At 44.6% G+C, this 61,833-nt stretch overlaps 1 protein-coding gene across 1 annotated transcript; it reads right to left on the minus strand.

The window, feature by feature from the left end:
• Positions 1-6,096: 6,096 nt before the first annotated feature.
• ZW10 (zw10 kinetochore protein) lies at positions 6,097-51,903 on the minus strand. Its single transcript, XM_066606917.1, has 16 exons — positions 51,694-51,903; positions 43,570-43,704; positions 42,748-42,849; positions 40,916-40,993; positions 34,980-35,139; positions 33,844-33,993; positions 32,038-32,229; positions 30,062-30,222; positions 24,182-24,364; positions 20,150-20,373; positions 19,200-19,271; positions 16,342-16,511; positions 15,432-15,562; positions 11,386-11,517; positions 8,025-8,227; positions 6,097-6,301 (listed from the first exon to the last, which is right to left on the minus strand). Exons 1-16 carry the CDS (start codon positions 51,796-51,798, stop codon positions 6,181-6,183), a joined length of 2,319 nt encoding a protein of 772 aa, XP_066463014.1. The 5' UTR covers positions 51,799-51,903; the 3' UTR covers positions 6,097-6,180.
• Between the last annotated feature and the right edge of the window lie 9,930 nt (positions 51,904-61,833).

Below are 61,833 nucleotides of genomic sequence, written 5' to 3' on the forward strand. Positions count from 1 at the left end.
CGAAAATGTTGTTGCTCAATAAGCATGTAATTAGTAATAATTAAATTTTAAAAAAAGTTGTATTATCATTAAAAATGTTTATTTTAACATTCTTACCATTTTAGAAAGCTAAAAATTCATTCATGAAATATAAAAAAAAACAAAAAACAAATGGGTACCCTGGGTGTGACTGGGGAGCGTTATTTTCAACTCAATTTTTAAAAATGATTACCTGCTTTAAAAATTCTGGTAAAATAATATTTCCATAAAAAAAAAGAAAAAGGTCAAATCGTAAGGATCTGAAGCCGTTGAAGAAATCTTTGCACAAACAAGAGAAAACTCATGAATGATCGGCTAGTGCGTATCCGGGTGTGAACATAAGGGTTAAAAGGGGCAATACCTTTAAGGGTAAAAAGTGAAGAGAGTGGGAGGGGTGGCACATTCTGGAGAGGGACATCAGTGCATGCAGTCTGAGGAGAATCTAATGCTCCTCTACGTGTATACTTATTTTATTTCTTGGTTCCTCTCAAGTAACCACGACTTCATAAAACTTTCTGTGCAAACAGGTAAACAGCCGTACCAAATTAACTCAGGCAAAGCCAGGTATAATAAATAATATATATATATATATATATATATATAAATAAATAAAATAAAAACTAGTTAGAAAATGAGAAGCATTACTTACCTGTTCATTCCAGCACTAGCGCTCCTTGTAGGTCATTGTTTCTGGTGCTGCAGCAATGATAAAATAAAGTACCCGAGTGACTGCTTCTGGCACTCCAGTGAGGATATAACAGGCTGCCCATATGATCACTAATGCCAATCACTGTACTTAGCAAAGACTGATGATTAGCACTAGTGCTAAAAAAGTATCGAAATAACCACAGGAGTTATGCTTCTTTTCCTACCAGCTTCGATCCTTGCTTTTCATTCAATTTGTACGGGGCTCAGAAGTCCTCTTAAGGGCATGTTCAAATGTAGTGAAAACGTTGCAGATATTCCACAGGAGAATTGGTTGCAGCGTGTTATAGTGGCAGTGGATTCAAATAAATCCCATTCAAAGTTTAAATTGACTTGCGGTGCAGATTTTAACTTTGCAGCATGTTGTTTGCAGCAGATTCTCAGCGCATATTGAAATGAAATATGTACCAAAATTTGCATCAAAACCCACGTTACATACAGATTTTGACATGGAGCCACATCAAAAAGTTTGTGATGTGTTGACATAGCCTTAAAGTTTTTATTTTTTTCCCTCTATATGGGCAGGTACTGTTCTAGTGAACTCGAAGGATATGTACAAGGCCAATCATCTGAATTAGCAATTCAACACTACATTTGCGGTTACTCTGTTCAAATAATTGGCTCTCCACAGCAAAATCAGCTGTGTGCCTGGGTTGTACACCCTGGGTCGAGAAGCTGTCTAAGGGCTCATGTCCACGGGCAAAATATGATTTAAGATCCGCAGCGGATCTCCCGCATGCGGATCCGCATCCCATAGGGATGCATTGACCACCCGCGGGTAGATAAATACCCGCGGATCGTCAATAAAAGGGATTTAAAAAAAAATGGAGCATGGAAAAATCCGGACCATGCTCCATTTTCGTGCGGGTCTCCCGCGGGGACGGCTCCCGCGGGCTTCTATTGAAGCCTATGGAAGCCGTCCGGATCCGCGGGAGACCTAAAATAGGAATTTAAAGTATTTACCATCCGGCGCGGGCGGAGAAGATCAGCTGTTCCTCACGGCCGCATCTTCCTTGCTTCGGCTCGGCGGATGTGCCCGGCGCATGCGCGCGGCACGTCGGCGACGTGCCGCCGGCGTCAGGAATTCATCCGCCGGCCGAAAATGAAGATCCGGCCGTGAGGAACAGCTGATCTTCTCCGCCCGCGCCGGATGGTAAATACTTTTAAATTCTTATTTTCGGCGCTCATGTCCGCGGGGCAGGAGGGACCCGCTGCAGATTCTACATGTAGAATCTGCAGCGGATCTGATTTTCCCCGTGGACATGAGGCCTAAATCTTTTGGTGCAGATCCACGTCAGAATCCATATGCAATATGTGGATTTTGTTTAGATTTCTCATCAAAAAATTCAGACATTCTATCAAAAAATTCTACAACAAAAAATCCACAACATAAAGTAACATGCTGTAGATTTAAAAAAAAAAAATCGCTGCTTCATAGATTAAAAAAAAACAAAAAACACAGGACTTTGGGTATAACTTATCCTAAAATCACTTCCTTGTCACGTTCAGTGAAGACCTTGGGTATAGCTTCTGCTACTAGGAGCCGACACCAGGTAGAAAATGTTAACTCCTCCTACTAGCTATACCCCTTCTGCAGGCACCAAGCTGATCAGTTTCATATGCAAGCAGTAGTAGTAGCCCAGTAGGAGTACAACATATCAAGTCAACAATATGCAACAAGCATAAACTCAATTGTACATATATTAACGCCAGATGCAACCACAAAACGAAAGTTCCACCAGGAAAAACCACCAAAATGGGTGGGTGCCCCCCCCCCCCCAATGAACTTGACAAGAAAGTGATTTTACGGTAAGTTGTACCAAAAATAATGGTTTTCTCGTTTGTATTATTGGGGGACACAGCAAGGCCCTTGGAACATTCCAGAGCAGTCCTACAAAGGGTGGGTTACTTCGAATAAGACGCATGCAGTCAGTGAATGATCACCTGCAAGACTCTCCAACTAGGGAGGTGTCCGCCAATGCAAAAGTATGCACCCTATAAAATCTGGAAAAGGTATACAGGGAGGACCAAGTAGCTGCCCTCCACACCTGGAGGGCTGAAGCCCCATGGTGAACCACCCAGAAAGCCCCCAACGCCCGCGTCGAGTGTGCAATCACATGGAAAGGGGGCGCCTTACTCTTGGCACGATAAGCTTTAACCACAGCCATACGGCTCCATCTGGAGTTGGTCACTTTGGATGCTGCAGATCCCTCCGCGGTCCCTCAAGGACTACCAACAGGGAATAAGCCTGTCGTAACGCTCATGTTCTTGAGACATATGTCCTCAAACGCCCACACCAGGTCCAGCTAATGCAAAGCCTGTTCCCTTGGATAAGCCGGCGAAGGGCAGAACGAAGGAACGATAATGTCCTCATTGAGGTGAAACGAGGACACCACTTTCGGCAGAAATGACTGTACCGGATGCACCAGCTTGTGATCATGCCTTTGTGCAATAGATCGCTGCCCGCCAGCCATAGAGTTCCCCATTCTGGAGCACTCACCCTCTTCGTAGGTTGCACAGTAGATGGGGTTCACTGCTGGAAGGAGCATCTCCCAGCATCAGGACACCCGGCAGAGTAGGTAAGTACATAGGTGAGTATCGCTCCCCTTGCTACCCTGCCCCTGTAACAGGAGCTCCCTTCTGTGTCATGGAGGATGAGGGATGCTCCAGGGTGGGGAACACTATGGCTGGCATCGATTTGCATTGCACACGCATGATTCAGCCCGCTTTTCTCTTTGGGTCTGGCGTAACACGGTGGAGACGCTGTTCACCCTCCCCATGGAAATGACATCTCCTTGAAGACGTATGCTAAACATGTCTGCCTTCTGCAGACACTAATCTAAAAACTGATCAGCCTGCTGCCTGCAGGAGGGGTAGGGCTAGTAGAAGTTAACTTTCTACTTAGCAGAAGCTATACCCAAGGTCTTCACTGTGTTCCCCAATGATACGGACGAGAAAGTACGCATTGGATTCCTTTCCGTAGCAAGTAGATGAGATTTCTTGAAGTCTCAACCACACTGCTGATGCTGTAAAATGCCATATTTATTGATTTGCAGAACCAGCATTGCCACTAAATTTGCGTATACCCTAAAGTAGTTTGAGATTATGGAAGTAGCGCCACTCTTCAGGGTTCCAGATGGGGACTATGCTTGTTTCTTTTGTTTTGACAAATCCAGCAAGACGCCATTTTTTTTTATTCTGGTCTATAACAGAACGTAATGAAAATCTGAACAAGCTCTTATACTGGGGAGGTGCCCCTTCTGATTGTGTAGATTACTGGGAGGAGAAACTTGTATGATGTGTGTACTTTATATTGGAAAGCAGTACTCTGGATGTGTATGTGTAAGATATCATACAGTACATAAAACTATTATAGCAGTACTTATAGATGTATTTAAAATTTAACAACTAACAATATCCTTTGGTGTCTAAATTTATGAGTTTAGTAGCCAATGGTTCCAATGTATTTTTTTTAGTCCACAACCCCGATTTTTTTCTTTTTCAGGCTATGCCTAGTATTACAGCTCACCCCTATTCAATTTTTGAGAGGCTAAGAGATAAATTTAGACACACACACACACAGTGTAATTATAAAAGTATAGAAAACATAAGTTTCCATAAGATTTCATTGCCTCGCCTGTCTTGTCTGTAATTACAAATATACAAAGGCTCAATGTGTAAAATAACTTGCGCCGAACATTCTGCCAATTGCTGGCCAGTAATAAGTTTTACAAGGAAACCGATATAAAAAGGATCATCTCACCAAGACGTTCTCCTCACAGCGCACAAAGCTAAATGACCAAGTTAAATTTTAGGAACAGAATAGCTTGATATAAGAAAAAAAAAAAAACTCCAGCAACTTCTCAAGCTTTATATTACAAGATTACAAGCAAAGTCATTTTAAGTTTCTACTAGACCTGCAGGTACCTCAAGTGAGAAGTGAATAATTGAATCCGGCCATAAAACGTCTTGTAAGAAGTGGTGCAATCAGGAGGATGATAATCACTCTGCTTCTATTAGACAAGCGAGCTATCCAGAAATAGAGAAAGCAGTTATTAGACTGTATAATGTGAAAGCCCTTGTAATTCTCCATTAAGTATCGCTATAAAGCATTAAGGGGATGAGAAAAGTTTGCAGCGGCAGAAAATTGTTTGAACTCTACAGAGTTGTTGTTATTGCTACACAAGAACGGAGACAGCCGATGTGGGGAAATTCATTGGGCATTGCATTTCTAAAGATAATTATGGGTATGCCGTATGCCTTTAGTGACTGCACGGTTAGCTGTATGTATGCAGGGACCTGCGGAATGAATAAATCTCTAATACACGCTTACTGGAATTTCTCGTTTTACAAGCAGGCGCCTTCCAATAAAGGCGAATTTCAATTCCTTGCAACTCCTCTGCGCTGAAGAGCCCGCTGTAAGCTAATACAGCACATTTACAACAGTTTATATCCGCTCCTCCATAAGCAGTTTCCTGTAATTGCAGCCCTAAAACGCTGTAATCCAATTATTGGTGAGGGAATCAATTCACCAACTTTCAGGATTATAGATTACAACAGAATTAGAGGTTCTCCAGTGTGATTCTATATATTTGAATCCAGGGATCTGAGCGACTGCCAACGAACTCCGATCATTAGTGCTAGACTAGCCGGGGCCAGGATTTAATACACTTGCCCCAAAAATCCCTACAAGGTTGGCATAGTATGGAGAGTATACCATAGTGTGATAGAGGAAAAACAGCCAGGGAAACAAGATCCTTTGGACAGATGAAAGGCGTCGGAGGAGTATGCCAAGAATCATTCTATTGAATAGGCTGTGCAGAGTCAAGCAAATTAGAAAAAACTGCAACTGACTACAATTCTGGTGCTCCAACATGTCTGATGTACATCTTGTCGTTCCTTAGCATGGATGGGCTATAGCTGTAGACGATCATCTCCAGTGCTGTCGCTGTCTATGAGAAACAGAAAGGCGAAACTCCAGTGGACAAAAAGAGTGCAGAAATTGGAGCAGTGGGAAACCATTGTCTGGTTAGATGTAGCCAGATTTCTGTTGCATCATGCTGATGAAGGGTCACAATTTAGCAGAAGCAGCATGAAATGATTAATCCTTCCTGTCAGCTATTCAAGAGCATGTCATTATAGCCATCTAATGTGCAGCAACTACAAGCACCTCTCCTGTCCAATATTCCCGTAGGAGGATTTCAACACTTAGTGGAATCTATGGCATGACAATCTTCCGTTCTAAAGGCCAACGGAGGTGCGACGCACTTCTAGATAGGGCCTCTAATAAAGTGGCTACTCGTGCACTACATTCTGAAGGTTGTGTGTGGTCACTTCTTATAATAAACAGTTTTACTAAAATAACTCCAAAAGTTCAAAGTTCTTAAGAAGCAATTTACTAATGTTCTTAAAGAGATATGTACAGAATATTACAGACAGCATACAATTATCAGAAGGTTATTTAATCTTGGCCAGAGCTGCTGCTCTCCTCTCCGTGTTCTGAAATAAAGCTCTAATCAAACTCTTCACTTCATTAGTGGAGAACTCTGTCGCCAGGGGTCCTTTACCATCCGCCCACCTGGAAAGCAAAACAGGGCACAGTGTGAGGAAAAGAAAGTTGGTCAAGAATAGAATACAGAGAAGGGGTGTTCAGCTCAGGATCCCCATCTATGAGCCACAGTGAAGACACTGCCGGGGTTATGAGCAATCAGCTCTTCCATCTCTTGAAGTTGTCCACATGAGACACTCCACCCCTTCCCTTTAAAAAGCAAGCCTGTGCGGGTCGGATTTGTTGCAGTTTCCATAGCAAACCTGCAAACAACCCGCAGGAAAAGCCAAACTAAAGCAGATTTTGGTATGGTTTCTCCTCTACAGATTTCCTTGCATAATCTGAGAAAAAGCAAAAAAAAAAAAAAGATTTTTTTTTTATTCTCAACTGAAGTCAAGCGACAAAAAGCTTAACAAATCTGATCACATTCCCCTTCGCAGGTCAAGATTGGTGCAGAAAATTTTCCACAGATTGCGACTGAGTTGTAAAATCTCATCACTTACCAACTCCAGTCTTCTGCAGCAATTCCGCCCCATGTAGATGTTTCCCAAGGGTAGGTTAACACCAAGTAGCGAAAATTAGTGTAGATTTTCCAAAGCAGAAAATCCATACAATTTCCACATCAAAAACTGCATTAAAATCCACACCATTGTTGCAGATTGTGGTGAAGATCTGCAGCGAATTTAACCCTTTCAATAGAAGGTGCACCAAGTATAGTTGTGGAAATGTATCGGATTTTGGTGAAGTACCCTGAAGTAGTTTTCTCATTTAAGACATTTATAATATTTCCACAGGATTGGTCACACTAATAAAAAAGAATTAAAGTTTTTTTATTCTTTGGACATCTATTTTAAATATTTCCCAACAAGCAACATTCTAATGAAGAATGTTGTACAGGGTGGGCCATGGAACGTTAGCCCAGCACCACACTCTTATGAAAGTGGTCCCAACAAAAAAAACATTGCTGCCTGTAGCAACCAATCACAGCGCAGCTTTCATTTTACCTCAGCAATAAAAGGAATGAAAGCAGTGCCTTGATTGGTTGCTATGGGCAAAAACGATTTTCTTTTAGATAGCTTTCACAAGAGTGTGCTGCTGGGCTGCTATTCCATGGCCCACCCTGTAGATGCTATGGTGAAGGACATTATAGGATACAAGTCTTATGTTAATTGTCAATCCGGGTATACAGGCAGGCAGGAACTATTAGGGGTTGATCCAGGGAACAGTCTGATTGCCATTAGGGAGTCGGGAAGGAATTTTTTCCCCAGAAGGGCTAATTGCCTTCTGCCCTTGGGTTTTTTTGCCTTCCTCTGGATCAACACAGGAGGATAGACAGGCTGGACTAGATGGACATTGTCTTCATTCAGCCTTACATACTATGTTACTATGTTATAAGTAAGGCATAGCATGTAGTTACATAATACAAAACACACGAGGGCAGATTTCTTTTGATAGATAAGAAATGCCTGATAAGTAGAGACAGCCTTCATGCAACACTGAATGGGGAATTGGGTATGTTTGTAGTTCTCTCCATTCAAGTCTATGGGATTACAGAAACAAGTGAGCCTCACAGGTGGATCAGGGGTCATCAGGACCCCCAGTTTCCCAACCGATTGGGATCCTCACCTATCATATGACAAATCCTGTAGATATTCCTGCTAAATGTACTTATGCTATATCACATATTAAAGCAGTTGTCTGAGGAGAAGAATTAAACTAAAACTGGGCACAGCCAATGTGTCTGAACACCCACCGGTCAACTATCTCCTGTAGATTTGCTTGCAGGATGATCATGAGTTCTTTGAATTTCATCCACTTCTGCACATAAATAGGCACCTCTTCTTGAAACTTCTTGTTTTTGCCTTCTTCAGGAAGAGGAGTGAAGACAAGAGGTCCTTCTTCAATCATTGTCCTGCATAGTGTATATAGTCGCTCTCCATCTTCAGTGGAAATGTCCTATCAAAAATAAAGAGTAGCCGGACATAAATATTTTTGAAGGGATTACGGTACTATTAAGAATAATCAGACACTGTTGTGCTGGAAGAAAAAAAAATCATCTAAAAGTGCTGGCCACTAAGGATCTCCCTTCTAACTTGCTGTCCACTGATTGCTGTCACGTGAAATCTGTCTCTAGTAACAGAAAATAGGGGGAGAAGGGATCTTAAAAGGAGAGGGATAGCAAAGCAGAAGAGACTCCTACAGATATTGCTGCAGCTCAGTGAGTATTTACTGTGTCGCAGACATTGAAATCACATCTATGATAGTGTATAATGTCCTCTACGATGCTGTTACTTATGGGGATGTGCTACAGAAAGCTAGTAGTAGAGATCCTGCTCTACTATCTGTGCAGTGTAAAGAAACAGTTATTGCAGCTAGTCTACACCCATCAGCTCAGGGAAGACAGAGAAGTAGACATGGAGTCTGCAAAGGGGAAAACTGGTAATAAATACAGCATACAAGTTATGTAATCGCCAGATATAGGCCAGAATAATCTTCATGTACACACGCTGAAAAATATGGAGCACAAAAAGACTAAGCACAAACCCTAATAGGACTCTGATTCCTTTGTCCCTAACCATTACCGTTAGATTGCTGACCCATATCTTTCCATAAAAATACAGGTTTGCATCCACTGAGCATGCATGTTTCTAGTCAGAGAGTAAAGGCGCTTTTAGACAGAAAAATTAATGTTCAAAAATATGTTCAAATGAGCGAAAGTGAACGATAATCATTCAGCCTAAACGCAAGACAATGACGAATGATAATCATTCACTTCTAGTTCACCGTTCATTATATGCAGGCATAAAAATAATCGTTGGCTCGGTCACTTATTGTTCAGTTGAAGCAGCGCTTGTTCAGTGATGCTCATTCACTTGTTCAAATGAGAAATGGTTCAGTCTTTCACATTCGCTGTATGAGCCAACGGTGTATCTGCACAAGAGCGAACGAGCTAGCGGTGACGTCACTCGCTCGTTCTAAAAAGGACCCTTAGGGATAAGTGAGTAATATAGTGATGCTGTTCTCCTACCTAAAGCTGTAGGTAATTAACAGTGAATGGATTTTAGTTACGACCACCAGACTTTTTATACATGCAGTATGTAAAAACGTGTGTGTGTTTTTGCGCAGTAAAAATGCAGACAAGCAAGCCAATGTCACAACTGGTTTTTCCTCTCATGGTGGCATGGCCGTATGTGCAAAAAATGATATATTATGCATGCAATTGCGTATTTACTACCTTTAAATAAATTTAAAAAAAAACAAAAAAAAAAAACACACACACACCTTATTTATTTCAATGGGTGATGTATACGTGAAATATGCGCTGAAACGCCAAAAATTGGACATGCGTGTGATAAATACGTAAAATACGTAGCACAAAACTGCCAGTGTGAGCGGATCTATTGAAATACATGGAAGCTTAGTGCAGCGCATTTTTCACTAGCTGATATGGTGTTTATCTGTTCGCACGAAAAACTTTATGAAGTCAAAGTTACTTCGGAGGAACTGAGGAAAAAAATATGTATACACAGAGGAGTGTTACATTCTCTTCAGGCTGCATGTATGGATGTCACTCTGCAGAATGTGCTACCCCTCCCACTCTCCTCACTTAGGACATAGTGAATGCTCGCGCCAAATTTCACACTTGTACAACAGCTTGAAGTTGCATTACATAGGGGTGAACTTACTCTTGCAATTAGCATTGAATAATTGAGTTGTGACCCATTTACTTTTCCCATTTAGAACCTAAAGAATGATCATGCCAAAAAACAAGCACTCATACAGCTAGATCCAATGCACATCTCCAGTTTTTCTGGCAATTTCTTGCCTTTGGAACGCACCATTACAGGTGGAACGCAATAAAATGTAATTTCCGGTGACCTCACACACACCATCCCTCCCACGATGGAGGATCCTCAGTGTCTCGGCGCCATTTTCAACTTCAAATATGACTTTCAGTAGCCCATTTTCTCTCACACAGGAAGAGCCGTACTTACAGCTCACACATTAGTGCACTTAGTGCTTTACCTCCTGATAAAAGCCATTATGAAACTTGCGAAAAAAATCCCCTCTGAGCACTTAATGGTTATAGCATTCTCTCTTCCACCGACTGACTAGCCTTTTCTTATATTATTCTATTGCTTGTTTTGATAAGAGATTGACTGGTTCTTTTTTTATAAAAGCTCTTTAAATCTATGGCTCCCTTTGTGCTGCTTTATATTGGCTACCTACGTTTTTTCTCACACCATGCTCTATTTTATTTTTCCTGAATCAGTCTTATGAGCCCCTAATGAGTTTCCTATACTAATTTATAGATAAATGAATTTATGTTATGATTAAAAAAATGGCCTATTCATTCCAATATTTTATTTGAACCATGTGAAATATTTCTTAATTGCTGTATTTCTTCCTTCAATAGATGCATTCATTTCTTTTTATTCATTAATGCCTTTTTCATTGATATATTTTAATTGCTGTAGCATTTCTTTTTTTTAGTCTTTATTTTTCGCTTTTGCACATGTCACACTCTATACTTTATCTAATGTAACTGATATTCTAACACTGCTATATAATTAGATTTGTGACCCCTTTACTTTACCTATTTAGGACCTAAAGAATGTTCCTGCCAAATTTCATGTTTGTACGACACCGGAAAGTCAGAGAATTAGTGGCGAGTGAGTCTGTCAGTAAAAGCTTTCACCATATTTGCTCGTGTGTGAGAGTGGCCTGTTGGATTTCTACTTGAAGCCACTGAAAAACATAAATATCTGTATACAGCAATAAGAAGCAGTGTTATCAGAAACTTTCCCTGCTACAATTAGCTGTTCACCAGTGATCTGGCTCATCCCCCCCCCCTCCCTCCACCCCAGCAAACAGCTGATTAACCGCTGCAGGTGAAATGTAGAATAGCGCGATAACATTTAAAATCTGACTACAGAATATATTGATGTTAGAGTCCACCAGAAGGGGGAGCCTGTCTTACAGAGCAGCTCTCCATTCTCCCTCATATAGGGAGGTCTCAAGCTGGGTACTTTCCCCCTCATTGACATCTTATTGGGTATACGGACAGGTGTTTTAGTCAGAGCCCAGTATTTGAATAGCCATGTTTGTCATACCTCCAGTGCAGTTATTTTGTTAATCATTTCCGTAATGGCGGTGTTTAATAACGTTCCCATGGCTTTGCAGTAAATGCCCACAGGCAGTACGTCCTGCCACACTTTACCCAAGCGACTCAGTTGGTGAATAACCTAAAAAAATAAACATTACAAAATTATACAGATCTCATCATAATTAAATTATCAGGGTTTAATTTCTTATAGCATTTAAGATTCATTAAAACTTAAAAAAACAAACAAAAAAAAAAAAAAACACATTGTCTATTGAAAGGCACAGGTGAAGACCATGCGTATGGCTGCTGCCACTAGCAGGCAGACACTAAGCAGAAATAGTGTTAGCTCCTCCTACTAGCTATGTTCCTCCTGCAGACACCAAGCTAATCAGTTTGTATGCCAGCAGTAGGGGGCAGCCAAGTAGGATATGAAAACAGTAAATAGAACATGAAAAAAAAATTAGTTTTTTAATCTGTAATGCAGCGTAGCACTATGTGCAACTGGACAATGAATACTCCAACAAGGAGAAATATATGTGAAAGTACTAATACAGCATGGGTGGGTGTTGTGCCCCGCAATGAACGAGACAAGAAAGATTTTATAATAAGTACAAAAATCTTGTTTTTTCGTCTGTATCATTGGGGCATCCAGCTGAAGACCGTTTGATGTTCCAGAGCTGCCCCTTTGGGGGCGGAAAAAGTGAAGGACTCATGCAGTCGGTTTATAGCAGTCTGTAAAACTCACAAATCACAGAGTCAAAAGCATCTGAAAAAGGACATCTGAGAAAGGTAAGCAGGGCTCTCATAAGATCTAGTTTGTGAAAAGCTCTTTTTCTGGGGTGAATTGCGAAGGGGAAAAATTAAGGAACAATGGAATGTCAATACCACCTTAGGTAGAAAAGAGGAAACCAGACGTAGGGCCACCTTGTCTTGATGCAAGACCGTGAACGGCAATTTAGTTGGCAATGCCGCAAGCTCAGAAATGATGGAAGTGACCGCTGCCAAGAAGCCACTTTCCTGGTCAACAGGTGAGCTGGATCCTCTCTCAACGGCTCAAATGGATGAGACTAGCATATCCAGTGCAAGACTAAGGTCCCATGGTGGAACAGGAGATTGAAATGGAGGGGCAGCATGAGCGACCCCTTGTAAGAATGTACATATGGCTGACACTGAGGCCAGTGGGCGTTGAAGAAGTATGGATAGAGCAGATACTTATATTCTTAAGTAAGCACGGCTCAAGCCTATATTCAGACTTTCCTGCAGAATGAACAGGAGGCGTTATAAATAAGAAAACATACAGGGTGAAAATGGCGTTGTTTGCAACACAGAAAAAAAAAACTTTTCCAAACGCAATGGTAAACCAGAGATGAGGAAGGCTTTCTAGCCTTCATCATGGTTTTATTGACAGGTTCCATAAATCGGACTCTCAAGACTACGGCTTTAATTGCCATGCCATTAAATGAAGTGTGGACAAATTCACATGAAAGAGGGGTCCCTATAAAAGATGATCTTCTTAAATAGGGAGGTGCCACGTAAAGAGTCGATAAGCAGCAATAAAAAACCGGCATACTAAGCCTGAGAAGGCCAATCTGGTACGAGAATTACTGAGACACCTTCCATCTTGACTTTCTTGAAAAGTTGAGGAATTTGTGGAAAGAGGTGGGGGAATACAGGAACCGGAATTTTGTCCAAGGAATTACTAGTGCATCTACTACTAGAGCTCGAGGATCCTGAGACTTGGCCACAAAGATTGGTACCTTGAGATTTATTTTGAACTCCATGATCTTGATGCCTGGTTGGTTCTACCTTCAACAGAGTGCTAGAAAGACTACGGGATGCAGCTCCCAATCCCCAGATCGACTGTCTTTCTGCTGAGGAAGTAAGCAATCCAGTTGTCTACTCCTGGTATATGGATGAACAGTTCTGCCTTGCTGTATTCCCCAAATTCGAAAAGGTACTTGGAAGATAGTTGAGAACCAGGTCTGCCTCCCAGGGACACTAAGCTAAAATTGATTAAATTGGTGCCTGCAGGAGACCTATAGCTAGTAGGAAGAGCTACCACTTTTTCTGCTTTGTGTTCACCTCCTATTAGCATTAGCTATACCGATGGCCTTCAGCTGTGTCCCCCAATGATACGGACAAGAAATTACACCAACTATTCTGCAGATCAGTAAGATTATAGCAACACCAAAATTATATAGATTTTGCTCTTTTTTTTTTTTTTTTTTTTTTTTTAACATACACTTTTTTTATATACAAGCGTTTTTTCATGTGTGCGTTATAGCTTTAAGTCTAATTCTATTTTTCAGTTCCAAAAACTGTATAAAGTAGAATTAAATGTTTGTTTTTTAATCCATTGATCTCAAAAAAATTAAATGCGTTTTGCTTACTTCCATTCTGTTATATTTCCATCTTACAGAACAAATAATGTAGTTTGCAGCGCCATTTGTTCTGTTTAAAAAAAAAAGGGCCTGCCCTAACTAGCAGTAACTTTCCCCCCCTTAATAAACTGCCTTTGGTCACATTTCTAGCTCCATAATCTTTTTCTTTCAATAGAGCTTTGTAAGCACTTTTTATTTACAGATTGAACTGTAATTTTTAATGGCACCATCGGGGTACATAAAACTTTGATTACCTCAAAAAAGAAAAAAGTAAACATAAAAATCCCCACAATTCTATGTTTTTCTTAGTGTTCACCAAGCAGAACAACATGATATTTTAATAGGAGAAGCAATGAATCGAAAAAGACAGCTTCCACTGCTTGTTGGATGCCCACAGACAAGAAATAACTTTATTTTTTTTTAAATATAAAACACTTTTGTATCAGTGCACAGTACTATGTATTTCAACTCCAAATCACAACCTTTAATATGTGCAATACCGATATATGATTTTTACTAGTTCAGACTTACACGGAGGAGGTGACATTAATTAGGTTTTTAAAGCTTATATTTTGTTTTATGCAAAAATTGGGAGAAAGGGGCATTTCAACTTTAGTGAAATTTTTAACTGTAAAAAGAAAAAAAAGAAATCTAAAGTTTTTTTTTTTACATTTCTATTGTAGCCCACTAGGGGGAGGCTTAAACATGCCATTGCCTATATAGTACATTGCAATAGTTAGGAGCCATTTTTAGGTGTCCCAAAGTGAGAAAATAAAAAAGTTCTCTGTGCTTGTTGGACAGGCTTATGCAAGGTCACAACAAATGAATTAAATAAATCTCAGAGGGCAACAGTGCCTTCACATGCATGTTGCTCCTCCATTTAGCATTCTGGCTGTCTGCATGTTGGGGGATAGGTGGTTTATGTGCCCGCCCCTCTTGTATCAGTATATCAATCTTTGCATTGGAATAAAACAGATTTACTTGATTCATTGGGGGTGACCTTGTGTGAGCCTGTCCAACGAGCGCAGAGAATGGTTTTATTTTTTCATTTTGGAATACTTTGATTTTATGCCACTTGGTGAGCAGTCAGCTTATACCTCTCAGAGGCTCGCCTAATTAGACAGGATACAGATTGACTTCAAAAGGTTTCCCACTAAACCGAAAAGCAAACCAGGACTTCAGGGTGCTAGTGGAGTGTTCCCTATATGGAACCCCACTAGACACCGGGTAAGTCCCTTTAATTTTTTTCATACCATTGGAAAAAGTTAGATATATCCAATACTGTGGAGCGCTGTCCAAATTATTTTGTATATTGTTAGGTCACCGACTACCATGAGAGCCTCTTGGCACCCAGCGATTGTGCCCTCGGCGGTGAAATTGGATTACAGAGGGTGCTCCCTGCCTCTAACCACGTGGATGCCACGATCACTATAGATGATAGCATCTAAGGTGTTAAAAAGCCAACATTTGAGTTGATTCTGATCCAAGCTATTGCAGATGGGCATCAAGCTGTGTAACATAGCTGGCATCCACTGTGTAAATAGCAAGCTGAGCTCTAGAGCTTTTTCCGTATTTTCCTCTACAAATACCTACATACAAATAGGACGTGGGTTGAGAAGGAGTAAAATACAAAATCTCTTAAGAAAAAAAAAAAAAAGTGCATCTTCCATACCTGCCGTATTGCTTTGTGTCCAGCTGTGTAATTGTCTTCGTCTTCCATGTTAATGAAGGACCTTGCGTTTGATAGCCTGTCGAGAAGTTCCCCTTTCTGCAGCCGCATTTGTGCCAGGAAGGCCTCTGTGCCTTTGAAATAGTGCGGACAACATAAAGATATTTCAGGAGGCTCTTGTGAAACATCAGAGATATGTATACAGAGTCCTTTGTACAATACAATCATTTTAGCTGCAAATCTGAAGGGAAGGATGCAATAAATGGGAAAAGGGTTTTTTAAACTTATCTGTTTTTATTATTATTAGTGGTTAGAAAAAAAAAGTCAAATAAAGACTTTTTAATTAATCCACATAGGGGACTTGAACTTTTGATCACTTGGTCACCTATACAGTGCAATGCAGGATTCCTATGAAAGACATGCCACAAGCATGTCTTAATAAGTAAGCAATCATGGCAGCTCTAGGGCACCACAGAAGGCCTCAGGCTGCAATGACACCCGATCAGGACCCCTGCGATCCTATTGCGGTAAGGCCATTCATGGCATTTAAATCCAGATCGATTCGGACAATTAAATGCTGCCACATTGACAGCAGCAATCAAAGACAGCCGATACTCATGCATGGAATGGGCTTAGTTTCCGAGCCTGCTGTACCCACAGCACGTGCCGTGGACGCCTATAGGCATTCTAACTGCACGGGGTATATGCAAATAGGACGCATATAGCCGTATGGGAGTCAGGAAATCGTTAAAGACCAAGTTGTCCACATTAGGGAGAAAATATCGGACAATGTATTAGTGGAAGCAGTGTCGTAATATTGGTAAACGCTAGAAGACGTGCTGATGGACAATGTGTGTTCAGAGACATACTTCAAGATAAAGACTTCATCCAACAGTCTCATTGTTCTTAATACCTAGTCGTCTGAATCCAGGGACCATGTCCACAAAGGTGGCGGCTCCATCACTGAGTGGGGTCGGAAGACGGTAGCGGAACTGGTGCCCGAGGGTTATGAGGTGGTGCGCGATGTACATACAGTTGTTATGGTGGATGGCGGAGAGCTGAGGAAGTTTCTGTAGGTTCTCTCTGTAAAGAAACACGACTGTCATCACTGGTAGAGATGGGAAAGGGGAACGAGCACAAAACATTACTGTATCGTTTAACAAATGACAAAAACCAGCTCCGTTCATACACTTGTGATCTCTTCTCGTGGGCATCTTCTGCGGCTGACAACGCCTACAACCCGTCACATCTTCAATATTAATCTGAACGTCCCAAAGCTAAACGGTCCTCCTGGAGGACCAGCTTAGACAATGTGCTCTAATTAGTGGTTAACAATCAAAGCCAAGTGGGAAACATAGCTGAACTATTAATGCTGGAGAAGAACTAATTAGATTCACCTTCTCCTAGCAGGACTGTAATAACCAGAATGATACAGGTTCATGCACAAAGCTGTCACGCACTGTATAGTGAACACGGATAGAACATGTACTCACTGGATTGGGAGCATGTATTCATGTATTACAATTCTATAGGGCTTTCTGCTTCATATGCAGCAGTAATAGGGAACCTCTTTATTGTGACTTTTAAACCTCCATATAAAATCAGATTCTGTAAAAACCCAACTTAAAGGGGTTGTCCAGTTGTGAACGACTGACGGCCTTTCCTCCGCATGGGTCATCAATAATAGATCGGCAGGGGTCCTGGGAGATGAACTCCCACCAATCAGCTATTGGCCAGGCCCGCGAGTTTGCTTCCTTGAGAAATCAGCTCAGTGCACAAACAGCTCTGTTCCCACTGCAGTGGCATAGCTTGGTATTGCAGGCCAAGCTCTCATTCACTTCAATAGGAACGTGGCCTGCATTTCCAAGTCAGGTCACTGCAGCAGGAACAGAGCTGCCCGCTTCCTGTAGAAATCTGTTTAGTGCAGAAGCACACTAGCCAAGAGTATAGCTAATTGGCGGGGGAGGGGGTCCTCTGTCAACAAACCTCTGCTAATCTACTATTGATTACCTACCCTAGGGTAAGCCCTTAATCCCATAGGGATCTGGCCCTTTCCCCCCCCCCCCCCCCCTTTTGGTTTCTGCTTGTCGTGGCTTTCTAAGGGCTTTATTTTCTTTTTTGCAGGGCAAGTTATATTTTTCAAAAGGAAACATTGAGGGCTCATGCTCACGGACAGAGCGGGATACGCTCGCAGTTTTATTCCGCGGGAATCCCACAGGGATAAACAAAAAAGTCCCCACTGGCGATCACGGAAAAACGCGCTTTTTACTGTGGTCTCCATTAATACTATATTAATAGAGACCTCTCGCCGCAGAAAAACGCAGTAAAATAGAACATGACGCTATTTTTTTTCCTGCAGCGTAAATCCGCGGCAGAATCCTGCATGTGAGGACTGAGCTATTAAGTTCAATAGAACATAATAGCCCCAGATTTACACAGCAGGGGAATGCGGTATAAAAGCGTCCAGGGGCATTAGTCCTTAATGTACCATATTGGGAAAAAAAAAACAAAAAACACACTTTTAAAAATAATGGTTAAGTGGAGCAAAAGAGGAAAAAAAAAAAACCAAAACCCCGCAATTCTGCCAACTTTAGAAGGGAGGGTTGTTTTAACAGAATATACAGTACCGAAAAAAATAATTTTTTCAATGGACCGGTACGATTACTACGATACCAAATTAATTTACATACAGTCTCTCTTCTATTTTCTCCCTCCATGTTCCAACAGCCATAGGCCTCATTGTCCACAGCTGTTTTGGTAAAACGAGGCAGGTCTTCGCGCAACATATTACCGATGTTTTTAAATACCCGCTCTGCCAGGAGAGACCTACATGCACGCGGTCATGTGCAGTGTAGCTTTTTTTTCTCTCCATAGAGTGGTTGTAGAGGAAAACACTGCCCATACACAATGTATGGAAATGCTATCTATACAAATGTATAGGGCTCACGCTGCGTGGTACACAGGAAAATGGAGCATGCTGCGAGTTCGCGTGCGCACTCATATGCAGAGTCTACATGCTTATCTGCATGGATCAATAAAAGTCCATTGAATTCATTGACTCCACTCACTGCATATTACACGGCCGTGCATCACATACATAATACACAGAGAAAAAAAAGCCGTGGACATGAGCCCAGAACCTTATTTTTCTGCTCAAAATAGTTGTGTGAGGGCTCGTTTTTGTTTACGGGACAATCTATTTTCTTTTGCTGCATTTCTAAAGTACATACAACTTCTATACAATTTTTTTTCTTGGAGTCGAGGTAACGCCAAAAAAAAAAAAAAAAAAAAGTCCCCCGCCAATCTATTGATGACCTGTCCTAAGGATAGGTCATCAATAGAGATGAGCGAGCGTTCTCGGAAAAGCACTACTCGCTCGAGTAATTTGCTTTATCCGAGTATCGCTGTGCTCGTCCCTGAAGATTCGGGTGCCGGCACGGAGCGGGGAGCTGCAGGGGAGAGCGGGGAGGAACGGAGGTAAGATCTTTCTCTCCTTCTCTCCCGCCCGCTCTCCCCTGCTCCCCGCTGCGACTCACCTGTCAGCCGCAGCGGCACCCGAATCTTCAGACCCGAGCACAGCGATACTCGGATAAAGCACATTACTCGAGCGAGTAGTGCTTATACGAGTACGCTCGCTCATCTCTAGTCATCAATAGGAAGAAAACTTGGACAACCTTTTTTAAAAGTATAAAGCAGGAATCTATACCTGCAGATGACCACACAAGAGCAACGCCTATAAGAATAATGGAGGTTTATGAGGAGATCACTCACTTGTGATATGTTGGGACGACATCGTAGAAAAGATGGAAAATGTTTCTGACGGTGTAGAATAGCTGGATGGCACTGCATAGAAGAGGAAGCAACGACAAAAAACACAAGTTACAACATGCAGAGAAAGAAACCGTACAGAAAAGGAGCAAGTTAGAAATGACTACGATTCACCTACAATCTGGCACGGCTAAACCTAGAGCTACCACTTCTTCATGGATCCGTTACGGACTCTTATTGCAAATTCTGCCAGATGATATTGTATGGAACTACAACCAAACCATGAATGAAATATAACTGACAACACACTATCTGTCAATGCAATGTATAGTAGGTCACTGCCTCATTTTTCCTACAAATTGGTCATTACTGTCTGCGAAATAAAAATGGAAGACCCGATAGACAAAAAGAGCACAAAAATTGTATCACTGAGCAGGAAGACGGCATTGCGCGGTCAGATGAATCCAGGTTTCTGTTGCACCGTGCTGATGGGAGGGCCCAAATACGGCAAAAATAGCAGTTGATGACCCCTTCCTGTCAGCTGTCCAGAACACATCAGTGCCTCCATCTAATCTGCGGCAACTACAAGAAGCAGTACTGTCCCCACATGAGCCAATATTCCAGCAGGAGGATTACACCACCTAGTGGAATCTATGCCACGGTGCATTGTCACCATTCTAAAGGACAAAGAAGGTCCAACATGCTACTAGATGGGGGTCTCTAATAAATTCGCTATAACTACAGAGCAGCAGCTAAATAATATTCATCCCCCTTCACATTTATTAAAAGTTAATTTTTGCACTTAACAGAGGGAATAACTAAAAATCTCAAGCTAGTAAGAGCAACAGAAAAAAAATGACATGTAAAATAATGTCAGTGCGTAGGGTCAAACAGACCCCATATGTAATCCTAGTGTTGAAGCATTGATTTTGGATGCTACAATTCAAACTTACCATGGCTTACTGCTTGTGGTAGCCTCTGAGAGGGTCTGGTAGGCAAGCTCCATCAGCTTCTGCACAGACTCGCTGATCCTACAGGTGGGCAGCGAGAACGTGTGCTGGCTTAACTTCACTTCATTCTCCAACGCTGGAGCTTCATGTGAAGGACTCTTCTGCTTTACCCTCGCTCCCCCAGGGCTTTGGAGTTTCGGTACAGTCACTTTAGAGTCAGGAGTGATCTAGGATAAAGCATGTGGTCCCACAATTATAAGGCTGGAGGTACATGAAGCAGCCCCTACTCCATCAAAGAGATGGAGGTTGGTCTGATCAGTGCGTTAACATATTCCTCGTAGAGTAAGGAAAAGGTATTCCAGCTCTTTTAATACAACACATCACCCCGAAAACTACGTAGCAAGCCTCGCCGATTCTATCCTTTGACAGTTTTTTTTTCTTCTGGCGCTCGTCTCTATAGTGTGACGTACCCCTTAGGCCTTCTGTCCACGGGCGAATGTTCACTGCGTTCCCTACAGCCATAATCCGGCCATGGGGAATGCAGTGAACGCTTTCCAGAGACTTACTATGGAAAGCGCAGCTCCACTGTCCATGAGCGGAGGATCATAGCGATTTTCCGCTTGCGGGATTTAAAAAAATCACAGTGTGCTGCGAATTGCCACGATTTTCCGCTTTGAGCCCATCTGTCAGATAAGCTTAGCACGAAGAGCCATCAGCTCTCCCCGGCGGCGGCTCCTGCGGCAGAGATCTGCCACGGGATATCGCTACCCCCATGGACAGGAGCCCTTATACAGGTTATGTAACCATTCACACAAATAAAACGGAAGTAGACAGTATTAATGTATCCTTGTTTCCACTATGAACCAGATTTTTCCTTAACCCCTTGAGTGGCACGCCCGGAAAAGTTCCGTGACGAGCTCCACTGCTCATAGCAACATAGCCCGGAAGATTTCCGGGCTATGTATCACTATGGGAGCTGCAGAGCACAATGCCACAAGCTGTGACAGTGTGCTCTGCCTGCACAGACCCACAGAGAACAAAGCAAGGGCTTTGAAAAACCAGCAGAAGATATTGCCGACATGTCGGCAATGTCCTGCTTTGTTTACAGGTTGCCATAGAGACCATCGGCTTGTCAGAAGCAAGCCGATGGTCTCTGTGGCAGGGAGAGCTGGTTGTTAGCTGTCAGAGGACAGCTAGGTACTAGCTCTTACAGCAGAGATCAGAGAAAACCTCCGATCTCTGCTGTGTTAACCCTTTACATGCTGCAGTCTATGTGACTGCAGCATGTAAAGGGCTGTCACTGCAGCATGTAAAGGGCTGTCACCATCGGACCCCCGGAATGTGATCAGGGGTCCTGATGGGTCCCTGTGGAAGTCCCCTAACGGGACAAAAAAAAATAAAAAATTTGAAAAAAATTAAAAAAAAAAAAGTAAAAAAATTATTAAAAAAATAAAAAAAACACTTGTCTCCCTTTACTTTGTAAAAAATCAAAAATACAATCACACATGTGGTATCCGTGTGCGTCGTAATGACCCAGAGAAGGAAGATAATTCATTATTTAACCTCTTAATGACATGGCCCCTTTTTTCTTTTTTCCCCATTTCTTTTTTTCCTCCCCCCTGTTTAAAAAATCACAACTTGTCCCGCAAAAAACAAGCCCTTATATGGCCATGTCAATGGAAAAATGAAAAAGTTATGGCTCTTGAGACGCAACTGCAAAACTAGTTGAAATTCAATGATTAGACCATTTTAAAAAACCTGCCCTGGTGGGCACGACAGGGTGGTAGGAAACCTGCCACTCAAGGGGTTAAGGGAGTTATGCCAATATAAGGGTCTGATCAGTAGGGGTACCGACCATTGGGACCCCCAGAAATCTTGAGAATAGGGGGTCCTGTGCCCCCCATATAAATGCAGCAGAGGACAAGTACGTTTACCACCACTCTATTCATCTCTAAAGAACTGCCGGAGATTACACAGTACAGCATGTGGTTATGTCTGGCAGTGCCATAGAGATGAATGGGGCAGCAGCACACACGCTCAGCCATGCTCCACTTATATTGGGGAACATAGGATTCCTATTCTCATTATCAATAGGCATCTGGTGGTCAGACACCTTCTGTGGATAGGGAATAAGTTTATCTTGGGAAAACCTCTTTAAAGACGTTATTTGAGACTCAATTCAATGGGACAGCGCTGCACGACCACAACTGTATGACTAATAATCATCAAATATTGATTGCCATCAATATTTAAAGGGGTTTTCTGATTTATATATCGATAGCAGTGGGAGGTGGAATGTAAAATAAAAAATACTTACCCATCTTTTGCCACACTGCGTTTCAGATCAGCACATGTGGGCACATGCAGATCTGTCCTTAGTTTAGGCTTCCCATAGTTTGGGCAGCATGAACCTACTGACAAGTTCCCTTTAATGTATTTAATCTACTAATTGTACAGGAACTCTTCATAAAGAAAATCAACAACATGCATGAGCAAAACATTAAAGTGTAACTAAACTTCTTAAAATCTTCTGACATGTCACTAAAATACTAACAAAAGAGCTCATCTGAGCGCCGCGTCCATTCAGCTGCCATTGCAAGTGGTGTGCGGACTCCATACACTTTCTATGGCGCCTGCAGACTGCTCCGAGCAGGAACAGGCAGTGCTCAACAGAAGGCTTCTGCCCATTTGTTTGGGTCAAAACTTTTGACCTGCCACTATTGTGTAACAGGTTTTTTTTTGTTTTTTTTAAACCCCTTAAGGACATGGCCTATTTTGGGCATAAGGACGCAACGATTTTTTGGCGAATTTTCATCTCCATTTTTTCAAAAGTCATAACTTTACTTTTCTGGCGATGTGGCCGTATAAGGGCTTGCTTTTTGGGTGGCGAACTGTAGTTTTTGATGGTGCTATTTTTTGGGTACATAGACTATATTGTAAAACTTTATTTTTTTTAATGATAACCATAAGAGAAAACGCATCAATTCTGCTGTAGAATTTTGGGTTTTGTTATTTTACAGAGTTAATCACGCAGCATAAATGACACAATACATTTTTTCTGTGGGATCGTACAATTGCAACAATACCAAAATTCTTAATTTTTTTTAGGTTTTTCCACCTTTCTGCAATAAAACCCCTTTTTTGGAAATGTTTTTCTAAATAGTTGCATTCAAAGTCCTGTAATTTTATTTTTCCATGGACAAGGCTCTGTGAGGGCTTATTTTTTGCGAGACGAGCTGTAGTTTTTAGCGGTAGCATTTTGGGGGACATACGGCTTTTTTAATCACTTTTATAGCGTTTTTAAGGAGGCAAAACGCTAAAAAAAAAAGTTTTCCCTAGTTTTTTTTAGCTTTTTTAAATGCTTTTTTCCCTGCAGAGTCAAAAGCAGGAGCAACTTATTGTACACATCTTATGGACGCGACAAATCCAAATATGTGGGATTTTGATTTTTTTTTTTACCTTTTTTTTTTTATACCAATATGACAAAAAGCACAAAAAAAAAAGTGTTTTTTTACTTTTTTTAAATTTTTCTTTTTCGTACATTCTTCTAATTTTTTTACACTGTTTGTGTCCCTCTGGAGGACTTAAGGCACAGCACTGATGATCGCTTATACAGCAATCACAGGCTATGGCAATACAGGACACCGGTATCTGGCGTCCTGTTGCCATGGCAACCAGCCAGGCTTTCTGCGATTATATCGCGAGAACCCAGCAACTTCATAGAGGGAGCGTACTCCCTCTGTGAACCCTTCCCCTGCCGCGATCTATATAGATTGCGGCAGGGAAGGGGTTAACAGCGGGGGGTGGGCGCATCTCCGATGTACCCCCGTTGTTGCAGCGGGAGGCCGGTTATGACTGACAGCCGAAGTACCCCGCTGCCAGGACCTAAACTTACGCCCTGGAGCGGGAAGGGGTTAAAGCTTAGCTACAGATTAGATTCTTAAAGTCTCTGCCGATTACAGAGTTTCAGACTTTATCACGGCTCTGAAGGTCTGGCTGCGGAGAATGTACGTAGGACAATGGGTTTTCCCTCACCTGTATAGTATTATGTATCTCAGAAGTCATCAGGTTCCGGGCAGTAACAATTACTTCCTGGCATTTCTTACTGGCAAAGTGAGCATTAACATTTCGGGCATATTTAAGAAGCTCCGTGGCATCACCCTTCAGGTACTTCATTTCTTTGAGGTAGTTTTCAAAGTGTTCAGTCGCTTTTATAACCTGAATGGGGAAAAAAAACAAAACATTGTCACGATTTAAATCAAACGATACAAGATTGCAGTTCTAGGATCAAAGCACGGAGTGTTTTTGTAGATGTGATTTCTATGCAGATTAAGAGTTCAAAGCTGATAGATACAGAAGCATTAAAAACACAATACATTCTTAGACTGAACTCACACCGCGTTTGAATACTCAGGCACAAACCGAGAGATAGAGAGATAAAGAAGAAAACATACTGCGCTGCATATTTTGAAAAACAAAATCAACCACATTTTTCCATATGGTTGGGAGTTGCGGGATCCCGATGTATATCCTATGATAGGCTAGCATACATTTGTCCTTTCAAGGAGTTGTCCAGTTGCAAACTACTGATAAGCTTATCTGCAGGATAGGCTATCCATCAATAGTAGATCAGTGGTGGTCTGCGGTTCACTGGGCCAATCACTGAGCTGATTTCTACAGGAAGCAGACAGCTCCGTTCTCACTGCAGTGGCCAGGCTTAGTATTGCAGGTAAGGTTCCCACTGAAGTGAATGGGAATACCAAGTCTGGCTAGTGTTGACAACAGAGCTTTCTGCATCCTGCAGAAATCAGCTCAATGAACGAGTACAACGGCCTTTAAAAGGGTTAATTAGGACTAAAAAGGGGTATACCCATCTCAGCTTTTCATGGCCAAAATGGGAAACAGCTGCCTTTGTTACCAGCCACCCAGCTGAAGCCTAAGGAAAGAGCTGAGCTGTAGCCTAGCAAGGTTTCCATAGCTTTCACTGAAGTGAATGGGAGCTACAGAAACAACATAGCCCAGATCACTATACTATTTCCATAGCTTGGCTCATTTCTACCGGCGGTCATAAGAGAGTGCCAGGTTTTCCCATCTTATCCATGAAAAGCCTTTACCCCATTAGTGAAAAAACTGGATGGGGGAAACAAAGACTCTGGGTATAGGTCATGTGCCTAGGAGGCAGACACCAAGTAAAGAACGTTAGGCCCTCCTACTAGTTATACCCTTCCTACAGGCACTGAGCTAAAGCAGTTTGCATATAAGCAATAGTAGAGAACCAGTAAACAAGTGAAGATGATCAACACAGACTCAAACATGAAAAAATAACTACCACCAATAAAAAGCAGACCAGATTTAGGATCCCTTTAGAAGAAAAACACCACCAGTGCAAGGACTACACAACTGGGTGGGTGCCGTGTCCCCCAATGAAGGTGACGAGAAAGCGATTTTATGGTAAGTTATATCTAAAATCCTGTTTTCTTGTCCACATCATTGGGGGGGCAACAGCAAGACCTTGGGTCATCCGAGAGCAGTACACTAGCCTATTCTCAGAAGACAATAATTAGCGCCAACTCTATCACGGATAGCAATTAATGCTGTGTTGGCCATAAAGATAAGGCTGAAGGGTTAATGCTCTGGGAAGGAAACAATTGCCAATAGAGAAATACAAGTATTGTATAAGATTGCCCGGCAGAGCTTACTCGTCCAATGCAGCAGGCGGATCACAGCTGGAGCTGCTGGATCCCTTGTGCCGGAGGCACTTCTCCTGTGCAGCAGCAGTCAAGCCTGTCGTAGCACACAGCATGTGTGGCAGAGTGGAGCAAGATGGCAAAGGCAGCAGGAAGCAGGGGAGGGGGAAATCTAGGGATTATAGGCAATGCCTGCTCCTTATCTGTATAGCCGCCCTCTTAAATTTGCCGTGCTCGCGTCATGTGGGCGTGTCCTACCAGGCTCATAAGCCGGGGACATTTTTTAGTGCCATCAGCGTGATGTAGCGCCACTGCCAGCCCGCTCTGTCCAAAGTCTCCCTGGGGGTCCTGAAAACCCAGTGCATGGATGCAGGTAACTTGGGCCAAGTAGGCCCAAAAGCTGGAGGCTAGATTTTTGCAGTCGGCCAGCCACGATCGCGTGCGAGAGCCCCCGCAGTCAGCACCTCTGCTAGCCCCCATGTACGCTGGCTCCTTGGCCCCCTGGAAACCAGCACCACCACTACAGGGAACCTGGGCCTAGTAGGTCCAAAAGCTGGGGCCTAAATTTCTGCCCTCGGCCGGCCGCGGTGAATACCTTGGAATGTTCAAATATGACGTGAAAAAGGAAAAATCTGATGTGGACAGCCCGTCGCTCCCAGTGGGCGCAAGCGACAGGTCCATCGGCAGTTTCCAAGTAATACTTCCTGTAGAACAAGTAGTAACGAGGACAAGAAGGTCTTCCTGTCAGTAGGATGACAGAAAACGATGACCATCGTCAAGGGAGTAGGGTGGTCCAATGTGTGGAAAAGATGCTCTTATTCTTTAACAATCCGCCCTAGTGAAAACAGATATGTGCAGACCAGCTGGCAGTGGGTACAATCCATCGCGTTTGCAGAGAAAAAAAAAAAAAAAACATTTCTGCAAGGGGAGAGGGAGAGACATTCAAATCGTCAGAGAGCTGAACAGATGAGAAAGGCAGAAGAGGAAAGTACTGAGCGTTTCCTGGTTTGCTACTTAGCAAAAAGAGTAAGCCACGATCATGGCTGAATCAACGCTGAAAACAGAGATTCCATCTGCATCTTCTCCAGAACAGTGGTACCCATGCTGAGGATTGTACTTTGTTCGACAGGTGATGGTGGCTCTCCGGCTGCTGACTCCTAGATGTAGAAGGTTAGGAGAGCTGTTTTGAGGCCAACTCTGGCTATTCGGTAATGTATGTAAAAAGCCAGAAGAGATTTAATGTGAGATTTAGCCAGCACGCTGGATAATGCAGATATGGCTATAGCGAGGTGTTGTTCAGATACCTAGGTAGGCCATTGTTGCAGTCTGCTAAGGACGTGCTGGATCAGAAAACGAACAAGGTCTGGCATCAGGACAGAAAAGTACCGCAAAGAACAGAGCTGACGATGCCCCGTCAGGACTCTCGTGGGAATTGTCACGGGCGGAAGCAGAGAATGACCGGAATCCCCCTAGAGAAGCAATAGTCCCAGTGGAGAGAGCACCATACTGGGGAAGAACGAGAGTCAGGATGATTCAATTCACTGCGGCTTGTAGCGTCCAGTAGCATACCTCCAAGAAAAGGCGAGCGAGGTGCTGAAAGATGGATGGGGTTGTCTGGGGCTTGGATGTCCAAGGCACCTATGTTGCATATAGTGATTTTTTTCATTTGTTTTTTTGAAAAAGTGTACTGAAGACACGCGTCAAGGATAGGCAATAGAAAACACATGAGGTGCCTTGAGCTTAAATACTTAGGGATGAGATGCATGTAATGCACTGCTGTGAGGAAGAAGTCCAGTATTACATCTGGGGAGGGAGGGACGTAGCGTCTTGATATTGTTGAACCTCTCAGGAAAGAGAAGTGTAATGCACAACTGAATACTTACATCTAAGGAATTGCTACAAGTACATCGAATGTACTTGTGTGACAAACTTCTCTAAACATGAAGGCCTTTAGTTACTGAGGATGATAGGAAACTTCTTACTCTTTCAAGGGCAGGAGTTGCACTAGTTGACTGATGCAGGCTGTGCAATGCAGCAAGAGCGCTCGGTCACTCACCAGGCCTATGGACTTACTGGATGGGTGGTCAGGACGTTTCTCGATGTTGCACGAAGGCGGCCAATCTTCGAAGCCTTGTCCAGAGAGCATCTTCCTCCTGATGTACAGCTACTGACAGAGGAAGAGTGTGCAGGATCTGACGACAATTACATAGACGAGGAAAGGATTTGCCTGCTAGTAGCAATTGTCCGCAATATCTGATACATATTGCAAAAAAAGGTGGGAGTGACCAGGCAAATGTGCAAAGAAGTTACGTAATAACATAAGGTACAGAAATAAACCTTAAGGCACTTACTCCCTTATGGAGGAGGAAAATGAAGCAGTCTGGTGATTCGTTACAAAGGAGCTTATGGTATCATGAACTGGCGATACTTCCGACCCAGCACGTGGTTATGAAGATACTGGCTTTTTAAGAAGTGTGAGCAGCATATAAGTGAATCACAGACTGACCGATTGCAGTCACCTATGTAGCCATGAGCAAAAAAAACCAAAAAACGACTACATGCAAGTAGGGATACTAGTGATATACAATAACACTGCATGGAATACGATGAAGTGAACTGAAGCTGTACCGGTGAATAGTCATGCTACCAGAAACTAGTAGCAACAACGTTCCATCTCCCATTATAGACAGAACTGTAGGTGAAGCAGACTGTCTGACTTGCATTATCACAGCGACTTGATCATGAAGGTGAGAAGTGACGGTTAGTGTTCAGTGGAGAGGCTAGTAGTAATCCAGTTACTGGTCATATGATGCAGGTAGTGGGACCGACCGCTGACATGTCCTATATAGAGTTTAACAGCAATGCCATTCTTCTACCTTTAGGTAAGGAAGGGCCGTGGTCTCATGTTGAGCTCCGTATTCTTAAATCACTACACTATACAGGCATTCATAGAGGGCGTATGGATCCTACAATACTTGAATTTTTGGCATTAGGTCAGATATAGAGACTAAGAGCACGACACTGATTCCTCTTTGGGAAGGAGGGAAATGAGGCTGTTATAATTGCAGAGTACAGGTGTAATGCACATATGTCCTGAGCTAGAGATAAGATAATGACCTAATAGCACCTAACTGTATGCCTCAGGGGTTGGTGGCTGCAAAGAAGGGTCCTAGACCAGAAGTGGGGTGGGATTGGATGCAGCCGACGGCCTATAGGGATACAGTGCGGGAAAGAGGAAGTCCAGCTCCCCCAGCTGCGCACCAACCGCAAGTTTCACCCAATCAGATTCACTGAATCAACACCAATTCAGAGCTGGAGGGGAAAAAATTACAATTTAAATAAGAAAGGACAGAAGATCTGCAGATTAGGAAAGTCTGCCTCCTACAAACACTAATGACTTATCCTAGTGTTACACAGTAGAGAGTAATCGCTGGCATGGCTGAAAAGCGCTACCAGCATAGAGGTCTCCCGCCACTCGCCTGCATTCATTTTAAACAGACAGTCGTTCAGAAGTGAACGTCTACGGATTACGCTGAACGGTGCGTCATTCCGTTTTCTGCATGCAGAGACTGAACTATTTCGTTCATTCGCTGCATGCACGGGACAATCATTCCAATTCCTGCAGGAGCACGGGAACTTTAACAATTCTCCCGTGTAAATGGGCCATCAGCCAAAACGGATTTAGCACCTTGCCTGTTGAAGTGCTATAGCTAGTAGCAGGGATTAACTCTGTCTTTTCTTAGCGTAGAATGGCATTGCTGATCAACTCTATATAGGTCCCCCAAAAAACACGGATGAGAAAGTTCCTTTAAAAAAGGAAAAATCTGCTCAGAACAAAATATAAAAATAAAACGGTTTAGTCCATTTCTGGTCAGGAAGTACAGCTTAAAGGGGGTTCATTTCCTGCAGTTCGATGGCTGGCTCTCTTTAGAGCAATGTACAGGCCGAATAGAAAGTCGCAGAATTCATACAACACTGACTGACCGCAGCTAAAAAGGCACAGTGCTTTAGCCATTAGTGGGGGTCTCAGCACCCGGACCACCACTGATCAAAACATCTGGCATGACAATATAAAAGAATCCTAAACTAGCAAAACGTCAAAATAATTTAGAACCTCACAAAAACAGAAGATCAGATGGCAATAACCAGCCATCTGATAATCCAGAATGTGATAATTCAGGTCCAATTACTGTACATTCGACCACATTTACTGCTGTGCAGCCATTACCTCCTCGTATTGCTCAAGTTTGTTGCTATTGGTGGGAATGGAGTAGACCAGGCAGTCTTTAATGATGGATTCTGAAATATCCTCCCACATCAGATTACCGAGAACTTCTGCCAGAACCACCTGATTTCCTTCTTCCCCTCGTTGGTTTTCTACAGGAACATCTAAAATAAAAAGGGCAGTTTCAAGATAACGGAAATGCCTGTATTCACATTATCGGTTATCAGAGAAGTTCTGTAACTGCAAGTCAGTCTGTGTCAGGCAGGGCAGACGTTCTCATTGCTGGAACGAAGCTAAAACAGTCAGAGCACAGAACTGCTCCGGGTCCTGTCGCTTCTACTAGGTGGACTCGGAGCGCTGCAGACGGCCGGTAGACTTGCACTGTAGTCGTATACGCCGACTGCAGACGTAGCTGCTACCAACTGCTTTAGTTGGTACTGAGGAAGCACTTTTATTACAAGGTAGGGTTATGCCATTAACCAGTTAAGGAGCATTCGCTGTAAATCTATGGCGCTTTATCCTGGGCTTTAATCCCGTGCCATCGTAAATATACGGTATGAGTTTAAGGCCTCGTTCACACGGGTGACAAGGCATCGACACGTGAAAAAAAAAAAAAAAAAAAAAAAAAAAAAAAAAAAAAATCGCAACAATATTGCATCGCTGGTCCGTGCGATATCGCTGCGGTTTCTCGCGGTGATACCGTGACTTTGTAGCACCGCATGCAAGTATTTTCAGGTGGGGGGGAGGGGGTTGCTTAAAATATAAGCCCACCCTAAAAATAATCCCTAGCAGCAGAGGTAAAAAAAAAAAAAAAAAAAGTATACATCACCTTAGAAGTGCTGTGCACGGCCCTGCTGCATCTTCTTCATGGTCCCTGGCACTGTTCTTCATCTCTTCTGGCCAGGAACTGAAAAATCCCCGCCTCCTGGAAGCGCTGGCTGTGATTGGCTCACATTTAGCGAATCAGAGCCAGCGCTCAATGAATGGCTGTGATTGGTTCATTGAGCGCTGACTGTGATTGGCTGACGCTCTCTAGTCCAACCCTCCCCATGGATCATAAGGAAGACAAATGCATTTGTCCCAAGACAGTACTGGTGTCCTTTCTAAAGGCCTAAATCCAACTTGCTTGTCTCTTTTCCTCCCTACGAGATGGTAGGCTGGTATACAAACTAGATTAAGACTGTGCTCACACTATTTCATAGTGGACCCTATATCGTGACCTACCATGATCTGCGTGATAAATCCATCGAGAACCTTTTAGGTTTCCATAAAGGATAGAACAACACAGCATGCTGGGCTAGTTTGGACTTTAAAAAGCAATGGAAACCAAAAGTACAAATGTAGGTGTTGGGAGAGCCATAGACTACTTTCACATCTGCATCACAGATTCTGTCATGTTTAAAGAAAAACAGTGATGGACGCCTTCACACAACCATATGGACCCGACTGTAAGTGAGCGAGGTCCGTCATGCAAAAGGATCTGCCAATACATTGTGGTTTCTGTTATAATCCACAATACGGATGTGAACAGAGTCTTAAAGGGTATTCCACTCTGACACAGGGTATTCCACTTCATGACACAGCCACAGGATAAGCCATGAAAGTCTGATCGGTGCAAAACCCAGGAGGCGGGAACTGCATTTCTTTCCACTTTTGGCTCCCACTGTCCCCAACCCAAAGAGGTGGCCAACCACTCTGGAAACAGCAGAGTGGGCTTTGCTATGTAAACATAAGTAGAAACACACCCGACTGTTTCTGTAAGTCCTAATCAATATTTTAGCAAGTACCTCAATAAGTTCAACAGAACAACAAAATGACAATTCTCATGGGTGTAAGGGGTGCACTACTATCCTAAAAAGAGAACCCTCTTCTATCTGTATTTGTATCCTATACTCCGTGACACTCGACAGGTATTGGACAGATGAAGATGAATCCTCCCTAATGCACATACTATTAATTCACTTATACATTCTCCTGACCCAGTAAATGCCTGTGTATTAGCTCCAGGACCGCCTTCAGCTTCACGAAGACCTCTGCAGGTGGCGGATGCTCCAGGTCATTCTTTGCCATGTTAAACCTCAATATGACTCCTTGAGGCTGGGTCTCCACAAGAACGTGCAGCGTTGGGTACGATACCAGAGGCTTAAGGATGTAATTCAGGAGTAACTGACCTAAGGACAAAAAAAAAAAATAGTAGATCATGAGACAGACCTCATGGTAAAGACACAATGGCAAGTAAAAGTAAGTGAACCCTTTGAAATAGCCTGCATTTCTGCATGGATGGCCAATAAAATGTGGACAGGTAGTCCTTAGGTTAACAATGAGGCCACAGTGGCTTTGTCACACAGGTTTCATATACTCTAAGAGCATCTAAAAAAGTAAGTATTTTATGCAACCATAGTGGTACCCAAAAGAAATAGAAGTCATCTGGCGGGCGGTGCGTTACTAGTACAGCCTTCTGTCGCTAGGTGAATGTCTGCGAAACCCTTCTGAGGCGGGGTGCCAGCCGACATTGTTGGGAAAGGTGAAGTTCGGCTTCATTAATTATTTTTTTTTTTTTTTTAAGAAGTTGTTCAGTTTTTCGCCTAATTTGTAACGGCTGATTCATACGAACATCATGTGAACAATGTGGGTTTGTTTCTTTGATGTGAGAGAGATATCGCGCTCAAGAGTTTGTAACACAGGGTCAAACAGTCAACCAAAGTTTTGAGAAGGTTGTTACACGACGTACAGAGGAAAGGTCCTGAATTTTGGTAAACAGGTGACTGGTTCTTCCATCATGAGAACACATCTACCCACACAGCGAGTGTTAAGCCATTTAGAAGAAAAAAAGTTGCATGACACGCTTACCGCAACATTCCATGCAACTTTTTTCATTTTCCTTGGGTTATAAGAGGCTTCAAAAAGGAATACGTTTTACCGCTGTAGAAGAGGTGAAACAAAAAAAAAAAAAAAAGGGGGGGGGGCAGAAGTACTGAAGTTTCAAAAGTGAATTCCTGTTTCTTTTGGGTACCCCCCTCATTCGTTAAGCTTTTAAATTGTATGCGCAATATATGTTTTAATGTATGTGGGAAACGCATATACAAACCCATACATTTCCCACTGACTGCAAAGCGTAAAAAAAAAAAAAAAAAAAAGGACGGAAACGCTTGCTTGGCTAAACAGTCAAAAGCATGCATCATTACGGTTAACCCACTATAGCCTATTAGTTCCTGGAACACTACATTTTCATCTATTTTTTTAAGTAAACGATGTGTACGTTTGATGGACGACCATATGACAGTAAGGACGGGCCCAGAGCTACAGTAATCAAACACAATCTGACTAAACTAATAATGCACAAGCAGTTGTGCCGCTTGTGTCTTATTGCGCAAACCTCCACAATGCAGGCAAAAAACGAAAGCGAACCCTAAAAGTGAATAACCTGTAGATCTCCCTTTAGCAGCGATCACCCCATCTAGTCTGCACTGAAGGGACAAGTGTATGCACAGAAGCAGCACTCCTATAGCCATACGGCTGGGACACAGTCTTAAGATGCAACAACCACCAGGGTACGGATCCAATCCCAAAGACAACAGTAATAGAAACAAGGTGGCAGCATCCAATGGTGCAAAAAAATCCAAAGCTTATGGGAAAATAAACGCATTGGATTTTTTTGCACCATTGGATGCTGCCACCTTATTTCTATTACTGTAGTCTGCACTGAAGAATGCCAGCCGTAATCTTACAACAGCTCCACGTTTCATCTGATTTAATGATTGGTGGGCTTTACATAAGGGTCTTACTGAAAAACTTCATCTTTGTGTTTAGCTCTCCCAGAATGGCCAGGGCCTGAAGGACGGATCCCAGTATGGGTGCAGAACTGGTTTCATCATTCGATGGCAGAGTGCAGAGGTGCAGCTCCGTCTTCAAGATCATTTCCAAACTTGAGTAATCTGCAACAAAAGAGACAAGTGATAAAGAAGTAAATTCCCTGCATAGTCCAATACAAAAAGGGAAGAGGCGGCAGAGCGCAGCATTCGGGTTATCATCAGGACTGGGTTATATCCAGACAGACGACTGAGCACAACATAGAGGTCCAAAAACAAATCAGTGGAATGAGGGGCCGCGGTCCACCCCTCAGTGAGAGGAGTTGTGGGGAGCGTGCTCAGCTGGACGTCACATATAAACCCTGCTCTTCAGCTGTTGCGGTGACAAAGGACAGGCGTCCCCCAGTCAGCTGTTACTGGATAATAATTTAGCAGGCGTATTAACAATCTGCATCGCTATTTGTTACATCTGTACCTAATGCAATTGGTAAATTGATCATCCATGGCCATGAATGAAAGTCTGACCCGGAACAGGACTAGGAAGAGACCGTAAGAGCGCACAAACCGCGAGTAAATCAGGTAAAACGCGTAAAGCAGTGGTCAAGGACTAGAAAAACATAGCCACCTTCTTCCAAAAAAGCACCACGTGTCCATCGGTTGTGTCTACTATAGCACAACAGAAGTGAATGGGGACAAGCTGCAATACTACTTACAACCTGCGAACAGGTGTGGTGCTGTTTGCAGAAGAGACCCAGCCAGGTGGTTCTAATCCTGGACAACCACATTAAAAATACATTCAATGTTTGGCTGATCGCTTCCATCCTTTAGAACAGATATTTCCAGGGTGAATCCACAGCACAACCCACATGTGGAACATGCAGATTTACTGTGACTTTCTCTCCACTACAGTTAAAGCGCTGACGTCTGCTATGAAAATTAGCAACAGGAGCCAGCATGTCCCAGATTCAAGAATCTGCATCACAGGTCAGTCTTGGTGCAGTGGTTAAAATCTCACCCACGTGCCTAGCAGTGCCATTCACTGTGGATTTTACTGGCACAAATCCGCTGCATTTGCATTTAATGTTGACCTGCCATTCCATAGAGGTTGGTACCTTTGGATGGAGGCAGCTTCCACACTGCCAGCTTCTGCCACTCCTCCCCGAGGTGGTACAACATGTTCTGCTTCTGCACGGTGAGCTCTATTCCCAGAGATTTCAGCACCTTCAGTTCAAAGCCTTTCCGGGACTTGAGGATTTTCAGACAGTTTTGCGCCTTTGATTTAAAAAAATAAATAAATTTCAAATACTATAACCCCTTAGTGACCAAGCCTGTTTGCGCCTTAATGACCAGGCCAAATTTTGCAAATCTGACATGTGTCACTTTAACATGGAAAAACACCAGAAAGGTTTTGCATATCCAAGCGATTCTGACATTGTTTTTTCGCCACATGTTGTGCTTCATTTAGGCGGAAAAAATAGACCGATAGAAATTGTGTTTATTTATTAAAAGCGCCAAAATTGGGAAAATTTTGAAAAAATCGTCATTTTTTCACATTTCCAACTGCAATATCTTAAATATGTGCAAACATAATATAGAAATTTTTGCTAAGATTTATATTTCCACCCGTTTACTTTATTTTGGGCGCACATTGGAAAAACTTTCGTTTTTTTTTAACTATTTAGGAGACGTACAAATTTAACATTACTTTTTAGCATTTTGAGGAACACTTTGTTTTCCTATACCAAGCCGAGATTGGAAAGGCTCATGAGTGTCAGAATAATAGATACCCCCCCAAATGACCTCATTTTAAAAACTACACCCCTTAATGTATTCACTGAGGGGTGTCATGAGTATTTTGACCCCACAGTTTTTTTTCAGGAATTAATTCAATTTAGAGGAGAAAAAGTAAAATTTCATATTTTTGCAAATCTGTCATTTTAAAGACATTTTTTTCCTATAGTTTACATGAAAATCAGGATTTACACCCCAAAATGGATACCCCTATTTCTCCCGTGTTCAGAAATATACCCATTGTGGCCCTATTGTTATATCTGAGTCCACAACGGGGCCCAAAATGAAAGGAGTAGTCAGTGTCTTTCAAAACAGAAATTTTGCTTGAAGTCCTTTTAGGCCCCATAGCACACATGTAGAGTTCTTGAGCGCCCAAAACCATAGAAAACCCCCACAAATGACCCCATTTTGAAAACTAGACCCCTTAAGGAATTTATCTAGGGGTGTACTGCATATTTTGACCCCACAGTTTTTGAATGAATTCAAATCAAGCAAAAGGAAAAAATTGTGATTTTCGTTTTTTCGGCAATTCTGTCATTTTAAAAACAGCTTTTTTTGTACAGCACACATATGAAGGAAGACTTGCACCCAAAAATGGATACCCCTGTTTGTCCCGTGTTCAGAGACATACCCATTGTGGCCCTAATCTTATGTCTGGATACACAACGGAGCCCAAAATGAAAGGAGCGACCGGTGGCTTTCGGAACACAAATTTTGCTTGAAGTCCTTTTAGGCCCCATTGCCCACTTGTAGAGTTCTTGAGCGCCCAAAACCATAGAGAACCCCCACAAATGACCCCATTTTGAAAACTAGACTCCTTAACGAATTTATCTAGGGGTGTACTGCGCATTTTGACCCCACAGTTTTTGAATAAATTCAAGCAAAGCAAAAGGAAAAAATTTGGATTTTTGTTTTTTTGGCAATTTTGTCATTTTAAAAACAGCTTTTTTTGTACAGCACACATATGAAGGAAGACTTACACCCCAAAATGGATACCCCTGTTTGTGCTGTTTTCAGAAATATACCCATTGTGGCCCTAATCTTATGTCCGCATGCACAACGGGGCCCAAAATAAAAGGAGTAATCGGTGGCTTTCAGAACATAGATTTTGCTTGAAGTCCTTTTAGGCCCCATTGCCCACTTGTAGAGTTCTTGAGCGCCCAAAACCATATAGAACCCCCACAAATGACCCCATTTTGAAAACTAGACCCCTTAACGAATTTATCTAGGGATGTACTGCATATTTTGACCCCACAGTTTTTGAATAAATTCAAGCAAAGCAAAAGGAAAAAAATAGGATTTTCATTTTTTGGGCTATTGTGTCAATTTAAAAACAGTTTTTTTTGTACAGCACACATATAAATGAAGGCTTTCACCCCAAAATGGATACCCCTGTTTGTCCCGTGTTCAGAAACATACCCATTGTGGCCCTAATAGACTTACAGGACCCATGGCTAGGCCTACAATGAAAGGAATACCCGTTGGATTTCAGGGTACCACTGAATAAATTTCAGGCCCCATTGCCCACTTATCGAGCCATTGAGCGGCCAAAACTATAAAGAACCCCCTCAAATAACCCCATTTTGAAAACTAGACCCCTTAACGAATTCATCTAGGGGTGTACTGCGTATTTTGACCCCACAGTATTTGAATGAATCTAAGCAAAGCAGAAGGAAAAAGTTACGATTTTCAATTTTTTTGGCAATTTTTTCAATTTAAAAACAGTTTTTTTGTACAGTGTACATAGGAATGAAGACGTTCACCCCAAAATGGATACCCCCGTTTGTCCCGAGTTCAGAAACATACCCATTGTGGCCCTAATCTACTTACAGGACGCATGGCAAGGCCTATAAAGGACGGAACACCCGTTGGATTTTAGGGCACAACTGAATACATTCCAGGCCCCATTGCTTATTTGTACAGAATAAAGATTGACTCCCTAAAAATTCCCCCCCTCCCCCTCCACGCCCTTTTTGGCGTTCGCAAATCTTAGATAAAAGTAAAAATGTGAACTGTGTAGTATTTCCGAAGACAGGGGTAATTACGGAGGCTGGTTGGAATGGGCCCATGGGGCAATAAAACCGGGTATCCCCCCCCCCCCTCTCATGCTTTTTGGGGGTATTTCATGACCTCAGTGGCGGGTATGGGGTGTAAAAAGTGGCGTTCCGTGAGTCTCCGTAAGCTTGATGAGGTGCGGCGGTCTCACACAGAAGGCGCTCAACAAGGTGCTCCTGGAACTGCAGGAAAGCGAGCGTTCCCGGGGCTTCTTGTAAAATACGTATCACAGGTAGCTGTCTGAATAACGCCGGGTTCACGCGGGTGCAGGCGGAATCCGCTTGCGGAGGGCCCGGCGGATCCCATCTGTGAGCCCGGCTGTGACCCTGCGTACGGCTGCGTAATGTACTGCGCATAACTGCCTACTCACACAGGCGGTCATGCACAGTACACCTTTGTTTGTATTTCCCGCACCGTCGCTTAGCGATGACACGGGTACCCGCAGCCCGTATACAAGGTAGTTGCGTATGGACTGCGGGTATATCCGCGACCATGGAGCACAATGGGCTCTATGTTGCCGATTCCGCAGTAAAATAGAACCTGCTGCGTTCTCTTTTCTGCGAGTGGATTACGCAATTCTGACCCGCTAATGTGAGCGGAATTGTGTAATCCAATGCGATTGATCTGCGTATTACCACGGATCAGACGCATGCGGAATCCGTCATTCCTATCCGGTCATGTGAGACCGGCCTATGGTAGATCGCTACCTTTTTATCACGTGACCGGGGACCGCTCAACGAGGCCACCCGTCACTGCTCCAGGCTCTCGGCGACCGTTGGTCGCCGGGAGCAAGGAGATTTTAAGTTTCCTGGGCTCCCTGACTCCTGCGCATGTGTCCGGCTTTTTGCCGGCAATCGCATGTGCAGAATCCTGGAAGGTCCACGGAGGAAGATCGCGTCGGGGTTCAAATACGCAGGCCTCCGGTAAAAAGATTCATCTCCTCTCACCGATCGCATCAGTGAGGGGAGATGAAACTTCAAATTTTTTTTTTTACTTTTACGTGATCGCCATTATTGGATAATGGCGAACACGTGACCAGGAACCGCTCACCGCGGACCCCCATTAAATCTCCATGCTCTTGGCTACGTTTTGTAGCCAGGAGCAGGGAGAATTTAAATTATACTGGCAATCCACAGCTTTTGCGCATGCGCCCGCCATTTTGGCGACGGGCGCGTGTGCAGAAGCTGTGGTAAGGTCCGCGGATAAATCTGGGGGCCTTAGGTACGTACTTTCATCCTCCCTCACGGATATGATCCATGAGGGGAGATGAAACATACGCTTTTTAAACGTTTAAAAACTTTTTTTTACTTTTTTTTTTTTTACTTTTTTACACTTTTTTTTCACTTTACATGATCACTGTCCTCCATTGGATGACAGTGATCATGTCCCCGGTATAATCTCTCTGCTCCTAGCTACACATGGCAGCCAGAAGCAGAGGGATTTTAAATTCCCCGGGGCTCGAGCCCGTCTGTGCACGCGCCCGATGTCAATCATCGGGCGCGCATGCGCAGACGGGGATTCGGGTCCCGGGACATCGGGACACCGCTGAGGACTGGGGGTGAGTATTTTCACCTCCCCTCATGGATCCGATCCATGAGGGGAGGTGAAACTGACTTTTTTAAAACTTTTTTTTAACTTTTTCGCGATCGCCGCTAACCATTGGATAACGGCGATCGCGGTACCGGGGACCGCTCACCGCAGTCCCCGCTGACATCTCCTGCCTCCCGGCTACCTACAGGAGCCGGGAGCCAGGAGATTTTAAATCTCCCGCGCCGCCGGGCCTTCTGCGCATGCGGCTGACGTAATGCCGCCTGGCGCGCATGCGCAGAAGACCGGCTTCGGGCCCCGGAGCGGCAGGAGAGCGGGGAGCAGCGTGCAGGACCTGGGTGAGTAATTTCAGCTGCTCCGATGGATCCGATCCATCAGAGCAGCTGAATCTTTAACTTTTATGTACTTTTATTTACTTTTTTTGCGATCGGCGCTATACATTGCATAGCGCCGATCGCAATGCCGGGGGGGGGCTCCGAACAGCCCGGGATGACAGCTCCATGCTGTCAGCTACCTGCGGACACCGACAGCATGGAGCTGTCACGTCCACAGCCCGAGGGGCACTATTCTCTGCAGGAAGCATGTTTTTACGTCCTCAGAGAATAGAGCCCACTTCGGGAGGACGTAAAAACACTATGGGCTGGTCGTTAAGGGGTTAAAGCGAACAACCCCTTCTCTAAAGATCGGCACCCCAGGGACCCGTTGATCCACCCGTCCCTGGAACCACCAGTGATCAGCAGTCATCGACAAGAAATGCTTTACCATATAATTTGTATAGTATTACACACTGGTCAATCAAATAAGACGGCTGACAATGTATAACATGGGTGTGCTGTATCCGCCATCCTGAGGTCACTCCTCTATCACATCCATATGCACCAAGAGCATACGGGCATCTTGGATCTTTCTTTTTGGGTGATGGCCATCAATCACTTGAAAATTAACAAAAAGTAAACAGCTATTGCTCTAATTCGTTTGAACGAATTTTGAGTGAGAATGGTTACGTGTGAATGAACCATTACATACACCCTATAGCACTAACAAAATGAAGCACCTGCCCCTAAGGGGTTAACCAGTGCCGGATGTGATATTAATCTATTTCACAAGTCTTCTTTTTCATGCATTTTTCCTGTTTTTTTTTTTTACCCTAAATTAAAGTCAAAATAGGTTACCTTTGGAAGAAAATCCATCACGGGTTCACCCCTTTCACAGCGGATACCCTGTATGGTTACTGGTCACATTAGGATGATATAGGGTGTATGCTATTGCTCCTCCTTTTTGTCTCCGTTTTTAACAATTTAATAAAGGCTACATTTTTTCTTTGTAACGAACAGCGGATTGTTCTGTGGTTACTCATTGGGGTAATATTATATGTAGGCACCCATGATTTTAAGCTAGATCTTCAATATCATATTGATGAGTCGGTCTCCTAGCACCCCCAACCCATCAGCTGTTTGCTAGAGCTTCAGTTGCATCAGACCAGGCCGGCTCCGTACGCTGAGCAGTGACCTGGAATGGTAGCGCATGCAGTCCCGTTCACTTGGATTGCAGAGTTTGCAGTGCTGTTCGTGGTTGCCCTACATTGGCTATAGTAGTTCCAGGACTCCCATCAAGCTAGGTCATCAATATTAAAGTCCCAGAACACAAGAGTTACCTTCTCGAGTTGCTCAGCAGCAGTGATGTAGTTCCTCTCAGACAATGCAGTGTTATATTTGTCTATGGCGTTATTGAACTGAAAGAAAACACAACATGTTAAAGGATGAAGTGTAAACCACCGGACGGGTTATTATATAGTGTGCGGTAAAACATAAGAGAACAGTAAAAAGAGCAGAGCCAATACACAGAGAGATAACTATATAGTAAGGCACAGAGTCCCCGCAGGCTGATGGTGAAGTTGTCCAACATAAAGGTCTTTTAGAACTATTACACCATTGATAAGCCTCATTTAGCTAATGGTACATTTACACGGGACAACCGCAGTCTCAACAAGCGCACGAGCGAGTGACGTCACCGTCAAACATTTAGGCAGGCAGATCATCGCTAAGAAATCGCTCACCTCTCACTCAGCTCTTCAAATTCTATGTGACACTGAGCGAGGAGCGTTTAGACGCAGCAAGAAGGGAGCGAACCAGCGCTGATTTTTATGTTGGGTGAAACTGAGTGAAAAGTAAACGGATAGAGATCGATGGCTTTGCATGTAGAGGTAACGATTATCGCGCATTTTCGTCCGTTTGAATGAATTTTGCGCAACACTTGTTACGTGTAAATAGCCCTTTAATCAGCTTGTATATAAGCAGTAGGAGAGAACCAATTAGCCATAGAAGTCAATAGATACAAAGCGTAACCATAAAACAAAGGGAACCTGGTCAGAACCTAAAGGGCCATTTACACGTAACGACTGTCGTGCAAAATTCGTTCAAACGAATGAAAATGTGCGATAAGCGTTACGTCTAAATGCAAAACATCGCGCACTACTCGTTTACTCTTCGCTTGTCACTCAGTTTGAACCAACATAAAAGTCATCGCTGGTTTGCTGACTTCTCGCTGCGACTAAACGCTCCTCGCTCAGTGCATCACTGGGACCACTGAGCGAGAAGTGAGCGATTCTCAGCGATGATCTGCCTGTCTAAGCGCTCTGCACAAGCAACTAGCAGCACCCTTATCTGCTCGTGCGCTCGTTTAGACAAATATCGGCCAACGTAAATGAACCATAAGAAAAAGGTTTGGAAAATCTCTGCGGTAGCTGCAAGCCAGCTACCAAAACGACAAACAATTGGGGGGGGGGGGGGGGAGGGGGTTCTGTGTCCCCCAATAAATGCGACGAGGGATGGATTTTATGGTAACAAATATCCTGTTTTCTCGTCAATGTCATTGGGGGACACAGAGACCCTGGGACGACGTAAAGCAATACCCACGGGGCCGAAAAGGAGAAGAGGTGAGCGCAGGCAGTGTACTACCACCTGCAAACCCTTTGCACCCAAACTAGCCACTAGATCATGTAGAAAGAGTCCAGCAAGAAGGCAATAACTACAAGCAGGCTGCGATGACTGCATAGTTACGTCTGATGCCGATACTGGTAGTAGCACATTATATGATGCACTATACAGCCACGTAGTCATGGCAGATGGGGAGACGTCCATGAAGGACTTATCCCCCTTGCTGGGAAGATACAATGATGCCCAGATTAGATAGATACTTTTTGAACATCATGGAGTGGCCGATACCCCTGACTTGTAGTCAAGTCAGCTGTTGAGACTACCAGTGATACGACTGCTCTAATGATGGAGCTCAGTGCCCGCAAGAGAGGCACAGCTCGCTTGGAGGTACTAACACTTTTGTTGTACTTTGTGTTGCCCCCCCAGTGGCAGTAGCTATACCCCAAGATCTCTGCATCCCCCAATGACATGGACAAGAAAAAGACAGTGTTTGAAGAGACTAAGGTTACATCCACACAGGAGCAGCCATAACCATAAAGCGTGCCCAGACCTCCTGCAGCTGCCCCAGCACTCCCAGGATCATGGTGTTCTTCTCCAGCTGATGCTTCAGTTCTGTGAATTCACTGATGGCCACTTTTAGTTCATTCTGAACCTGAATAAACAGAAATATTTTTGCATTCACGTATATATTTCATCATTCACATGTACGAAATCAGCGTATCAAGTGTTTAAAAAAAAAAAACACGACCCTAAAGTAAGCACCCATTTAGTTTATTATACCCAATTCCAGATTCTTCCATTGATGGACCCTCTGAGCGCAGGAATTTATTGTTTTGTCCTCGCCACCTGCGTATCCACTGAATCGAGACCTCTAGGAGTATCTTGGACCCGCGCCTATTGCGTCCCCCCCCCTCCCCCCATGGACGTCTCTTTGACAGAGTGTCACGTCCATCGTGTCTACATCTGCAGGGACCATAGCTGTGAGGGCCTGCCTTTTAGGTCAGGTGGCCCACACCAGACGAGTCCCCTCCGGTGTATTTTCTTACATTCCACTGACTCTTCCATTCTAGAGGTGCTGTCTTTTACCTATTTGTTTACATTCACAGCATCAGGAGCCAAATCTAAGAGCCCATAGAGAGGAACAGGGTCTAGTATGACCTAAAGGAACACATCGCTGGAGTAAGCAGGACTACGCAGCCATCCCACTGACACGAGGACAGGTCCTCCTCCATTTTTAGATAAGGATCAAGGATTTGCTGGTTGATGCGCTACTTGTAAGGTATTCCCCCCATGACGACCACCCCTCCCCATATACCCCATGGTCTGCTGCGGACCCCTCTATAAGCCCCGCTGCACAGACTCCAGCGCTCACCTCATTCTCTATTGTTGACTTTAGAAGTTCCACATCCCTGTTGAGATTGTTTACTTGTGCCACGAGGTCTTCAGCGCTCTGCATGCCGGGGAGGAACTCGTCGTACTTCTTATTAATCATGTCGCAAACTTCACCCTGCAAAGATAAAAATGGCTATAATAAAACCCGACATTTTAATAAGGGAGTTAGTTCCCAAAACATTATGGGACCTTACAAGCACCGTCACATTGGCTCACTTTACCCAGTAGGAAAGGAGAAGGGTACCCTTCTTCAGTCATGCTGGGTGGAACAGTGAGGCTGGGTTCACACGGGGCGTATTCTCGTCGGAAATCTCGCAGTTCGGCTGCAGCAAAAACCGCGAGATTTCCGCTGGGAGAACCGCTCGCTTTTCCGTTGCGGCCGGCGCTCCATAGAGGAGAGCGCGGCCGCGCCGAAAATAAACAAAAAAGAAAAGTAAATAGACATGCTGCATCTTCTGAAACCGCGGCTGCAGCGGCCGCGGTTTCAACCGGACTTACCGCAGCAGATTGGCCGTCCCGTGTGGACGAGATTTCTGAGAAATCTCGTCCACATGGCTGGCTAATCCCGAGATTAGCGGCCGGATTTGCCGTGGCCAAATTCCGCGCGGCAAATCCGCCCTGTGTGAACCCAGCCTGATGGAGCTGGGGACAGCAGGAGAAGTGGAAGGAGCCGGGGACAGATGCCATCTTCCACTTCTGCTGTCCCCAGCGCCGTCACTGTCCCACCCAGCGTAACTGAAGAGGATCCCCCCGAAATGCGTATCCTTTGCTGGTTTTTAATATACTTAATAAAAGAGAAGTTGGATAATATATCCTACCGTCCGCTTATCATCAGTCTTTTCCTTCTAGAGTTTTTCACTTTCACTTCTACCCAGTGACGGTATTAGTCATCCATCTGTCAGGATTATATGGCTAGGTTCACACAGGGTGGATTTGCCGCGGAAATTCTGCCCAGAATTTCGCCATGGCAAATCTGCCGGCGGACACTAATCTCAGGATTAACCAGCCATGTGGATGAGATTTCTCAGAAATATCGTCGACACGGGACTGCCAATCCGCCGCGGCAAAGCTGGCGCTCCGCCGTGGATTCCCTCTATGGGAGCACCGGCCGCAACGGAGAAGCACGCGGGCCAGGCCACTCCAAAACCCGCAGCTATGTGCCACGGTTTTTGAAACAGGGCTTTCTTGGCGGAAATCTTGCCCTTTTTTTTCAGTGCAGCCAGACCGCGAGATTTCCAGGCCGGATTCCACCTGTAAGTTTATGAAGTGCAGCAATATGGCCGCCCATCATGTTGACACTTTTGCAAAAATGGCAACTATAGGTAAACAAAGAAAAGCCTGTAAGGCTGCTGCATGCTACTACCATAGTTCTTGGTACGTGAGGCTCATTAGCTCTATAACTAAAAGTGTGAAGTTTTGCTACTGTTTTTGGCTCCAAATCCTTAAAAGCAATATTCCTTGCTTGGACACATCTGATGGGTGCCGGTACCTCCTGTAGGACCTCCACCCATCTCCAGGATGACGTTCCCCCATCCACGTAGCAACTGAACGGAGGGAACTGCTGGACTCACCGTGCTTCTCGGGAGATATGGAAAGACTGTAGCACAGCGATCTCGGCCGTTCCCATAACCCTGCCCACCTATATACTCAGCCACAACCTGGATGTGGTGGGACAGGGACCCCCGATACGGAGATACAAGAAGGGTTCACCTCTGGGACCCGCTTGTATATGCTGTAGGTCAAGAGTAAAATATGAAATGCCCCAACGTGGTATTTTTTGTAGTGACGCTTTTTTTGCCTCACTTTTGCTGTGTTATTTGGGTCCATGGTGTGTTTGTCCCCCAATTGCAGCATGCTCTGGGAACTGCGCTTTTTCCTATAGGCTTCTCTATAGGAAAAACACCAAAGACAGGTAGTACCCAAAAAAAAAAAAAAAACCCATTCAAATTTTCTTTCCTTTTTTAAAAAAAAAAAAAAAAAAACTCCAGCAAATAGACTATCTGGAGAATCCTTACAGGGGACCGGTCATGTCCTCCGCCAAGCGGAGCAGGCGGCATCACGCACACACGGTTGCCCACAATGTCTCCCGTCCATTTCATAGCCAAATGCAACTCTATTGTCAGGTGGACAATCTCCACCAGTGTCAGACGTCCCAACAGCCATTCCCACAGGGTGGTGGGGACCGCCCACTCGAAATTGGGAGCAATTGTGAAGGTTAAAACCAGGGAAGCAGTCCCATTTTGGTGGAGTTGGTAGAGACGTACAGACTGCTATATACACACCGGTATATATAATAAAAGATACCTGGATGAGGCGTGAGGTCGTCCGTGATGGAGGCGATATTATTTCTGACTGCACAAATGTTCCCTACGTTTTTGTTGAAATCTTCTCCTCACTTGCTAAACATATTGTGTATTGCAGACAAGCCGCGCTCACACGGCGGATTCCAATTGTGAAATCCGTGATCGGCATCCACAGCAAATTAAAAAACAAACAAAAAAAAGCATGTAAATTTGATTTTTCGTTCACACTCTCAAATAGGAATTGCATATTCCGTGAGCAGAAGAAAAATCGGAGTGTGGTGTATTTTGCTGCAGATGGCCCACATTGAAGTCTATAGAAGCCGTCTGACCCGTAGCCCATACGCAATTACCATTGTGTATGGGGCGCAGATGTCTGCGTCATCACAAATGTTCCAAAGAAAAACCCTGTACTGCGCATGACCGCCGGCGAGCCGCCGCAGTCACCCGCAAGACAAGAAAATAAGGTACGCAGGGTCACCGGCCGGGCTCACAGCTGGACTCCGGTCCGCCCGTGGGAGCCGGCCTTACAGTTTGGTGAAGTTTTGTATTCCAAATGTAATTTTGTGTTTTTAATCCCTGATTATTTCATCATATCGGTGATAAAAGCCCGAAGTTACCAGATTTATACAGCAAGTATATCGCTTACAAACATAAGTCCCGTGCGGAGGAGTAGGGATTGTCAACTCCTATAAAACAGCGGAAGACTTATTATAGAGCAGGTGTGAAGGCTCTATAATAGGCCTGTCCTACATAATCACATATGACATTGTATGATGTGGCGGCCTGCTTGCTGGTGGTTTCCAGGCAGCAACAAAACGTAGAACAACCAGATGCTTAAAGATACAGAGACAACGGACGGATCATCACCAGCTATACAGTCCGATGTACAAAGGGGGAACGTCACTTTAATAAGGTGACACCAGTTAGGCCAGATGCACACGGCTGGATTCACCCTGCAGAATCAGGAGCAGGCGTCCACCTCCGGACTCCACAGCAAGTACCGCCATAGCACGCTACGGAATAATGCTTTTTGAGTGGAAATCAACAGCGATTTTCTGCTCACAGGAAAAAAAAGAAAAAAAAAAACATTTGCAGCATGCTCTATTTTATTGCAGGCTGAAGTCAATGCAAGCCGTCCGTCCCGCAGCCCTTCTACAATCATTGCAAAAAGGCTGTGGGATCTGCGGGATCCGCATCATCGTCTAGCGACGGTGTGGTCAAATATGTACTGCGCATGTCCGCCAGCCTATCTGCAGCACAGAGGAAAAGAATCCGGACAGGTATGGGGGGGCACAGGGTCGCATCCCGCAAGCGCAATCCAACGCAGTCGTGTGCAGGCGGCCCTAAAAATCCTATAATTGCCATCCATTATACAATTGAAGAGCCGGTAAAAGTTTTACTAGAACAGGTCTGGTTAGCAGCTGCCATGATTACTGCTGCCGCCGAGCTCCTCCGGGCAGAAGCATGTGTCACAGCTGGATATAGTAACATGACATTACTGGCGTCACGTTACCAACCGCCTGCCAGGGACTGCGGCCCACCACAGATAGATCCACACCGACGGGCTCCGTGAATACAATGGAAGCCATCGGCGTTACTAGCAAGAATAAGGGCGGCTTCAGACATGCATTCACAAAGCGTTACATCTGAAAGCGCTGCGTTTCATCGTGGTTTCGCACTGCGTTTTTGAACATATGTTACGGTGCGTTAAAAACTGCTGTATGATTGTGATAGGGTTTGTTAAGCGCTAAAACGCACGAAAATAGAGCGGATAGCGCTTGAAAATCGTAGCGCTTCTAACGTGCCAGTCTGCGGACCGCATTGAAATCAATGGCGGCGTTGTACCGCTAACCGTGGTAAAATGCGGGCTGTGTGAGCGTGACCGAAGGGCGGCTGTACACGGATATATGAACATGCGCAAAATCCACAAAATAGAACCCATTTATATCAATCCGTTCATTCTCTTTTCCCCTTTTCTCGTGCGCACAAAAAAAGAACCTGCTCTATTTTGTGCGCATTTGCTTACCAAATAGTCCCATAGAAGTCTATGAGGAGCGCAAATATGCAAAAGGATGCGCGATTATAAAGTGCAAAACCACGGAGGAAAGAACACATCTGGGGGAGGGGTCACGGGCCCTGCATGCGCAGAAGAGTATAGGAAAATGTAAGCCATGTTCACAGCACAAATAAGTTGCGAAAAAATACGAGAAAGGGCTCAGATTCCCCAACAGAGGCTTCCAACTTGGCTATTCAGGCTACTACATCCAGCACACAGCAGTATAAGCCTCTCTGTGCAGATGTTGCTCTTGGTCAGATTTGAACCCGCGACCCCAACGATCACAAGCTGTTCATCACTCAGCTAACCAGGTGAGCGGCGCTACTGGACGGGGAAAGCCGTAGGAAAGGCGAGCACACGTTCCTTCCTTATGGTATGCCATTATCTGCCCCCCATTGTTTGCTCCTTCCTCCATACTGTGTTCTGCACCAGGGGCTTCTGAAGTGCGGCCCGGCCTGACCGCGGTGCATCATACACACACGTCAGAGGTCCGTACATTAAGTGGTGCAGAAGACAGTGTGGACGGGCCCGGACTCCAGAAACCCCTTTAAGGCTGCGTCACACGTGTCGGATCTTCCAAGGCAGTTTCGCACCAAAACCTGCCTCAAAACCCAGAGCACTTGGTGCAGATTGTGGCACGATTCTGCAGCAGGGTTCACCTTTTTTGTGAAGGTTTGATGATGGCTGCGGATCCGCATCAAAATCTGCACCAAATGGTTAAAAAACTGGTGAAAACGAGTAGTAAATCCACCACGTGTGAACAGACCCCAATCCGGACATTAGACGGTGAGCCCTACGGACTACAGGGGCTGAAGGGAGTGATAGTCTGCGGAGCATCCTGCAGAGCACACAGGCGCTAGAAAAAGGATCAATTCTAATTACTGAGAGGCCAATCGGAAAATCCCACACACAACGCCATCGGCACGGAGAGCGCCTCCAGCGCTGACCGGGTTGTCAGGCGGTATTGGGCCTGATATAGCGCTCACCAACGTCCGTTTTACCCGCAGACGCAAGGCGATTTTCAGTCAAATACTCTTCGTATCGCTTCTGTCAAAGTCTGATCGTTTCACACGCGATAAGCCAAGCGATGTATTTAAGGTCCCATTGAAATCAGTAGGCGATGCAATCCGAAGAACACGGAAAAAAAAAAGTGCACACCGCAATTTTTTCCTCGCAGCATCGCTGTGCTGTAGTTAATATTCGCACGTGTTTTGTGCGTTTCGCAAGCCACGAAACTTGCACGAGATTCTCGCCCATGTGAAACCAGCCCAGCACTCCCTTTTTTTTTTTTTTTTAAACACCTCTTAGGGTATGGTTACATGCCAGTAATTTGACGCAGAGTCCGTGTTTCCCGGGCCGTAGTCTGCAGAGCCCAGATTTGAAATCCACACATAGAAAAAATAAGTAGCGACGCATCACTTATAGCGCGTGCGGAGTTCCTCATTGAGAAGCATCACACGGACATACTTGTGCATGGAACTTTTGTGTTCGCCATACACAGAACATAGAATCCATTGACTTCAATAGGTTTGTTCACGCGTACACATTTGGCGAGCGCACGGCGGTTGCTCAAAATAAAACGCAGCAAGCTCCATTTTCCTGCACATTTGCGCAGTGAAAGAACTCATATTAAAGCCATTAAACCGCTCGGCCGTTTCAGTGGCTGACAGCAGCGGTGCGGTTTTTTTTTCTTGCGCACGCAAAAAGTAAATACGTATCCGCTCATGTGACACAGGCCTTAGTCAGAGAGCCCCGATTCACCTAAAAGCGGACCTGATCTAAAGTACTTTCTACCTATACACCCCATAGGTGACAAATGCTAGATAGGTGGGGTGCGACCACGGGGAACCCTCGCACAGGGGCGCCTGTTCTACCGCCATCACATGCTAAAAGCAGCCAAATAATACACTCTTTGTAAAGCCTCATGCTGCATGGGAGCTAGTATCGCAGGCTCACAGCAGGTGGCTGCAGATTTCTCTCCTTGCTCTTCCCCGCCCCTCTACATTGACATAACATAGCGGCTGTTCAGTACTGAACGGCTGCTATTTACACTGAACGATCAGCGTTCAGCTCATTGTAGTGAACAAGGAGAGAAATCTCTTGCAGCCGCCCCGACCCTGCTGGCCGCTCTGTCAGAGATACTGGCTCCTGTGTGACAGCATGGGACGAATGTCGGACATCGGGTATTAGTGTATCTTGACGCCACCAGGAAGTCCTGGTGGAGACAAGACTAACTGCCTAGTAACGCCCCAGAAGCTGATTGGCTGCAGAGAAGGCTCGACATCAGATCCTGGCAGCTCAGTTAAATTATCCTGTCCCCTGTGAATGCTCCTGCTTTTCCATCAGCGGCCCTCAAATATCCACTGCAGGTGTCCCCTCCCGGCTTCCCGGGTGTTAATTGTTCCATGTTCTGCTCACCGCCGACTTGACAGCTCCCGTCCCGCCTCGTCTCCACGGATCCTCAAAGCTCCGTTATGTCATGCACGCCGCCGGCTGGATATCCACAGCACTGCTAGATGTATTGCAGCTTCCTGTGTGTTGACTGCTGGCTGCCGTGGAGGGTTAGGGTTGGGGGCTGATGTTATTTTTAGGCTTACATTATTAGTTGTTAATATTTCCATCTTGTAACATGCAATGATTTACAACTAATAAAGTCAGGCTAAAGGAACATCATCGCTAACCCTAACTGTCCACAGCAGCCAGCAAGCAATACACAGCGTGCTGCTAGGACCTTGCTGACATCACCCAATCGGGAGCCAGGGGTGTGACAGGTGGTTCCCCCTGTCAAAACCCTAGCTTCCTGGTGGCATCAAGATACACTAACACCCGGAGATCGTTTGCCCAACACTTGTCCCATGTAGTCTGAATTCACACCTCGCTGGCTGTCCATTCATACATTTATCCCAAAGTCCCATCTGACATGCTGAAAACGGGACTCAGGCTGCACCCCGCACGGCTCGTCCACGGTAGGGATTTCCGTTTGAAGTTAGTCTGCCTGCTCCGTTTTTGGAATAGAAAGAGAAAATTCAAATGGAATAGAGCAGTTCTGGTTTTTCCTCTCATCAAGTTGCTTTTTTTTTGGGAAGGTGGGGGTGTAACCCACTGAAATCGATGTGGGGACAAACGGAACTCTGCTTTCGGCTCCAAAAACTAAGCAGACGGGAAGAATTTAAAGGGGAATTCATAACGCAGACGTGGAAGCGCCCGCAGGCTGTCAGTCCTGATCGCAGACCAATCGCTTCCAGCGTCTTGGCCGTTTTCTTCAGGGCGCTCGCGTGCGCCGTGGATGTGCGTACCGCACCCCTAACCCTGGTGCCCATGTCGTTTTGCTTTCTGTTCCCATCCGATGCCCCTTTTCGGACCCCGTTCACATCTGCATTCGGAGCCTTCAGGGTTTTCTCACCCGCCCGTATAGTAGTTACGTAATACGCTGCAGCAAGCGGCCATGGGGTTACACAGTGCCGCCCGCACATATTGCACAAGTTGTGTGTGCAAGATATATCGCAGCATGTTCTATCTTGGCGCATATTACAGGGGTATACACGCCAATATAGTTCATGGGATTGGCGGCCGGCAGCCATGTGGATTGTTTACAAGTGCTCCAACCGAAGGTGTAACGTATGTTATATATATGGCGCCCCAGCCTCTTCTGAAGGCTGCAGGGTCCCACAGAAGCCCCCTGTATACAGCTGTATGCCTGGACGGCGCCTTTAAGGACTTCTATATACTACTGCACAGCACTTACCTTCACTTCTTCCACCCTCCGAGACAGACGACTGATTTTCGTGCCCAAATCCTCCTTCTCCAGACGCCCAGAATGTGCCAACACCTCAGTTACAAAAGACGCCATCCTGCCTGCCAACTCGCAGCTTCCACCGTCCCGGGCGCTGACGGGGCCGCTTTCAAACCAAGGGATTCAACCTACTGAGCGAGGCATGCCGGGGAATGTAGTCCGGCAGTGACTGTGTGCTCGTCTACCCGTGGAAGAATCTTAGTTCACAGCCTACAACAACCGCCATGCATAGCGGCACGGCTGACGACTGCTAAACCTGGCTTGTGTTTGCAAAGGACGATGGGATATGAAGTCCATAAACCGTCTATAGAGATTAACTTTTTAGCAAAAAAGACTACAATACCCGGAGGCCTCAGCGACCTGAATACAGGATAACACGTCACTATAACAAGTGGCTGCTGGGAAGTGTAGTCTGGTAATGTCATGGGACGGTAGAGCGGGTTATAGATGCTGTATATAGGGTTAATGTCGTTCAGATTATGGAGCAGAAGGACCTTTTGGATAATAACAGGTTAAAAAGTGGTTTGTACCCATAGTTGTACTGCACTGCTCTCTTATGGAAAAGCAAAGTACATGTAATGCACTGCCCCCCTGTGGCAAAGTAAAGCATAGTAACTGTACTGCCTCCTGGAGGAAGTAATGAACACTTGCTGAACCCCGCCAAGGCTTCATTAGTAATCATTGCAGAAATCCAGGTAGCTCTAAAGGGTTGACTTTTCTTTTTCTGTAGTTTCTGTATTGCCTTCAAAATCACACTTACTGGGAGATAAAGAGTATTTGAAAGGGAATATGTCTTAAAAAAAACCTTTCGTTTTAATCTTTATTTCACTTAGTACATTTAAAATACTGGTAAACAAATCAGAAAAGCATCCAGAGGAACTTTGGTGCAAAATTCAGTCCACAGTTACTGAAACAGCCAGTAAGCATCTCACCTATAAGAGGAAGGAAAAATGATGCTATTGGTTGTCGGAGCAGACCCTCAGAATAGCCGATAGAAGAAGAGCAGCAAAGGCGGCCGGCAAAAAAGATGAAGCTCAGCAACCAAATGCCGATTGTTCAGCAAGGAAATGGACTGGAATGAGTGTTGCAAACAATTCAAAGCAGAAGCCATGAAAGGCCATATGCGAGGCCTATTCTCATAGGTCAAGATGGCCCGAATCCTTTCATGGCACACAATGGCATGATCAAAGGTAAAAATGGGAAGGAACTGAATGGCCAATCGAGTATCAAGGATAGGTGGAGGGCAGAGGCGTAACTTGAAGCTTCTGGGCCCCGGTGCAAAATCTGTAACAGGGCCCCCTACTATAATGCTTTTTTTTATAGTACTGGGCTCCCAGTATAGAGAAGAGAGGCCTTATGGGCCCCCTAAGGCTCCTGGGCCCGGGTGCAACCGCATCCCACGCACCCACTATAGTTACGCCCCTGGTGGAGGGAATACTCAGAGGAACTATATGCCTGCAACCGCATAACTGGACCATTGCCTAAGGTGGAGCGTGTGGACTTGGAGCCCTCCATTATGGAGTCCGAAGTGGTTATGACAATGAAACAACTAGTCAAAAATAAAGCGCCAGGCATAGATAACATACCAGCAGAGCTATTGTTGTCAGTGCCAATGAAAACCATCACAGTGCTGTGCCAGGCAGTATGGGCATCCACACAATGGCCACACGACTGGAAAAGATCTGTCTTCATCCCTCTACTAAGAAAGATGACTCCCAGAATTTCTCCAACTACCAAACAATAGCATTCATTCCACATGCAAGTAAGATCCTTCTCAAAATTATACAGGAAAGACTGAGATCAGTAGTCAAAGCAGTTCAGGAAGCCACTATGGGGACACAGATTAATTTGGGATTGACAAAGGCGTCCGACAGGGCTCCATCCTCTCACCCTTCTTCTTTAACCTATATGTGGAAGTGATCATGTCGAAAATGGACCTAGAGGAATTGGAAACCAGGGTGAAAATAGGTGGCAGAAACGTCAACAATCTCCATCGCGGATGACACAACTCTGCTTGCAGAAACAGGAGCTGGTCTGAAACAGCTGAGATGGAAGATTAAAACTAAAAGTGAAAAAACGAGCCTCTACCTGAATTTAAAGACCAAAATTAGGAAGACTGCAAAAAATGGCCAAATTCAAATCAAAATCAACCATGAGGCCATAAAATGTGTGTGAGACTTCATCTTCTTTAGTTTGAAAATTGACCAGGCTGGAGAATCTATGCCAGAGATAAAACGTAGGATAGCATTGGGGTGAAGCGCAATGCCAAACATGGCTAAAATCTAGAAAGTAGAGATATTAGTATAGCAACTAAACACAGGATAGGGAAAGCATTGTTTTCCCCACAGCCATGTATGGATGTAAAAGCTGGACTGCGAAAAAAGCTGATAAAAAAAGGATTGATGCGTTGGAGCTGTGGTGCTGGTGAAAGCTGCTGCGTATGCCCTGGATGGTGAGAGTAACAAACAGAGAAGTCCTGAATTGTATAAGACCCGATGTATCACTGAAGGCCAAGATGACCGGACTCAGACTCACGGATTTTGGTTCGGTTTCGTCTAGAGATGGAACTCTTTGGCAGTGGGGATTTCCCTTTCCTGCTCCCCAACCGTAGAAGGAAAGCAGAATCCCCAACGCAAGTGTGAAACCACCCTTTCATGTGTAATATCTTGCAGTTTTCACTCTGCCCTCTAAGGGTACTTTTACATGGGCCAACTATTAGCTGAAAAATTGTTAAACAAGTGATTTTGGCTGATAGTTGTCCCGTGTAAACGCTAGACCCAACAGTGTTCTGAATGAGAAAGCGCTCATTAGTCGTTAATAGAAATGAAATGACTAGTGAGTGACTTCACACCCAATGTGAACAGTCTTTCATCTTTGAACAACTGCCTGTTTGAAGTGAATGGAGGTGAGCAGCCATAAGATATCCAGCATGCTCCTCTATTGATTCAACTATCGCTCCTGTGTGAAAGCACGCAAGCGACAGTCGTTCTGTGTAAGGTTAGCCTAAGGGCCCTCTCATATGAGCGTTTTGTGGTCATAATACACAATACGGATTTCATATTCACTTTCAAGGAGTAGTGTCTCAACTGGTTTTCTCAGAGGTAGGGGGATTAATATAATTCCTTATCTTGATGACCTCCTAATTATCTTGAACAGCTTGGACTCTATGGAAGAGCACCTGGGGCAGACACTTAAACTATTTTCTGAGCTGGGTTGGCTTATCAATTTTGAGAAATCCAGCCTTAGGGTGCATTTACACTGCTAAGATGATCGCTCAAAAGATGGCTTTTGAGCAATCATTTTGCCTAAACTACTACTTGGCACTAATGCCTATTAGTACCAAGTAGCAGCATGTGAGTCGCCAGGAGTTGTAATCGGGAAACAGAACTCCCGCTGTTTCCTGATTACTTTTGCTTTCATCTGCCGGTGGGGCTAACAGCTGATACAGTTTTATCAGCTGTAATCAGCTCTCCACAGGCAGAGCACAGCGTGCGGTCCTGCTTATCAGCTGTCCTGCTGAACAATGGTCCTCTCACCGAGGGAACCACTAATGATTAAAATGTAACCTTTATTAAATAAAAATTTAAAAATAAACTGCGTGATCACTATAATTTATTCTTATGCCTATTTATTTACAGTTGGCATTAACTAATGGTTTCCAAGAGTCACTATTCCTGTATTAGGACTCATATATGGGTCATTATGTAGTCAGTGTTGTTCTCTATGACTTTGGTCACTTTTATAGAAACAGTGTATCAAATGTATCAAATAATGATTTGACCCACTCAGTCGTTTGGTGTTATCAAACTGTTGTCCAATGCGACAATTACAGGGTAATGCGGGATACTATTGGGTAACATTAACCCTAGAACAACTGTGTCAATCTTAATTATGGACCAGCCTTACATCCACAACTGAGATCACTTATATAGGGGCCAGGCAATGGGTATTTGACACTCATGACTGATGTATTTGGCCAGATAAGTTATAAGCCAGGCTCCTTTGGGAAAACCATATGCTATAAAATTCAGCGTATTCAAAACAAACTGAATGTGTTTGGCTCACATTAATCGATAGACCGCCACTGTCTTCCTGTTTATTTAGCGAAAACAGAAGCGGTTACAAAGGTGGGTATAGAAGACCAAATGCTTATAGCTGTGCAGTCTCTATTAGCCCGTTCTCCTTGTACTGCTTATCACCATCAAATACAAGGGAGGTGTTGGAGTCAGATAGATGTCTAATTGGAATCCATCAAAACTCCTTAACTGTCCCTTGTAACTATTTTATAAACCCATCGACATTTCTGCAGTTAATGATAATCTAACTGCGTCATCAGGATGGCAGCTATGATAAGTATAGATGTAGACAGCCAGACCGGCTGCTCATTTACTCACTACAGGGATCTAGCAGAGCTGTCTTACTCACGGAGCGGCCAGCAGGGGGGCGGGACAGTGCAGGAGATTTCTCTCCTCTCGCTCCACCCCTCATCGTTTAGTTTAAACAGTGGCCTTCAGTAGTGAACGGCCGCTGCCTTATTTCAGTGGAGAGGGGCAGGGGAGCGAGGGGACAGAAATATCCTGCACTGCCCCACCACCCTGCTGGCCGCTCCATGGGCGATACAGCTCTGCTAGCACCCCTGCAGGAGCACGGGAGCAAGGAAACACAGGGACGAGTGTCGGGCATCGTTTGCCCGACATTTGTTCCGTGTAAATAGACCTATAGACACATCGATTATCGCTCAAAAGACGGCTTTTGAGTGATAAATAATCGTGTCTAAATGGGCCTTAAGTCCGAACACTCCAAAGATTTTGTTCGGGGTTCTCCTTGACTCTTCAAAAGATTATTCCTACTTGCCTCAATCTAAAAGGGAAGATATTATCCTCTCTATTACAAGCCATAGAGGGGTCGCGCCTTGAATTCTGGAATCTGGGCTAGTATAGGCCAATGTTTCTTAACAATTTGGGAGACCTGCCCACTGTACCGCCCATAGGTAGTGACAAAGGGTACATTAGTGACTCATGATCTAGGGTATCCCCTCTCACGGAATTTAGCACACATCTCTCTCAATCGATTGTCCACCAAGTCCTCATCCACAATTCTCCTCACTTTCAGGAGCTGGCTCTATGGAAGGGAAGCCCGGGTCCTGGGTGGATGACAGCTGCTGTAATGCAAAAGGCCATTTCTGTCTGTGGGTTTGGTAAACAAATCGTTCTTGAGCATGTCACCGGGCCTTGAGACCATGACATTTAGGTACTGTATCTGGTACTGAGAACAAGTCAGAGTAAAACTCAGGCCAGGAAGTAGATTGTTAATCTCATCATGGAAAGAACGTAAAGCACCCTCTGTGCCTTTCCATATAATGAAAATGTCATCAATATACCTCCACCAAGCCTGGACCAAAGTCCAGGATAGGGAGGTATATATTGACGTCTCTTCTACTTGATCCATAAAGACATTCACATATGTGGGGGCCACATTGGATCCCATTGCTGTTCCCTGCTTCTGGCTATAAAATTTGCCATCATACAGGAAATGATTGTTGGATAAGACATTTTCAAGTAAGGCCATAATGAATTCAATCTGACTGTTGGACATCATAGAATTAACCAGATGTTCCCTCATGGCCTTGAGGCCCCTCGTGTGGTCAATGTTGGTATACAGTGACACCACGTCAAAAGACCCCAGAATCAACATCATTCACCCTGACATCACAGATCATCAGCAGAAAATCCGTGGTGTCCCTGATGTAGGAGTTAGAACTCAACACAAATTGTCTTAGAGTGTTGTCCAGAAACTTCGAAGTGTTGGTATATAATGAGTCTCTCCCAAAGATGATGGGACGTCCGGGCGGCTTCTCTAGATTTTTGTGTATCTTGGGGAGAGTATACAGGATTGGAACTATAGGCCTCCTTGGTAAAAGGAAGTCCTTAAATGGAGAATCAATAATATCTTGATGTAATGTATCTTCCAACAATGTACCAAAGTCTCTCTTAAACCTGGCAGTAGGTTCATTAGCCAGTGCCTCATAGACTTCTCCATCATCCAATTGGGAGAGTATTTCCTGATGGTACGAGGATGTGTCCATCACCACGATGGCACCCCCCTTGTCCGCTCCACGTATGGTGACGGAGACATCCGCGCCCAATTCTTTAAGAGCCCTGAATTCAGAACTCTTCAAATTACTCTTCCTCCTATGCCGGCTGTAATCCAGCCTCAATTTTATTAGATCGCACCGAACCATGTGTTCAAAGGTTTCAATTGCATGGCTTGTACTCGGGGGCATAAACACACTTCTATTACGGAGTCCAATGTCCCTAGCCGTGAATTTCTCATGGGTATCTAACTACTCGGCGATGGGGGTTCCACCACTGCAATCCTTGTGCACTCATTCCCAAGTTCACTTTGTCCAGAAAAAAAAATTTAAGTCTCAAATTCCTACAAAACCATCTGTGGTTGAGGTCTAGTCAGAACCAATTTGGATCTGATACCAAACAGTAAGATAAGCCCCTAGATAGGATGTCTATTTGTGTAGATGATTGTACCTTAGAGGATATGTTAACCACAAGGAATCTAGTCTCTAGCGTGTCTTTGGTCATGTTCCCGATGTCGTCAGTCTCATTTGGTCCCCTCTTTCTGGTCCTGTTATGTCTCAGACTTCCTCTTCTCTTACATCCTGGGCTGGATATTTGCCCCTTCTAGCTCGAGGGAGGGCGTGCCCCTAAAAAAGAGGAGGAAGCACCTTTATCACATTTGTTACCTATCACTGATTCATCTGTGGGGTTAGATATCATAGTCCAAGGTCCCGCTTGCTGCGTTGGTTTATGTCTTGGTTGGTTCCTCCTTCTCCTGTTGTCATATCTGAACCGGTGCTGTTGTAAGTTTTTTCCAGATGTCTGCCAATTAAAAATTTGCCCATTCTTATAGTCATCTAGATCTCGTTTCCATTTGGACCTTTTCACCTTTTCCATATCCTCTTATCCTCCATATCCTGGTAGCACATACAATTGGTATCATGACGGCACTTGTGGGACCATGCAAAACTAGTCTTACAAGATGCGAGCATACATCACTAGTAGTTATGGAGGCTGCCATAGAGAGCAGCATTGGGCAACCATATAGTATGTACGTCGGAGCAGGGACCTGTATATGCTGCCGGATGCACAGTGGACTTCCGGGACGATGGTTGTGTACCCAGTACCCATGGTGACGGCCTCCTGTGTAGAGGAGGGCCGTAGATAACGCGTGAAGTCAGGATTGTTCCCGTGCATGCTCAGGAGTGTCTGGGCACGCCAAGTGATTACAAGCAGTCCCTAATGGCTACTACATGCATCCTCACACTGATTGTGAGTGACGTCATACATGCAATATAATTTCTGATGCCCTGTATCTGAGGCCTACTCCTGGCTACCCTATCACAGCACAGGTATGTGGGGGTGGGATAGTGGTGGATGCACTGATTTGTTGATGGTGGTTATACATATATGTGTGGTTCAGTAGGAAGTTGTATTGAGCTTGAGACAGGTTTGCAGTGGGCCGAAACGTCGCCTATTTTATGCACATAATAAAGATGCATCTCAGTATGCGATTTTCTATTTAGAGAGATTCCCTTGTGCTGCTTGCATAAACTTCCAGTGTGACTCCCAGGAATATGACATGGACCTAGCATGTACTTTTCACCCCTTGCCTTAATTTCCTGGGCTCTGCAAAAAATACAGAACTATCGGACCTGGGTTATCTTTATTGCCCCGATGTGGCCAAAAAGGCCCTGGTCCCTGTTATTGTCCTCTCTGGTGATACAGACTTTGATTTTGCTGCCCCTCAGGCAGGACCTTTTGTCCCAGGGCCCGTTGTTCTGCCAAGAGATCTACTGGATAAAGCTGACAGCTTGGCTACTGAGTGGCAGAGATTGAGAAACCAAAGACTATTGTCCAAGGTAATAAACGCTCTCTTAAAGAGTCAAAAGGACGCTAGCTCCATTAAATACTCTAGGGTATGGAGGAAATTCTGAAACTGGTGTGGATCAGATAGTCCAGATCTGAGCATCCCAGACCTTAAAGAAATCTTAGATTTCTTACAAGAAGGTCTACATAAGGACCTTAGCTTTAGAACCCTGCGGGTACAGGTGGTGGCTCTTACTTCCTTTTTGATGCCCAATTAATAGAAAATGGTACACAGGTTTTTACATGGAGCAGATAGGCTCAAACCCTTAGTTAGAAAATCAGTTCCCTTCTGGGATCTTAATTTGGTGTTAGACAGCCTCTGCGAACCTCACTTTTAGCCTATACGTTCAGGATTGCTTAAAAACTTATCCATCAAAGTAGCCTTTTGGTAGCTATCACAACCACTAGATGGATTGGTGTGATACAAGCATTATCCTGTAGAGAACCGTGCTTAAAAGTGCTTGATGATAGGATAGTCATGAGACTAGATCCCTCTTTTTTTCCTAAAGTGGTGTCGAAGTTCCACATGGAACAGGAAATAATTCTGCCTTCCTTCTGTCAGGATTTTAAAAATGACAAAGAATGGTTCTTGCACAACCTAGACTTCAGACGTGCAGTACTAACCTATTTACAGGTCTCATAAACCTTTAAAAAATTGGATAACTTATTCCTTCAATTTCAGGGTCAGAAGGGAAAGCAGGGTCGAAAGATATTATCGCTAGATGGATCAAAACATCAGTTCAGAAGGCATATAAAGCCAGAAGTCTGCCTCCCGATGAGGGTATAAGAGCTCGCTCTACAACGGCTGTCGCTGTTACCCTGAGGCCGGTCAGGGACCCCGGGTGTTGGTGTCGCGGTTCGCCGTGGCATTCTGGGATGGTGTTGTGCCCACGATCGGGTCAGCGAGCGGCGGCGCCGTGCTCCGGTGTGCGGGCGCGCGCGTGCCTACTAACAGAGGCGCGCGCACTCTATCTCTAGTTATAGTTGCTGACTGGGAGCTCCGGTCAGCCAGCTTGATTGGTCTCCGCCCAAGAGGCGGAGACTCTTGAATATAGTCTGGCAGCTGCGGATAGCAGTTGCCAGTTATTGGTTCCGTTCCTTGCGTGTTTGACTTCGGTCCTGCTCCAGTGGGAGTTACCTTGTCTCGATCCAGCTCTGCCTGTGTTCTATGCTTTCCTGCTGTGTTGGTTTATTCCATCTGCCTAGCCTGTCAGTACTAGTAAGTTGTCATCTGCACAGGTGGTTCCTTCCTGTACTGCCACCAGTCAGCGTAGGGTCAGTGTTGGCGGCCTGGACCTGTCCACCTTTGGGGCTATCTCCAGGAAGGGACATTGGTGTGGGTGAGTGTCAGGGAGCCCCACACCATGCGTACCTGTGCACACTACTAGTACTGAAACATAACTGGCCCAAAAAATATTTTCCTGCAGTTTTTTGTGGTGGGATTCACGATGTGAATGGAGTCCTACAATATGATTACCGGTCAGATCCGTGACCTGGCCGGGATAGTTCAGGACTAGAGATGAGCGAGCATACTCGTCCGAGCTTGATGCCCGTTCGAGTATTAGGGTGCTCGAGATGCTCGTTACTCGAGACGAGCACCTCGCGGTACTCGTCTCGATTAAACGAGCACTGACCATTGAATTCAATGGAGCCGGCAATACAGCCGGCTCCATTGAAAGCAATGGGCTGCCGGCGAGCGCGGGATGAATTTTCGGGAAGGGCTTATAAATATAAGCCCTTCCTTGAAATTCATCCAGAAATGTGTAAAAACAAAAAAAATATATATACTCACCCGGTCCCGGCAGACGGAGTTCACCCGCGGCCGGCAGCAGTTCTCCTGAACTGCTCTGAGTAGTATTCAGCAGCCGGGGATTTAAAATCCCCGCCTGCTGAATGAGCTGCCTCTGATTGGTCACAGCCTGACCAATCAGAGGCAGCTCTCACTCACACCCATTCATGAATTCATGAATGACAGCTGAGAACTGCCCCTGATTGGTCCCTGCGCTGAGCCAATCAGAGGCAGCACTCACTCACCCATTCATGAATTCATGAATGGGTGTGAGTGAGAGCTGCCTCTGATTGGTCAGGCTGTGACCAATCAGAGGCAGCTCATTCAGCAGGCGGGGATTTTAAATCCCCGGCTGCTGAATAC

The sequence above is a fragment of the Eleutherodactylus coqui genome, chromosome 6 (genome assembly GCF_035609145.1).
Source record: "Eleutherodactylus coqui strain aEleCoq1 chromosome 6, aEleCoq1.hap1, whole genome shotgun sequence".
NCBI lineage: Eukaryota > Metazoa > Chordata > Amphibia > Anura > Eleutherodactylidae > Eleutherodactylus > Eleutherodactylus coqui.

Excerpts from the sequence above, each read along its gene's own strand:
- ZW10 (XM_066606917.1), bottom strand. The coding sequence starts at position 51,798 with ATGGCGTCTTTTGTAACTGAGGTGTTGGCACATTCTGGGCGTCTGGAG. Across the intron at positions 20,374-24,181 it reads AGATACATAATACTATACAG|ATCACTCCTGACTCTAAAGT; the intron begins GTGAGGGAAAAC and ends GCTTTATCCTAG. Across the intron at positions 11,518-15,431 it reads GACACAAAGCAATACGGCAG|GTTATTCACCAACTGAGTCG; the intron begins GTATGGAAGATG and ends TTATTTTTTTAG.